Genomic DNA, 72,089 nt, shown 5'->3' on the forward strand with positions numbered 1-72,089 from the left:
GACATGTTTACCCACACATAAGAAAATGGCAGATTTGTTGAATAATTACTTTGTCAGTCTTCACAGTAGAGGAAGATGATAATGTACCTGACATTCCAGGGAAATTGATGATGAATCAGGGACTAGGAGTCACTGAAGTAAATGAGTGTACCGAAGGCTCGAGTTCCTGATCATCTGGATCTCTGGCAGCAGGTCGTCCATCTTCAATGTGTGTGATGGGTGTGACAGGAGAGGGGCATTCTGATCAGTCAGGAACTCCCAGACTAACTGAAAGAGAGAGAGGCTGCAATCAGAAACACACAATGAGGGATATCCAACTAGTGTGCACTGAGCCCCACAAAGCACAGGAAGATCCCAGGCTCCATCCCCAGCTCATGCTGAAGGAGCTTCTCTCACCCAGTCTGGTACAGAACCCCATACACAGAGCACAGGAAGATCCCAGGATCCATTCCCAGCCTGTGCTATGTGACATGCTCAAAGCTGGTGTGGTACCAAAGCCCAAACACAGAGCACAGGAAGATCCCAGGCGCTATCCCCGCCTTGTGCTGAGTGATCTGACTCCAGGGGGTTTGAACAGTTGCTGCAGCTCCTTCACTGGCAGGACTGAGGAACTGCAGCGTGACATGTTTACATCGGATTCTCCCACTGGCAACCCTGAGTTGGCGATTAATAGTCGGACGACGCGGGGATTCCCAGCCCTAAACGCCTTCCTTCTTCTGGAGCCCCGTCGCTGGATCATAAACCTGGCCAAGGCTGGGAAACTGAAATCCCCGCCAAAACACAGCCACCCGCTGCCGCTCTGCCCAGTGTGTGATCAGACCGCGTATAATCCCCGCCCTCGAGACATGAGGAGGCCAATCAGAGCGGACGGTTAGAGACCGACACGGCCCCAACCAATGGCAAGGACTACAATGTGACCGACATCTTCTGCAACCAATAAGGTTATCGTATTGTCTGAGTGACAGCTGCGTTAACCAATCGACATGCAGTCTTTCCTTCTCCGCCGTGCAACATGTCTCGACACAACAGAAGCGGCGTGTCAAATTCCGACCAATCCTAGCGCGGCATTGCTCAGCTCAGCACCGCCTCTCAATGCATGTGACCAACAGCTCAGTGAACCAATCGGTGAGCAGAATTGCTGCACACTAACCAATCAAAGAAGAGCGGTGCTGCTCAATTCCTGTCGTGTTCCTCCCCGTCCAGAGTCATTGCATCCACTTGGCTGAACGTCTTTACGTCATGGCGCTCTGACGGCCAATTCCGACCAGTTCGCTGTTGATGCTGGAGGCGGGGCAAAGGTACTTAAAGCGAGTCTGCACAGAGAATTACTGTTGTACAACCATATTTCACTGTTGTCAATTGCAGCATGAGCTGAACTGCGGGTAATCAGTGAATGAGAGGAGAGGCACCCGGGGGAAAGGGAGGTGAAGGAAGACAGTGAGGTAGAGAGACGGAGAGGGTTGGAGATGGAATTCCAGAGTTTAGGGCCGAGGCAGCGGAAGGTGCCACCAATGATGGAGCAATTAAAATCAGCGATGTTCAAGAGGGCAGAATTATAGCAGCAGAGATACCTCAGAGGGTTGAGGGGGTGGAGGAGATTACAGAGATAGGGAGGGAGCGAGGTCATGGAGTGATTTGAAAACAAGGATGAGAATTTTAAATTCAAGACGTTGCTTGACCGGGAGACAATGTAGTTCAGTGAACACAGGGGTGATTGCGGAATGGGAACTGGAGTGAATTCAGGTTAGTTTTAGATGAGTTTTAGTTTCTGCAGGGTGAAAATAGGAGGCTGGCCAGGAGTGCATTGGAATAGTCAAGTCTAGAGATAACAAGAGCATGGATGAGGATTTCAGCAGCTGATGAAGGTTTTAGTTGCAGATAAGTTGAGACAGAATCAACGATGTGTGACATTACATAGCTGCAAATAGACAGTCTCCGTGATAGAGCAGATAGGTGGTCGGAAGCTGATCTCAGGGTCAAATGGGATGCCAATGTTACAACAGTTTGGTTCAGCCTCAGACAGTGACCAATGAGAGGGATGGAGTCAATGATTAGGGAATGGAATTTGTGGCAGGGACCCAAGACAATGACTTTGGTCTTCCGAATATTTATTTGATGGAATTTTCAGCTCATCCGTTGCTGCATTTCAGACAAGCAATGTGACAAATCAGAGACAGTGGAGGGTTGAGAGGTGGTGGTGAGGTAGAGCTGGGTGTTATCAGCGCAGATGTGGAAACTGACAATATGTTTATGGACGATGTTTCCGCGGGGAAGCATGGAGATGGGAAATAGAAGGAAGTCAAGGAAAGCTCCTTGAGAGATTGTCGAGCTAACAGTGGGAGAGCAGGAAGAGAAGCCATTGCAGGTGATTCTCCAGCTATGACTGGAAAGATAAGAATGGAAGTAAGCAAGGTCAGTCCCACCCAGCTGGAAAATGTGGGAAAGGAGTTGGAGGAGGCCGGTGTGGTCAACCATGTCAAAAGGTGCAGACAGGTTGAGAAGGATGAGGATGGGTAGACTGCCTTTGTCACAGTCACATAGGATGTCATTAATGACTTGATGAGAACCGTTTCAGTATATTGACAGGGGCAGAAACCTGATTGGAGGGATTCAAACACGGAGTTCTGGGAAAGGTGGGCACGGATTTGGGAGAAGGACTTTGGAGAGGAAAGGGAGGCTGGAGATTGTGCAGTAATTTTCCCGGACAGTGTGGTCAAGAGTGGAATATTTAAGGAGTGTGTGATGATGATAGATTAGAAGGTGAGGGAGACACTTCCTCCTTTAAGATGCTCCATAAAACCTACCTCTTTGACCAAGCTTTCAGTCACCTGTCCTAATATCTACTTATGTGACTCGGTATCTAATTTTGCCTGATCATCGCTCCTGTGAAACACTTTGTAATGTTTTACTATATGAAGACACTCCATCATTGCCAGTTGTTGTTGGTTATAGATATGTGTGTCAATATGGGAGGGTTTCAATTCGGTATCCACAGCAGATAATTTATTGGTTGACATGTACACTTCAAATCAGCATTGATATAATTTAAAATATTAAGTATGAGCTTATCATAAGACTTATCTATAACTCACCACAATAGAAATATAAATCCAAGCAGCATTGTGTAATATAAGGCAGCAGGTGTACAATATATCTGGGTAGACTTATCTCTCGGAATAACATCTATCTGCAATATTGTATTGATAAGCTAACATTATTAGTGGTAACTATAGAGATGTGAGTGTGTGCAATTTAATGCAACATATCTATACATTGAAATGGAGGACCTAATATTTCAGAAAACAAGTATAACTTTAAACAGTAGATAAATAATTTGAAACCATGTATATATTAAAAGGGTTTGTACCTATTTAAGTAGCTTCTTCCAACCAAAAGCAACCACATTTACACAGCATATTGTTACGGACGGTTGTGAAGGAATGTGGGTGGTTCCCACTGTTCACCACCCAACTGACTGCAATCGTGTTTAGTTAAAAATGATGCTTTAGCTACTGAGTATCTTTTTGGTCAAAAAATAGACAAATGGCAGATTTTCTTGTTGGTTAAAAAAATAACTATTTTTACACAATTCCTGAAATGGTCACAACTTCACTCACACACATACTCAGTCACACACACATAAACAAGAATAGATAGATAGAGAGAAAAGGGTAGGAGTTAGTTCAAACTGAGTTAGGTATTCATGGTTAACAGTAAACATGTTGAAAATTCTCAGGAGACCAGTCTCTTTTAAAGGTGCAGGCCTGGGTATATGCAGTCTTGGCTTGTTGAGGTGTTGCAGATTTCTAGAGGGTAAGACTTCAGACTGGAGCTGGTGGTCATTTTCAGTTCCCTGCTGCAGCAAGTTGAAGGGTAGACTTGGCAGCAGGACATCTTCTTGCTTGGCTGGAACTGTTTCCACAGTCCCTGGCCTGACTGCTTTCTGAAGGTGTTTGCTTGATCTCTGTCTCTCTCTCCAGACATTTACCTTTCAAGATAAAAGTTTATCACATTAGAGTTTCTGTTAGGAAACACATGACCTGTCCCCTGTTGTGACCACAAAATGGGTCAGGATGTGATAGTGATTGCTATCGATTGATGTTTAAATGGCTAGCATTCTGTGAAGATGTTGCTACTTTACACCTTATTCATCTTGGTTTGAGTTGTGAGTCTGATTGTCTCCAGCATCCTCTGTTAGTCTATTCACATCAATCATAGTCATTAATATGCCTTGGCTCCTTTCAATTTCACAGGGGTTTTCCACAGAGTTATTTCAGACAAGGCTAATGAGCTTCATCTTTGCAGTTGAGTTTGTGGATTTCCAGTACAGGAGCGGTCACATGGTCACTACTCCATTTTGACTGTGTTTCAAGTGTTCAAGTTCCTGTGATGTATTTTAACAGCTGACTTTTAAACTTCATGATTCCTCCATTTCATTGTTTATTTCATCACGGCTCCTTCCGTGCAGGACAATATCCATCATTTAAACCAGCATGTGTCCATCAATCGATATCATTTTTCAAAATACTTGTTCCAGTGTTTCTTCCTCTTTTCATCCCCATGTTCAAGGTCACAGGACACTGACCAGTTAGATGGGAACAGGAGAGATCAGATGAGTTTAAAATGGGATTTAATCTTCAGTCCCTCCATATCCTGCTCTTTCACCCAACTCAGTTAGTAACTCTCTCTACTCTAAGGCAGGAGGCTGTGGGTTCAAGGCCCACTTCAGAGACTTGAGCCCCATAATCCAGGCTGACACTCCCTAATGCCAGTACTGAGGGAGTGCTGCACTGTCAGAGGTGCTGTCATTCAGATGAGACATTAAACCCGAGGGCCCCATTTACCCCCTCAGGTGAATGTAAAGGATGGCATCTAATGGAAGAAGGGCAGTGAAGTTCTCCCTGGTGCCCTTGGTTGATGTTTATTCTTCAAATAACACCCCAAACAGATTACCTGTTGTTTTATATCATTGCTACTTATGGAAGCTTGCTGTGCATACATTGGTTGCCATGTTTCCGACAACAGTGACTGCAGTTCAGAAGTACATCATTGGCTGTAAAGCTCTTTGGGATAGAGTCATAGAGTTATACAGCACAGAAACAGGCCCTTCGGCCCATCGTGTCCATGCCGGCCAGCAAGCACCTATCTACTCTAATCCCATTTTCCAGCACTTGGCCCGTAGCCTTGTATGCTATGGCGTTTCAAATGTTCATCTAAATACTTCTTAAATGTTGTGAGGGTTCCTGCCTCTACCACCCCTTCAGGCAGTGTGTTCCAGATGCCAACCACTTTCTGGGTGAAAAGATCTTTCCTCAAATCCCCTCTAAACCTCCTGCCCCTTACCTTAAATCTATGTCCACTGGTTATTGACCCCTCTGCTCAGGGAAAATGTTTCTTCCTATATACCCTATCTGCCCCTCATAATTTTGTATACCTCAATCAGGTCCCCCCTCAGCCTTCTCTGCTCTAAGGAAAACAACCCTAGCCTATCCAGTCTCTCTTCATAGCTGAAATGCTCCAGCCCAGGCAACATCCTGGTGAATCTCCTCTGCACCCTCTCCAGTGCAATCACATCCTTCCTATAGTGTGGTGACCACTGTACACAGTACTCCAGCTGTGGCCTAACTAGTGTTTTATACAGCTCCATCATAACCTCCCTGCTCTTATATTCTATACCTCAGCTAATGAAGGCAAGTATCCCGTAAGCCTTCCTAACCACCTTATCTACCTGTGCTGCTGCCTTCAGTGATCTATGGACAAGTAGACCAAGGTCCCTCTGACCCTCTGTACCACCTCGGGTCCTACCGTCCATTGTATATTCCCTTGCCATGTTAGTCCTCCCAAAATGCATCACCTCACACTTCTCAGGATTAAATTCCATTTTCCACTGCTCTGCCCATCTTCCCAGTCCATCTATTCTCAGGTAGTAAAGGGTGCTATAGAAATGCAAGTTCTTCCTTTCATTTATAGAAAGATTTAGAGCACAGAAAGAGGACATTTGGCCCATCATGTCAATGCCAGCCATAAAAGAGCTTTCCATTCTAATCCCACCTTCCAGCTCTTGGTCTGTAGTCCTGTAGGTTACAGCACCTCAACGATATTTCTAAGTATTTTCTCACTGTTATGATGGTTTCTGCCTCCAGCAACCTTTCAGACAGTGACTTCCAGATCCCCACCATCCTCGGGGTGAAAAATTCACCCCCTCTCATTCTTCTACCAATTACATTAAATCTATGCCCCCTGGTTATTAACATCCCTGCTAAGGGAAATAGGTCCTTCCTATCTACTCTGTCTAGGCCCCTCATAATTAATACACCTCAATTAAATCTCCCCTCAGCCTTCTCGGTTCTACAGAAAACAACCCCAGCCTATCCAATCTTTCCTCACAGTTAAAATTCTCCATTCCTGGCAACATGCTCATAAATCTCCTCTGCACCCTATCTACTGCAATCACATCCTTCCTGTAATTACAGTGACCAGAACTGTACACTGTTCTCTAGCTGCTGTCGAACAAATGTTTTATACAGTTTTCTAGCATAACCTCCCTACTCAGCGAATAAGTGTAAGTATCCCTTATGCCTTCGTGACCACCTTATCCACCTGTCCATCCACCTTCATGTATCTGAAGACAAACACTCCAGGGTCCCCCTGTTCCTATACACTTCTCAGAATTGCACCATTTATTCTGTATTCCCTGGTGTTGTTTGCCCTCCCCAAATGCTTAATTCACACTTCTCTAGACTGAATTCCATTCACCACTTTTCTGCCCACCTGACCACTTCATTGATATCTTCCTGTGGTCTACAGTTTTCTTTCTCACTATCAATCACAAGGCCAATTATTGTATCATCTGCAAAATTCTTAATCATTGGTATGTTGGCCTTCATAGCGAGAGGATTCAAGTACAGGAGCAAGGATGTCTTACTGCAATTATATAAGGCCTTGGTGAGACCATATCTGGAGTATTGTGTGCTGTTTTGGTCTCCTTATCTGAGGAAGGATGTTCTTGCTATGGAGGGAGTGCAGCGAAGGTTCACCAGACTGATTCCTAGGATGGCAGGACTGATGTATGAAGAGAGATTGGGTCTATTAGGCTTGTATTCACTAGAGTTTAGAAGAATGAGAGGGGATCTCATAGAAAACTACAAAATTCTATCAGGACTGGACTGACTAGATGCAGGAAGGATGTTCCCGATGGTGGGGGATTCCTGGACCAGGGGTCACAGTCTAAGGATAAGGGGTAAGCCATTTAGGACTGAGATGAGGAGAGATTTCTTCACCCAGAGAGTGGTGAACCTGTGGAATTCTCTACTACAGAAAGCAATTGAGGCCAAATCATTAAATATATTCAGGAAAGAGTTAGATATAGTTCTTAGGGCTAAAGTGATACAGGGAGAAAGTGGGAGCTGGGTACTGAGTTTTGATGAAAGCCATGATCATATTGAATGGCGGAGCAGGCTCGAAGGGCCGAATGGCCTACTCCTGCTCCTATTTTTCTATGTTTCTATTCTACGTTTATTTAAATCTAAATCATCGATATATACCTCAAACAGTAAGGGGCCCAGTCCTGAGTCCTGTGGAACCTCACTGGAAACAACCTATCAGTCATAAAAAGACACCCATCGACCCTTTGCTTCCTGCCACTGAGTCAATTTTGTATCCAACTTTGCTCTGGATCCCAATGGGCTTTTGCTTTCATGACCAGTCCGCCATGTGGGACCTTATCAAAAGCCTTGCGTAAATTCATGTCGAGTATATCAAATGCACTACCTTCATCAACACATCTTGTTACCTCCTCAAAGAATTCAACTGAGTTAGTCAGACACAACCTTCCCTTAACTAATGGTCCTTGATTAAACTGTTCTAGATGATGGTTCATACCATCTCTCAGAATTATTTCCAATAATTTTCCCACTACCGAGGTTAAGCTGACTGGCTGTAATTACTCAGTCTATCCCTTCCTCCCTTTTTATATAATGGTAAAACTTTAGTGGTCCCCCACTTCACCGGCACCATGCCTGCAGCCAGAGAAAATTAGAAAATGATGGTCAGAGCCTCTGCTATTTCACCCCTTTCACCTGAAAACTACACGTGATCTTTCCTCTGAACTTATTCAACAGCCTCTCACCAAAATATCACGGGATTCCCTCTGCTTGGAAACTCAGAGAGACGATCACTGTCTCCAGTCTGTCTGCCATCTCCTCATCCAGCACAGAGAGCTGGTCTTCCACTGAACTTTACTCACACAAGCTGACTCTACATTTCCAACACTCTCGATATTGGGTGCACGGGACAGGATTCATTGTCAAGAAAACTTCCTTGCTGGTCACCTTCTGAGTCCAGTTCTTAGTGTGTTTGGTGGATACCACACAGTGAACTGGTTACATTTATATAACAATGTTATGTATCACCTTTACAAATCACTGGGTTAGGTCTCAGCTGGAGAATTGTCTTCACTTTAGGAAGGATGTCAAGTCATTGGAGATTGTGCTGAGGAGATTGAGCAGAATTGGTTATGTGGAGAGTTGGAGAAGCTGGGATTGTTCTCCTCAGAGCAGAGAAGGTTAAGGGGGAGATTTAACTATAAGGGGTTTTGACAGAATAAATAAGAAGAAACTGTTTCCAGTGACAGGAGGGTCAGTAACTAGAGGACACAGATTTAAGATAATTGGTGAAAGAACCAGAGGGGCAGATGATGAGAATATTTTTTACGCAGTGTGTTGTTATGATCTGAATAAAGTAATGACAAGGTGGTGGAAGCAGATTCAATAGTAATTTTCAAAAGGGAATTGGATAAATAGCGGAACTTCAGGTCTATGGTGAAAGAGCAGGGCAGTGGGAATGATTGGATAGCTCTTCCAAAGAGCTGGCACAGAAACTATGGGCCAAATGGCCTCCTACTGGATCATTCAGGGAACATTGAGCTGTAACACTCTCTGCTACCAGGAGGAGGCACCATCATCTAAAACATCCCCAATCCCCCTAAATGCAGCCAACACTGACTCTCCCCATTTAACAGTAACTCTGGGAACATCAGTGATTTACTCAACATTGATCTCTCCTTTCTTCCTCCTCCCTCACTGGCTCATTCAAGATGAACTCAACTGACCCGCAATTTCTGCAATTATTTTCTAGATTGAATTCAGGGCAGATTCCTGACACAACATATCGTGTAACTGACAAGAAAACAGGGTGTACTAGATTTAACAATGAATAATGACCAGGAATTAATTAACAACTTGCAGGTTGATAGGTAAATTGGCCATTGTAAATTGCCTCTAGTGTAGGTAGGTGGTAGGGGAATTGAGGGAAGGTGGGGATGTGGTAGGGAATATGGGATTAATATAGGATTAGTATAAATGGGTGATTGATGGTTGGCACAGACTCGGTGGGCTGAAGGGCCTGTTTCAGTGCTGTATCACTCTATGACTGTGACTATAACATTCGGATAGTAAATGAACATTTAGCAATCAGTGACCACAATATGTCAGAGACAGACATTCAGTTCCAGGAGAAAGGTCCCCCACATGCTATGGTTTTAATGTTAGTGAGGCTGACTTGGACAGAATGACATGTAAGGTGAACACATAAAAGTCAGCTGAGCTGTTAACAGGGAAACCGAGAGTAAAACAATGGGAGGCTATTAAAGAAGTATTGAGTACAATAGGTATCAAATACAGAACCCTAAAGAGAATGAAGAGGGGACAGAATCCCAGATCTTAAAACAGTGATGTTGAAGGAATTGTGATCTATGTTCAAATAGAACCATTGAAAAATTATAGCATAGAAGGAGGCCATTCAGCTCATCATGTTTGTGCTGGCTGAAAAAACTAGCTGCTCAATCTGATCTAAAACTTGAATGTAGGAGAATAAAACAGAACTTTGCCCAGGGATGAAAGAGGAATAATGGGGAAAAGAAGATGTTTGTACTAAAAAAGGAATAGAATCTTCCCCACTCTCGAGTTTGAGTGGCTGGTTTTGGTGTTTATGGAGTGCATAACATGGTCGTACTTTACCTTTACAGACATCGGACATTTATCTAGAGGCTGGAGACTTCTGACTGCTGTTTTTATTCACACCCACATATCTAACAAATTCCTGTGGGTGAAAATGTCTATTTACTATTTTAGAGCTGCTTCAATTTGTTGCCAGTCCCTCTCAGGAGACCCGATCAGAGGGGAGCAGCCACAAGGGTTACTGACAGTTTCCTCATGTCCCCTTTCAAATGGTTCCCACCTGGAGAAACATTAACTGGGAGGCAGGGTTAGTCCCCTCCCCCTCATTTCCATGTTATTACAATGTCTCTCCATGTTGTAGACACAGATGCTCCACCCACTTCCCTAGGACAAGCTTCGAGAATCCCGGTGCTGGAGGGACTGCAGTCCGAGGCTCCACCCGAGCAGACAGGAGCGGTGGGATGGATCAGTGAGCAGACAGGAGCGGCGGGATGGATCAGTGAGCAGGCAGGAGCGGTGGGCTGGAGCAGCAAGCAGAAAGGATCGGCAGGTTGGAGCAGCGAGCAGACAGGAGCAGCGGGATGGAGCAGCAAGCAGTCAGGAGCAGCGGGATGGAGCAGCAAGCAGACAGGATCGGCAGGTTGGAGCAGCAAGCAGTCAGGAGCGGCAGGTTGGAGCAGCGAGCAGTCAGGAGCGGCGGGATGGAGCAGCAAGCAGACAGGATCGGCAGGTTGGAGCAGCAAGCAGTCAGGAGCAGCGGGATGGAGCAGCAAGCAGACAGGATCGGCAGGTTGGAGCAGCGAGCAGTCAGGAGCGGCTGGATGGAGCAGCAAGCAGTCAGGAGTGGCGGGCTGGAGCAGCGAGCAGACAGGAGTGGCGGGATGGAGCAGCGAGCAGTCAGTAGCAGTGGGATGGAGTAGCGAGCAGACAGGAGCGGCGGGATGGAGCAGCGAGCAGTCAGGAGCGGCAGGATGGAGCAGGGAGCAGTCAGGAGTGGTGGGATGGAGCAGGGAGCAGTCAGGAGCGGCGGGATGGAGCAGCGAGCAGACAGGAGCGGCGGGATGGAGCAGCGAACAGTCAGGAGCGGCGGGATGGAGCAGCGAGCAGACAGGAGCGACAGGATGGAGCAGGGAGCAGTCAGGAGTGGTGGGATGGAGCAGGGAGCAGTCAGGAGCATCGGGATGGAGCAGCGAACAGTCAGGAGCGGCGGGATGGAGCAGCGAGCAGACAGGAGCGGCAGGATGGAGCAGGGAGCAGTCAGGAGTGGTGGGATGGAGCAGGGAGCAGTCAGGAGCGGTGGTATGGAGCAGCGAGCAGACAGGAGCGGCGGGATGGAGCAGCGAGCAGACAGGAGCGGTGGGATGGAGCAGCGAGCGCAGGAGCGGAGGGATGGATTAGCGAGCAGACAGGAGCGGCTGGATGGAGCAGCGAGCACAGGAGCGGAGGGATGGATTAGTCAGCAGACAGGAGCGGAGGGATGGATCAACGAGCAGACAGGAGCGGTGGGATGGAGCAGCGAGCACAGGAGCGGAGGGATGGATTAGCGAGCAGACAGGAGCGGAGGGATGGATCAGCGAGCAGACAGGAGCGGCGGGATGGAGCAGCAAGCAGTCAGGAGCAGCGGGATGGATTAGCGAGCAGACAGGAGTGGCTGGATGGAGCAGGGAGCAGTCAGGAGCCGTGGGATGGAGCAGCGAGCGCAGGAGCGGAGGGATGGATTAGCGAGCAGACAGGAGCGGCTGGATGGAGCAGGGAGCAGTCAGGAGCGGTGGGATGGAGCAGCGAGCACAGGAGCGGAGGGATGGATTAGCGAGCAGACAGGAGCGGAGGGATGGAGCAGCGAGCAGTCAGGAGCAGCGGGATGGAGCTGGGAGCAGTCAGGAGCGGTGGGATGGATTAGCGAACAGTCAGGAGCGGCTGGATGGATCAGCGAGCAGACAGGAGCGGCGGGATGGATCAGTGAGCAGACAGGAGCGGCTGGATGGAGCAGTGAGCAGTCAGGAGTGGCGGGATGGAGCAGCGAGCAGTCAGGAGCGGTGGGATGGAGCAGCGAGCACAGGAGCGGAGGGATGGATCAGCGAGCAGACAGGAGCGGCGGGATGGAGCAGCGAGCAGACAGGAGCAGTGGGATGGAGCAGGGAGCAGTCAGGAGCAGTGGGATGGAGCAGCGAGCACAGGAGCGGTGGGATGGAGCAGCGAGCAGTCAGGAGCGGTGGGATGGAGCAGGGAGCAGACAGGGGCAGCGGGATGGAGCAGCGAGCACAGGAGCGGCGGGATGGAGCAGGGAGCTGTCAGGAGCGGTGGGATGGAGCAGCGAGCACAGGAGCGGTGGGATGGAGCAGCGAGCAGTCAGGAGCGGTGGGATGGAGCAGCGAGCAGTCTGGAGCGGTGGGATGGAGCAGCGAGCAGTCAGGAGCGGTGGGATGGAGCAGGGAGCAGTCAGGAGCGGTGGGATGGAGCAGCGAGCAGACAGGAGCGGTGGGATGGAGCAGGGAGCAGTCAGGAGCCGTGGGATGGAGCAGCGAGCACAGGAGCGGCGGGATGGATCAGCCAGCAGACAGGAGAGGCGGGATGGAGCAGCGAGCAGACAGGAGCGGCGGGATGGAGCAGCGAGCACAGGAGCGGCGGGATGGAGCAGCGAGCACACGTCTACAGGCGGAAGCAGCGACTGAGGCGACGAGTGCGGGAGGGAGTGGGTTAAGGTTGGGGGAATCAGGCGGGAATCGCGGCCATTGACGGGTCGGCAACACTCGGACGTCATCTCGTTGACGTCATTACGTGGTGACGCTGCAGAAACTCCCCCTTTATGATCATATTCTGATGTTACACCTGCAGAAACAAGCCTTATGTGACCTTACATTGTTTATAAATAATGTTCAGCTAGAAATAGATTTTATATCTTGAAATGCTCTGCCTGGATGATTTTCTGATGATAATTCAGCCCATGAGCTGATTTTGATCTGATTTTACATTTCAAATTTACTTCGTGTAGGAACAAAAAGGTGAAAAGTGATTTGAGAATTTGAGAAAAGATCTCTTCATCTCCATCAAATTTAATTTTATAGTGAACTGAATGGTGTGCTCCAATTCCCATTCCTTATATTTATATGTGTTTATTTTCCCTTGTGTGCCTGTTCCTGGTCCCTGCTCTCACTGATCAGTAATTTAGCAGGCTGTTCTCATACATGACTGTTAATATCATTACTGCTCTGACATTGTCCTATTGTAACACTCACGTTGCTGAGGGATTTCTTCACTTTATTATTAATAACCTGTGGTAATTGTTCCTCACTGGGTACCTTTTCTGGGCTGCATAGTTTGGACTTTCCCCTGTCGGTTCTCAGCCACATTCCTCCCGCATTCCCCCCAACCACCTCACCCTCCGTCAGTCGAAGGTCGGCACCATTCTAGTTATTTAAGTTTTACATTTTGTGTTTGATGCTCTCAGATCCAGCGTCTAGTGGGTGAAAATCACTGCAAATACTGAAAGGCAACAGGCAACCGCGAGCATCTGGAGTAGGAGTGGATTCTCAGGAGGACAAACTGAAGAGGTTGGTGCTGTGAGGAATGATCATTTCCATCTTGGACTGGAGAACGGGTTGAATTGCAGTTATAGTGAACGGTTCGGTTGATTCTTTGGTTTTGAAGCTAAAATCTAATCCGAATTCTCTTTCTTCGCGCTGCACCCATCCTAGGCCCTAAGCCCTCAAGGTTAGAAGTTGACGGTAAAAGTTGGGGAGTATATTGATCTCATACTATTCAGTTTAATTACTGGTGAAAGGTGAGATACTCTGGGAGAAAACCAGCTCGTTTATTGTCATGTTTTCCTTTTGTTTCATAGTTAACATTTTGTCATCACAATGTCTTGTTCGGCATCTGTTTCAAACTATAGACACCAAATCGGTTAAATGTTGCAGTTCTCAAGTATTATATTGAAGAGAGTTTTTCCAATGAAGAAAAGAAAACGCTTTTGACACAGATGTGCAGAGAAATGCAGCACAGAAAAACACAAAAAAGAATTCAGACTGACAATCCAGGCGATCTGTTTTGTCTCATTCCTTTGAAGTTAATTTCACCATAATCGTTATGAGAAGGAAATGGGTTTGGAGTGGGGGGATGTGGGAGAGTAATTGTTAAATTAATCTCTGCACAAAATATGGAGGAAACATTCCTGACTGAAACCTAACACACCTGGTGCAATGACGTGCGTTCAGGTTCAACACCGGTTTTACAATCCGTCTGATTACACATTCCAGGTATTTCAAGATAAATATAGAGTTCAGAACTTATAACAAGACATGAAATATAGGAGCACAATGTAACACTTTAAAACTGGGGTTATATTATTTCTAGATTTTATGCTCCATTAATCTTTGAAATATTTAACTCTGCTTCTCTTCAAGATTACATTTGGTCTCGACTCCTTCTGTGTTGCCCAGGGAGCGTGAATTAGACTATATTCTCTATCTTCTATATTGATCTCCGTTCCATTTACACAAAGTGGGACAAGGTAAAAGACAGAGTGGTGATCTGATGAGAGGAGCTCAAAGTTATGGAGAGCTTGGATCAGAAAAATCATGACCATAAAAACTATTTTCACTTCTTGGCAGGAACGCATCAGTTTAACTTCATCACAAAAGAACCTGATTTTAGATTTAGAGTTTAGATTTTTATTGTCTATCCTGTGAGTTCCCAGGATTTTCCTTATCTTTGTAATGTAACAGAGTGACACGACATTTATATTGTTTTATGTATAATTGTCACAGTGACTGAGTTTTAATAAACCAAATAAACAGTGGTTGTAACTTAGATAGCTACAGTTGTTTCATGTTTTGGAAAATAATAAGATTGCATGTCTCATGGTAAAAGTGCTGTAAATATTTTATTACTGCAATAAAACTGTCAATATTTTCTCATCAAACAAGGGAGTTAAAATGTTCCAGACAATATTTTAAATGTTCCAGAATATATTTCCTGTTCCTACGCTGGGGCTGTTGGATTGCCTGGTGAGTAGAGGACGATTGGAGCAAGAGAAACACACCGCTAATGAACTCATCTGAATTTATGCCCATTTAACTGCCTGAAAAATAGCATTTGGCAGAATCCCTTTTGGATATTTACCATCTCCTGCCCAGCTTCTTGTATTCACGATGTTCGATGATTCAACAGCCCAAGGCACACCACTGGGGAAATCTGTCACTGTCTTTTCTGTATGTCAACAAGAGCAATTTGTTGTGATCTGAAAATGATATTAATGATATTAATTGACCCGAAGCTTCCTGAAATTAAATAATTCATCACTAAAATTCAAAAAGCAGCCAAGCAGATATGTAGCTGAGCAAATCACATAACAATCAGATTCTTGAACTGAGTGAACTGGTTCATCCATCAAGCAAACTAGTTGCAGCAAACTGAACAATCAGACCAATAGTGTGTTAAAAAAGGGAGAACAGTATTTCTTTGAGTGAAGCTGAATTGAACCTATTGTATACAATGACAAAATTAAAGCAGCCGATACAAAGGTAAATTCTTCAAAAATGCCGCGCAAATTTACTTATACATTTAATTCTTTCCAAACCTGGATTGGTTTTATGTAAATATTTGACCAGTTAGAAATTGGTGTAAACAGAATAAGTTAGTTCTTTACCTTTACTTTCTGGACATTAAATACTCATTGAGATTATGTCAGGCTTTGTAAAGAGCTTTAAATGGTAAACATAAACATTTACCCTCACATTTCTCTTTGAGTCTCTCCAAATCTGTTGACAGCTCTGCTGGCCACAGTTCCGCCAGGGCAAATAGAGAACTTGGTTTTCAGTAGTATATTAAACAGCAGGAACAATATGCCTCTGTAGAGTGGTTGGACAGATCCAATCTAAACGGCAGATAATTGTGTATGATATGAGACCAATCCGGGGTGGGTGGGTGGGGAGATAAATTTAACGCATTCCGATTAATTTAATTTATTTACCTTAATCATCCGGGTAAAGGGATATTTAATAATATTCTTTAACTCATCTCTGAATTTGGTCTGTGCCACTGCATAAATAACCGTGTTGGTGCAGGAACTCAAACGCTGGAGCATGAATCCGGTCTGTTCCATGATGGTGAAAGGGTCATTGTAATCACTTTGGTAAAATTGATTTTCCGTAAATTGTACAGAAATCTGACAGATGGAGATTAGAATCCATAACAAGATAAAACTGCCCGAAATAGCGAGCAGTAATATGATGGACTTTCTGCGGCTCTCTATCTCTGGATCTTTGCTCTTTTCCCGGAATCCCCTCCTGACTCTATTGGTCACTACAATGTGTCTGATGGTCAGAGCATTGAAGAACAAAATTAAGAAAAATGCAGCAAGTGGGGTTAAAATAGTGTCAAGCCACAAGTAAACCATCCAAACGGGCAAAATATAGAATGCAGATTTTACAACACAGAACCATGGTATGTTATCAATCATTATTCCAGGTTCATTTACAAAGTAAAGTGGAATATTTTGTAAAACGGAAAGTGCACACACCGCTGCTATAACGACAAGTGCAGTTTTTTCTGTGCAGTATTTGTTTCTCAGTTTCTGGTAACAGATGGATACAAAGCGATCAAAGCTGAAAGCGACTGTTAACCAGACAGAACAATCAATGGAAATAAAACTGAAGGTGAATGTAAGACTACAGATGGAGGTGTAATCCAGAAATGAATTTGTGAAATTCTTTTTCTTTTGGGCCTCCTTATCTCGAGAGACAATGGATACGCGCCTGGAGGTGGTCAGTGGTTTGTGAAGCAGCGCCTGGAGTGGCTATAAAGGCCAATTCTGGAGTGACAGGCTCTTCCACAGGTGCTGCAGAGAAATTTGTTTGTTGGGGCTGTTGCACAGTTGGCTCTCCCCTTGCGCCTCTGTCTTTTTTCCTGCCAACTACTAAGTCTCTTCGACTCGCCACAATTTAGCCCTGTCTTTATGGCTGCCCGCCAGCTCTGGCGAATGCTGGCAACTGACTCCCACGACTTGTGATCAACGTCACACGATTTCATGTCGCGTTTGCAGACGTCTTTATAACGGAGACATGGACGGCCGGTGGGTCTGATACCAGTGGCGAGCTCGCTGTACAATGTGTCTTTGGGGATCCTGCCATCTTCCATGCGGCTCACATGGCCAAGCCATCTCAAGCGCCGCTGACTCAGTAGTGTGTATAAGCTGGGGATGTTGGCCGCTTCAAGGACTTCTGTGTTGGAGATATAGTCCTGCCACCTGATGCCAAGTATTCTCCGAAGGCAGCGAAGATGGAATGAATTGAGACGTCGCTCTTGGCTGGCATACGTTGTCCAGGCCTTGCTGCCGTAGAGCAAGGTACTGAGGACACAGGCCTGATACACTCGGACTTTTGTGTTCCGTGTCAGTGCGCCATTTTCCCACACTCTCTTGGCCAGTCTGAACATAGCAGTGGAAGCCTTACCCATGCGCTTGTTGATTTCTGCATCTAGAGACAGGTTACTGGTGATAGTTGAGCCTAGGTAGGTGAACTCTTGAACCACTTCCAGAGCGTGGTCGCCAATATTGATGGATGGAGCATTTCTGACATCCTGCCCCATGATGTTCGTTTTCTTGAGGCTGATGGTTAGGCCAAATTCATTGCAGGCAGACGCAAACCTGTCGATGAGACTCTGCAGGCATTCTTCAGTGTGAGATGTTAAAGCAGCATCGTCAGCAAAGAGGAGTTCTCTGATGAGGACTTTCCGTACTTTGGACTTCGCTCTTAGACGGGCAAGGTTGAACAACCTGCCCCCTGATCTTGTGTGGAGGAAAATTCCTTCTTCAGAGGATTTGAACGCATGTGAAAGCAGCAGGGAGAAGAAAATCCCAAAAAGTGTGGGTGCGAGAACACAGCCCTGTTTCACACCACTCAGGATAGGAAAGGGCTCTGATGAGGAGCCACCATGTTGAATTGTGCCTTTCATATTGTCATGGAATGAGGTGATGATACTTAGTAGCTTTGGTGGACATCCGATCTTTTCTAGTAGTCTGAAGAGACCACGTCTGCTGACGAGGTCAAAGGCTTTGGTGAGATCAATGAAAGCAATGTAGAGGGGCATCTGTTGTTCACGGCATTTCTCCTGCATCTGACGAAGGGAGAACAGCATGTCAATAGTCGATCTCTCTGCACGAAAGCCACACTGTGCCTCAGGGTAGACGCGCTCGGCCAGCTTCTGGAGCCTGTTCAGAGCGACTCGAGCAAAGACTTTCCCCACTATGCTGAGCAGGGAGATTCCACGGTAGTTGTTGCAGTCACCGCGGTCACCTTTGTTTTTATAGAGGGTGATGATGTTGGCATCGCGCATGTCCTGGGGTACTGCTCCCTCGTCCCAGCACAGGCATAGCAGTTCATGTAGTGCTGAGAGTATAGCAGGCTTGGCACTCTTGATTATTTCAGGGGTAATGCTGTCCTTCCCAGGGGCTTTTCCGCTGGCTAGGGAATCAATGGCATCACTGAGTTCCGATTTGGTTGGCTGTATGTCCAGCTCATCCATGACTGGTAGAGGCTGGGCTGCATTGAGGGCAGTCTCAGTGACAGCATTCTCCCTGGAGTACAGTTCTAGGTAGTGCTCAACCCAGCGGTCCATCTGTTTGCGTTGGTCAGTGATTATGTCCCCCGATTTAGATTTGAGGGGGGTGATCTTCTTGATGGTTGGCCCAAGAGCTCTCTTCATGCCATCATACATTCCTCTGATGTTTCCGGTGTCTGAGGCCAGCTGAATATGGCTGCATAGGTGTTGCCAGTAGTCGTTTGCGCAACGCCTAGCTGTTCTTTGTGCAGTACTTCTGGCTGCTTTAAGTGCTGCGGATGTTAAATCGCTGGGGGCTTTCTTGTAGTTCAAAAGTGCAATGCGCTTAGCGGCTATGACAGGTTCCAGCTCTTCATTATGAGATTGAAACCAGTCTGCATTTCTCTTCGCACTTTTGCCGTAGGTGGTCAAAGCTGACTCATAGATGGCGTCTCTGATGTGGGCCCACTTGGTCTCAGCATCCCCTGTGGGAGTGTTTTGAAGGGCTGTTACAAGTGAATTTAGAAATTTTTGTAACAGCTGTGGGTGAGAAATTCTGCTCGTGTTGATGCGCGGGTGGCCCTTCTGCTTGGAATGATGCAATTTCTTTGGTCTGAGTCTAACCTTGCTGCACACCAGGGAGTGGTCGGTGTCGCAGTCCGCACTGTGGAAGCTGCGTGTGATTTGAACACTGTTTAAGGCGGCTCGCCTTGTGACAATGAGGTCTAGCTGGTGCCAACGACGTGATCTTGGGTGCCTCCATGAAACCTGGTGACAGGGTTTAGTGTGAAAGAACGAGTTGGTGATGCAGAGGTTATGATAGGTACACAACTCAAGCAGTCTCTGCCCGTTCTCATTCATCCTTCCAACGCCATAGCGCCCAAGGCAGGAGGGCCATGAGTCATGGTCGGCCCCAACCCTGGCATTAAAGTCCCCCAGCAGGAATAGGTGTTCGGTGTTGGGGATGCTGCTAATGATGTTATGGAGTTGTTCATAGAACTGGTCTTTAGCTTCAGGTGCGGAACAGAGTGTTGGAGCATAGATGCTGAGTAGGTGTACTGGACCAGAGGTGGTGAGCAGTCGGATGGACAGTATGCGTTCCGAGCCATTTGAGGGAGGCTCCTTACATCTCCTTAATCTCATACAGAATTACATCAAATATTAGGACCAGTAGATCTGCTGTTGTCATGGCCACCATATAACGACTGATACATTTGGAGAGACCGCATTTTCCACGGGAGAGAATCACAATTGTTAATAAATTAGCTGCAATAAAGATAGGAAAAGAGAAATTAATGATTCTATTCACAATGAGAGGATTAATAGGTTGATAAAATATATTAATTGTGGTGCATCTTTTTTCTGTCAGTCAACTCATTCCCTTTTTATTTATCTCTCAGTTTCTATCATCCACCTTTTTTCTATCTCTGATATATAATTTCCTCTTTTAGTTTAGCTGATGTATTTGGAGAGTTCGCCTATTGGAGAAATTCAATTGGAATTATGTTGTTAACATCCAGTTTTATGAATTCTGCTAATAGCAGAACTCCAGATGGGAATTTACACAGGTCTCGGGGCACATTTGTAATAGAAGCAGGAAGTGCTTTTCTCAAATTGAAAGAAATGGGAACAATTAAAGACAGTGCCGTAATGGGAGAGAATATTTCCGAAGTTATCTATAAAATTTCAGATTTTTTTTTACAATGCTGAAGAATTAAGGCACTAGGAGGTGACAGGAGGCTTTGAAAGGAAAAGGTTAGCCACGAGGCAGCCATGAGTTGGCCAAGTAATGTAGAAGACAAGCATCTGCTCAATAGTTTAATGGCAGCTGAAGTGATGAAGCAAGTGGCGGCTGTAATTGAGGTGACCCTCTGTGACCTTTGTGTCCATTGATGAAAAATACCCAATCAGTCACATGACAGTGAAAATGCATCATGTCTGTGATGATGTGGGGTTATGTTCTCCGTCACAGCTGACCATTGTTCTTCAATGTCCTAGCCTGAGCGAGAATGCACACTATCTTCAGATGCTTTAGCAGCTCAGCATCTGCACCTCTGAGAGCCAAGACAATAAGAAGCCAATTCGCAAAGACATTTGTCAGGCAGTTGGGTCAGGGACTATCAAACCGTTTGGTGGAATTTGACTGGTGAGGCCAGTTAAGGAAAAGCAACAGTCAGTCATCTTGACATGTCTTATTTTATGCAGCATCACAATGTCACTGAAACCTTAAGAGAAGCATCTAAAACTATGAGTAGGTGTCCGTATATGTTAGCAATACCATTGGGTCAGTTGTCCCAGCTTCATTTGAGAAAAAAAAACTAACTTCCATCAGCACTAATCATTTGTAAAAGTGAGATATTTTCACTTCTGTATGTGAATACAACACACCAGATACCAGTGGGTGGGGCAGAGAGCATCGCTCCTTCAGTCTGGTCTATCTGGCATCCCTGTGTAAATATACCTCCTCCCCCAAACACATCAGATGGAAAATTCCCAAGGAGAAGCCCGTTTGTTCCAGTAGTAATGCTGGGGAAAATATGATAGTTTACATCATTTGGTGTAACAGTTAGAGAAGATCGGCTCATTGTAGAACAATTAAAGATTAAATAAAACAAGGTTACAAAATGGTCAAAACACAAGCTATCATGATATTACAGCTTCTTTTCTAGGACTATCCATATAGCTGCCTTTCCTGAACAACTACCTGATTTCCATTTGAGAGGTGTTCTTTATGTCAGGTGCTCTGCACAGCAGAATGGCAGGAAATGATACGCAGGTAAAACACACAATATTAAGAAAAATGATTTCATTTGAAGTTGTTGCTCCCACTATGCATTCAGAAAATGTTAGAGATATTCGATGTGTACGTAATATAAGGACAAGAGCAGGAGTAGGCCATTCGGCCCTTCGAGTCTGCTGCACCATTCAACATAGTTCTGGCCAATCTCCTACCTGAACTGTATTGTCCCGCACTATCCTAACATCCCTTGTTTCCCCGAATATCCAACAAAATCTGTGGATTTGTGTCTTGAATATTCTCACCAATGGGGGATCCACAGCTCTCTGGAGTAGAGAATTCCAAAGATTCACAATTCTTTGAGTGAAGAAATTTCTCCTCATCACAGTCCTAAATGACCGACCCTTCATTCTGAGACTGCAGCTCCAATTCTTGACACTTGCTCTGCCCCCAAAACACCCAGCATCTACTCTGCAAATCCCCTTAAGGCATACTTTTAATAACTACCGAAATAAATAAGGTTCTTAAAGATTAAAGGTCAAGTTTCAAGGAATTACGCATCCCGTACCTAAGCATACACTTAAAAGCAGTATTGATGAGAAAACCTTGCGGATTAAGTCGGGAACTCAAACACAATGCCATTTCAAGGAGTCACAGAGAATACAGCACCGAAACAGGCCCTTCGGCCCAATGGTGGATATCGGTTGATCCGACTTTCGGAAAGCCTCAGCAGTGGCGGCACAGCGGCGCAGTGGTTAGCACCGCAGCCTCACAGCTCCAGCGACCCGGTTTCAATTCTGGGTACTGTGTGGAGTTTGCAAGTTCTCCCTGTGTCTGCGTGGGTTTCCTCCAGGTGCTCCAGTTTCCTCCCACATGCAAAAGACTTGCAGGTTGATAGGTAAATTAGCCATTAGCAATTGCCCCTAATATAGGTAGGTGGTAGGGAAATATAGGGACAGGAGGGGATGTGGTAGGAATATGAAATTAGTGTAGGATTGGTATAAATGGGTGGTTGATGGTCGGCACAGACTCGGTGGGCCGAAGGGCCTGTTTCAGTGCTGTATCTCTGAACTAAAACTAAAATGCATGACATAACTTCATATACAGCCAATTTTAACCTTATTGCTTATCAATAACAAGTTTTTTCATACAATTCAGCTGCATTGTTGTATTATAGATAGTTTCAATCTTGTTACATCGGATTACTATTCACCAAGAGAATCTCTAATTATAAGTGTGTCTTTGCTGCAGTTAAAGGCCTGCTACCCGACCCAAACCTGACGGGACCAGAGGTCGCTCTTCCGGGTTTGGCTTTCGCGCTCGGGTCGGGCCTGGTCCGGGTCAGACACACACAGGACTACCTTTTGCTCTGCTGGGAGGAAAAGGGAAGTTGAGTAAATAAGCTCAAAATTTGAAAAGCCTGAGCTGGGAGTCTGGGAGGTCAAGGAGTGAAACGTGCATCCGGACTCCACAGACTCTGAGTCTGCGCAGTGAGTGAGTGAGTGAGTGTCTCTATGATGTCATCACACTCATGCTGCAGCTTCCTTCTATTCCATCCATCCAAAAGTGGGAAGTACAGTGAGTGCACTATCGATGTAAAATGAATGCTGTCAACTGGAGAAAGTGAACATTCCGGTGGTCGGGTCAGGCTCGGGTCAGGTCAGGCTCGGGAGAAAATAGAAGGACTCGGGCCGGGTCGGGCTCGGGTCCGATGTGGTTCTGTCGGGATCGGGCCGGGATTTTTCCCAGACCCAAGCAGGCCTTTAGCTGCAGTACCATTACATACCAATCTTCCACTTCTAAAGAGGATGGTGTATTCACATATATTTCACTCTGCAGAACTTGTTATCAACTAATTCAATTTCTCTGAAATATATGCATCACTTTGCACTGGATTGTCTTTTCATTATATTTACATAAATTACGAAACCCCATTAGAACGTTAACCCAAACATGAAACAAAACTGAATTCCAGAGTTAAGTTGAGAGTGACTGCCCTTGACACCATGGCAGCATTTGACCAAGTGTGGCATCAAGGTCCCTGAGCAAAACTGAAATCAATGGGAACCCAGAAGAATTCTCTGCATTGGTTGGAGTCATACCGAGCACAAAGCAAGGTAGTTGTGGTTGTTGGAGGACAATCACCGCAGTCCCATGACATCCCTGCAGGAATTACTAAGGTAGTGTCACAGGCCAGCCACCTTCAACATAAAATTTGAAGTGGTAATGTTCGCTGATGATTGTACAGTGTTCAGTATCTTTTGGCAACTCCTCGGAAACTGAAGCAGTCTGTGCCCACATGCAGCAGGAGCTGGACGACATTCAGGCTTGCTTGATAGGTGGCAAGTAACATTCGTGACACACAAGTGCCCAGCAATGACTATCAACAAGACAGCACCTTGTTGTTCAATGGCATTATGAATCCTGCACCATCAGTATCCTGGGACTTACCATTGACCAGAATTTTGCCTGGACCAGCCATATAAATACTGTGGCTACTACAGCAGGTCAGAGACTGGGAATTCTGTGACGACTAACTTACTTCCTGACTCTCCAATTCCTGTCCACCATCTACAAGGCACAAATCAGGAGTGTGATGGAATACTCCCGAGTTGCCTGGATAAGTGCAGCTCCAACAAGACTTAAAAAGCTTGAAATTATCCACGATGAAGCAGCCCATTTGATTGGTACCCCATCCATTACCTCACATTCTCTCCATCACCAGCACTCAGAGGTAGAAGTGTTTACCTCCTACAAGAGATACTGCAGCAACTCGCCAACGCTCCTTCGATAGCACCTTTCCAACTCACAATCTCTACCACCTAAAAGAACAAGGGCAGCAGACAGATGGGAAAACCACCACCTGCAAGTTCTGCTCAATGTCACACATCAACTTGTCTTGGAACAATATCGCCATTCCTTCATTGTTGCTGGGTCAGAATCCTGGAATTCCCTGCCTAACAGCATTGCTGCTGTACTTACACCACATCGAGTCAGAGTCGTACAGCATAGAAACTGGCCCTTCGGCCCACCGTGTCCATGCTGACCATAATGCCTATCTATACTAATTCCACCTGCCTGCATTAATTCCATATCCCTCTATGCCTTGCTCATTCAAGTACCTGTCCAAATGCCTCTTAAATGTTGCTACTGTTCCTGCCTCCACCACCTCCTCTGGCAGCTCATTCCAGATACCCACTATTCTTTGTGTGAAAAATTTACCCCATTGATCCCCTTTAAACCTCCTCCCTCACCTTAATTCTATGCCCTCTAGTTTTAGTCACCCCGACCATGGGAAACAGACTCTGGCTATCTACCTTATCTATGCCTCTCATAATTTTACATACCTCTATCATGTTCCCTCTCAGCCTTCTTCACTCCAGTGAAAACAGACCCAGCCTTTCCAATCTCTCTTTATAACTCAAGCCCTCCAAACCAGGCAACATCCTTGTGAATCTTTTCTGCACCCTCTCTAGCTTAATCACATCTTTCCTGTCGTGCGGCGACCAGAACTGCACACAGTACTCCAAATGCGGCCGAACCAATGTTATGTACAACTGTAACATGACGTCCCAACTCTTGTACTCAGTGCCTCGGCCGATGAAGGCAAGCATGCCATACACCTTCTTCACCACCCTGTCTACCTGTGTTGCCACTTTCAGGGAACTATGTATTTGCACCCCAAGGTTTCTCTGCTCAAGAACACTTCCCAGGGCCCTGTCATTCACTATATATGTCCTGCCCTGGTTTAACTTCCCAAAATGCATCACTTCACACTTGTCTGCTTTAAATTCTGTTTGCCACTCTCTTGCCCACTTTCCCAGTTGATCTATAACCTGTTGTAACCTTAGACAACCTTCTTCACTGTCACCAATTTTGGTGTCATTTGCAAACTTACTAATCATGCCCCTTACATTCAATTCCAAGTCATTAATATATATGACAAACAACAGAGGGCCCAGCACTGATCCCTGCGGCACACCACTGGTCACCGGCCTCCAATCTGAAAAACAACCCAACACTACCACCCTCTGCCTCCTATCACCAAGCCAATTTTGTATCCAAATTGCTAGCTCACCCTGGATCCCATGTGTTTGAACCTTCTGGATCAGCCTACCATGTGGGACCTTGTCAAAGGCCTTGCTCTTGGTCACCTCCTCAAAAAACTCAATCAAATTCGTGAGACATGATTCCCCATGCACAAAGCCATCCCTAATCAGACCATGTCTATCGAGATGCATATAAATCCTGTCTCTCAGAATCCCTTCCAATAACTTTCCCACCACTGATGTAAGGCTCACCGGCCTGTAGTTCCCTGGCTTATCCCTGCTGCCCATCGGAAATAAAGGCATAACATGACCTTTCCTCCAGTCTTCCGGTACCTCACCCGTGGCTAACGATGATACAAAGATCTCTGCCAGGGCCCCAGCAATCTCTTCCTTTGCTTCCCATAGCATCCAAGGATACTCCTGGTCAGGCCCTGGGGATTTAGCCACCTTAATGCGCTTCAAAATCTCCAATACCTCCTCCTTTGTAATGTTGATATGCTCCAGGATATCAGTGTTCCCTCCCTTGAACTCACTAGCTTCCATGACCTTCTCCAAGGTAAATACGGACGAGAAATATTCATTTATGACCTTGCCCATTTCCCGTGGCTCCACACATCGATTGCCACACTGATCCTTAAGGGGATCTACTCTCTCCCTAGCTACCCTTTTACTCTTAATATACTTATACTCCTTATCGTATCTGCCAGGGAAATCTCATGGCCCCTTTTCGCCTGCCTAATTTCCTTCTTAAGTGTAGTCCTACATCCCCTATACTCCTCGACGGACTCGCTCGATCCCAGCTGCCTATACCTGACATATGCCTCCTTCTTTGTCCTGACCAGACCTCAATATCCCTCGTCAACCAAGGTTCCTTAAACTTGACAGCCTTGCCCTTCCATCTAACAGGAACATGTTGGCCCTGAACTCTTCCTATCTTACTTTTAAATGCCTCCCACTTGCCAGACATCCCATTACCTGTAAACAGCCTCCCATTCAACTTTTGAGAATTCCTGTCTGATGCCTTCCCCCAATTTAGGACTTCAACCTGAGGGCCAGTCCTATCCTTTTCCATAACTATCTTGTAGCTAATAGAGTTATGGTCACTGGTCCCAAAGTGCTCCACCACTGACACATCAACCACCTGCCCATCCTCATTTCCTAAGAAGAGGTCGAGTGTAGCCCCTTCTCTAGTAGGGCCATCCACATACTGCTTCAGAAAACTATCCTGGACACACTTAACAAATTCTTCCCCATCTGATCCCTTAGCACTAAGGCAGTCCCAGTCAATATTAGGGAAGTTAAAATCATCTACTATTACCACCCTATAATTCCTACACCTATCTGTGATTTCCTACATATATGCTCCTCCAATTCCCTCTAACTATTGGGGGGCCTATAGTATAATCCCATCAAAGTGATAACCCCTTTCTTATTTCGAAGTTCCACCCATATGGCCTCGCTATACATTCCCCCAGGATATCCTTTCCAAGTACTACCGTGATGTCCTCCCTAATCAATAGTGCAACTCCCCCTCCTCTCTTACCTCCACCTCTGTCATGCCAGAAGGATCGGTACCCCAGAATATTGAGCTGCCAGTCCTGCACATCCCTCAACCACGTTTCCGTAATAGCTATAATATCACAATCCCATGTACCGATCCGTGCTCTGAGTTTATCTGCCTTACCTGTAAGGCTTCTTGCATTAAATTAAATGTAGTTTAGCCTATCAGACCTTCCACGCTCCCTGTCCTGCCCCTGCACGGCCTGCCTACTGGACTTGCTTGCTTTGGGCTGCAAAAGTTCAAAAAGGTGGCTCCCCACCACCTTCTGAAAGGCAATTAGGCATGGACATTAATTACTAGTGACACTCACGTCCCAGGAACCAAAATAAAATACTAAACTAACCCTAACTTTAAAGTTAGTTGCAATTCGACACATCAATGGTCACTGGTCGAAATTAACTGACACGTAACAGGCAAATGTTACAGGTTACTACTATTAATGGAATATGAAATTAAATCAACAAACTTATACAATTAACTGATATTAAGGTAGTCTGATTAAAGCTTTCCTTGCACAATCATCAGGCACTTTGTTGTACAACAGACTTGGCACATTTTCTGTCCGGCTTTGTGCAAATATTGCATGCATATATATAGCAATATTGGGCGAGGAGAATATGGGCTTCCATCTCTCTCTCCTTCCTTAGATCCTTCTCTCTCTATGTCTATATGTTTCTATTTCTAAATATATCCCTGAATCTAGTTACCTGTTTCTTTATTTAAATAACAAAATCTGCATCTCTGTTTCTATCTCTCTCTAGTTTATGTTTAGAGATACAGCACTGAAACAGGCCCTTCGGCCCACTGAGTCTGTGTCGACCATCAACCACCCATTTTATACTAATCCTACACTAATCCCATATTCCTACCACATCCCCACCTGACCCTATGTTTTCCCTACCACCTACCTATACTAGGGACAATTTCTAATGGCCAATTTACCTATCAACCTGCAAGTCTTTGGCATGTGGGAGGAAACCGGAGCACCCGGAGGAAACCCACACAGACACAGGGAGAACTTGCAAACTCCACACAGGCAGTACCCGGAATTGAACCCGGGTCGCTGGAGCTGTGAAGCTGCGGTGCTAACCACTGCCACTATGCCGCCCTCTACCTCTACCTCTCTACCTCTAACCCTCTGCCTGCCTGCGTGCTTCTCTATCAATATCCCCAAATATGTCTGTCTTTCTCGCTAATGTTATGACCGCTCAGGACAAAGCCCCCAATCTGAATATATGATTCTGATTGTGGTGGGAGAAACACACTGTCCATTCAGTCCCGTCACTCCACAGGTCACATCATACATTTTTAAGCATTCCAAATCCCATTGACAAAAATTCATTATAACTTTCAGGTATTTTATTCTGAACCTCTACACTTCTTTTAATTTAATATCTGGTTTTAAAACTGTTGTTAAAGCTGTAGCCTGGTCTGCTATGCTCTCAGTCAGAGTCATTACCTCTGCACTAGCTTTGCATATCCCAACACGTCCAATGGGTTTACCTCGCAATTTCCAGCATTCTGAACGAAGATGATCTGTTTTGTAGCAATGATAACACTGTGGCTTGCAAACTTCATTTCTACCCTCAGCACCTTCCTTTCTGACTGGAGGAAGTTATCCTGGGGCAATCCCAGCTGTTCCTTTATGTCTTCCTTTCAGTCTTCCACTTTCCATCCTTGGGTTTATGGAGGTGATGGACAAAAGAGGTTGGCTTATTCACAATCTCAAAATCATCAGCAATTTCCACTGCTTGCCTAGCTTTCAAAACTTTCAGTTTATTTACATGAGATCTCACTACTGAAGGAATTGAATTTTAAACTCTTCAGAGAATCAACTCCTGAAGGTTCACAAATGTGGTTTCCATCTTTAATGCCCGCGTCCAAAGATCAAAATTAATTTGCTTCACCCACTCATATGTCTTCCTAGCCAATTTCCGTAAGCTCCGAAACTTCTGACAGTAAGTTTCAGGGACTAGTTCATATGCAGCGTGAATAGCCTTTTTTACCATCTCATAATCTGCAGAAGCCTCTTCAGGAAGCATTGCATAAAAGTCATGAGCTCTGACTACCAACCTGCTTTGCATAAGCAGTGTCCAACTTCCTTCGGTCATTTCATCTGTTTGGGTATTTTTTCAGAACTTAGGAAGGAATTGAATGAATTTAAACAACTCTTCGCTGGGACCTGAGCTAATTTCAGGTTCTTATTGACCTGAATTCTCCCTGGATATAAGACAACCCTTTTGTCATAGTTCCATCTCTTTTAGCCTAAATTCCATCTCTTCTCTTTCACATTCTCTCTGAAATGCTTTCTCTTTCTCTCTTTCCTCTTTTTCAAATCAAGCATTTTCATTTCTTTTTCAGCCTCAAGTTTTTTCCATTTCTAACTGAATCCTAGCCAATACCACTGCATCACCCTCTGACCCACTACTTTCTTGTTCCTTGAATTCTTCTTTTACTTCTTCTTCCTCTAATTCCAGATGTTGGGCTATTATGTCAATTATCTCTGCTTTTTTGACACCTAATTTAAATTCTAACCCCAATCTTGCCGCCAGTTCTTTTAATTTGTTCTTAGGTAAAGTTATCAAGTCACTGAGGGAAACACTCTGCTTTCCAAAATACTCTGCTGCAACTGCTAATGCCATTACTATGATATTGACTGTACCTTATTCTACAAGAGACCTGGTTCATTTTATTTCTTCGTAATTGGTGTTAGATTTAAAGCCCAACAATCGAGGTTCCAATTGATATGATCACAGACACAAGAGAAATTAATATGATTCCAAACACGAGCCTTCCAAATTAGTCTGTTTTTGATCCCAGATGTAAGCCACCTAATTAAAATATGATTTGACTGTGGACGAGCCCCCAATTAAATATCAAAGTGATTCCTGCCAACGCAGCCGGCCACTGACGTCATCAGGCTGCGCCAAGGTGCGCACATGCGCAGAGGGTCTCCTGCTCTCTGCGCATCTGCTGCGTTCTGGCTTGCCAGGACTGGTGAGCGCATGCGCCAATCATGTCATTGCGTGACGTGTACATCTTCGGACAATGCGCCTGGTTGGTCTCTGCGCATGCGCTTTATGTGTACAGCAATGCAACACTAACGGGTATTCACCCACACGTCAAGCTCCTCCTCTCCCCTCCCCCCCACTGCTCTCTTCCGCTGCTCTGCTCATTCACCCACTCCACTACCCTTCCCTCGCTGCTCTCTCCGGCTGCTTCGCTCTTTCGGCCACTCCGTTACCCCCCCTCACTGCTCTCTCCAGCCGTTCCACTCTTTTAGCCGCTCCGCTCCCCGCCTCCCCCCACCCCCCCCCCCCCCCGCTGCTCTCTCTGGCCGCTCCGCTCCCCCCCATCCCCGGCCCGCTCGGTCTCCCAGTCTCCGGCCCGTTCCACTCCCCCCCGTACCGCTCCCCCCCACCGTCAATGTCCCACTCCGCTTCCCTCCCATCCCACACTGCTTCCCCTTCCTGTCCCGCTCTGCTCCCTTCCATCCGCTCCCAAAGCCCCCACTTAAAATATCTGATTCTGATTGCGTTGGAGCAACACACTGTTAATTCAGTCCCGCCACTCCACAGGTTACATCATATATCTTTAAGCATTCCAAATCCAAGAAAGTAGCATCCAAATTGAAACAATCTAGTAATCCCTGAATGAGGCAAACCAAACCAGGTATCTTTAGATATCAACAAATTAACTAGTTATTTAAAAACTGAAATCTTAAACACTATTAAGATAAGTTTGCAAGTTCTCCCTGTGTCTGCTTGGGTTTTCTCCGGGTGCTCCGGTTTCCTCCCACATGCCAAAGACTTGCAGGTTGATAGGTAAATTGGCCATTGTAAATTGCCCCGAGTATAGGTAGGTGGTAGGGAAATACAGGGACAGGTGGGGATGTGGTAGGAATATGGAATTAGTGTAGGGTTAGTTGATGGTCGGCACAGACTCGGTGGGCCGAAGGGCCTGTTTTTCAGTGCTGTATCTCTAAACTAAACTAATATCTAAAGACCTTATAACTTCTTATTTAAAAATCTAACTCCCACATTTGCAAAATGTATTCGAACTAACAGTTCTTTGTTTTTTAATTAGCTGCACGAAAATAATAGAAAAACAATAAACTCTTTGCAGATTATGCTTCTGACGAACAGTCTTCCAATTCAACAGAGTCCAAGTTCACTTGCAGTTTTCCAAGGTCCAATGAGAAAAGGGCCCTTCCAGAGATAGGGGTTCAACAGTTCAGTTTGACAGTTGTAGTATTAGAGTCATAGAGAGATACAGCACTGAAACAGACCATTCGGCCCACCGAGTCTGTGCCGACCAACAACCACCCATTTATACTAATCCTACATTAATCCCATATTCCCTACCACATCCCTGCCATTCTCCGACCACCTCCCTACACTAGGGACAATTTACAATGGCCAATTTACTCATCAACCTGCAAGTCTTTGGCTGTGGGAGGAAACCGGAGCACATGATGGAAACCCACGCGGTCACAGAGAGAACTTGCAAACTCCACACAGGCAGTACCCAGAACCATACCCAGAACCGAACCCAGGTCACTAGAGCTGTGAGGCTGCAGTGCTAACCACTGCACCACTGTGCCAGCCCAAACTCTATTTAACGCTTTTTGCCAGCGATGAACAGAGCAGATCAATAATTTCTGGTGAGAGAAAAAAACGTTTTCTTTTCTTATTTCTTTAAGGAATTAACTTGGCTCAAAGAAGTTCAAGAGAGAAACTACCCAGGGTTTAAATGGACTAAGAGAGAGCTCTCCTATTTCCTTCCCATGCTGGATCAGTCTGTCAACTGTCTCTCTCTGCCAGCCAGTTTCAAAGTGAAAATGGATATATTGATTCTCTGTTCTCCCTCGCTGCATGGCTGTAACTTGGCTACCAGAATGCACTTTCACTCACAGTGCTTCTGGAGAGATCTTAAAGATACACTGATCTCTTTACACTCTTAAAAGGCGCACCACAATATTTCCCGAGGAGAAAGAAAAACACAGGATTGTGACACTATCTATATCCCGAATCTGGATATCTCATCCTTTCTCTGACACCTTCGGTCTACACCATTCCATTTGTTATCTACTAGTTTGATTCTGACTGGTTTTTTTCGTTGATTTCTCCTGTTTGATGTTGGACCGCAGGAGATTCTTTCAGAATTGTCGAAGCGGCCATTATAACTCTGCTGGTAGAAGCTCGGCGGACTCCCCACATACACCACGTATACAAAATATCTGTTGAAAGTACCACATTCGATCAGGAGATCTGAAGTAGCTGTCTTTGCTTCTGGACGAACTTCCTCGCTCCATTCTTGCAGACAGGAATTTGATAGCAACATGTCAATCATTGATAGGATGAAATTCAATTGCACTTTGCACCAGGTAACGCTGTACAAACACTCGTGAAATTAATTTTACTGTAAAGCAGGTGACAGCGAATTGACAGACCGGTTTAAATGTCTCTCGATTGTATTTTCTTATTGAAGTCAATGGGAATAAATATCAGGCAGGGTGCAAAACGGGCTGCAGATTCCCTACTTCATCTTTGTAATACCATTCAAGACCGAATTCTCTCCCACTAATTTTTTACCCCTCACGCACGGAAATCGAGGTCTGCCGACTCGCGGTTTAAAGCAATGTGCTCACAGTGGATAAGACTCAGCACGGAGAGCAAATCAGCAGAAAATGTACCGCAAGAAATTATCAACATTGAACAAGGCGGATTTATTCATCTGTGAGATCAGGTTACTTTGATCTGAGAATATTTCTGAAATGAAAATGCAATGAAACTGATCGCTGAACTGACCCTGAAACTGATTAGACTCATTATTGCAAGACTGTAAATTAAGTTGTGAAATCATTGATATTGAGGCTGTGGAGAGAATTGTAATATCCTCAGTACCTACTGTGAGGACACAGATTTAGGTCATGAATAGACGAGTTAACCTCCGGACTATCCAACACCTTAAAATAACTACAAGACACAAATCAGGAGTATAATGACATCCTGCCCACTCGCCTGGAAGGGTGCAGTAACTACATCAAGAATCGGCACTGCACCGACTAGGTTAACAACTGCTCCATCCATCACTTGTGAATACAGTGTTTACTATCCACAGGCTGCACTGCAGTGATTCACCACGTTTCAAAACCAGAATCTCTCAAATCCGTGACTTCCACCACCCAGAAAGACACGGGTAGCCAGCATCTCCAGTTACCCTTCAAGTTCCACACCATCCTGATGTTGGGTCAAAATCCTAGTGTGCACTACCTAACAGTATTATGGGAGAACATTCACCGTGCACGTTGCAGAGATTCAAGAAAATACATAGGAGCATAGGAAATAGGAGCAGAAGTAGGCCATTCGGCCCCTCGAGCCTGCTCCGCCATTCAAATAGATCTTGCCTGATCTACTTCAACCTCAATTTCCTGCACTATCCTCATATCCCTTGTTTTCTTTAATTTATAGAAACTATTGATCTCTGTCTTGAACATACTCAGTAACTGAGCCTCCACAACCCTCTGGGATAGAGAATTCCACAGATTCAGCACAATCTGAGTGAAGACATTCCTCCTCATTTCAGTCCCAAATGGACTCCCTCTTATTCTGAGACACTATCCCTGGTTCTAGTTCTCCCCAGCCAGGGGAAACATCCTTCCTACATCAATGCTGTCGAACCCTGTAATAATTGTGTTTGCTTCAATGAGATCATTTCTCATTCTTCTATATTCTACAGAATACAGGCCCAGTCTCCTCAATCTCTCTTCAGAGGCCAACCCAGTATCCCAGTAATCACTCTTGTGAACAACCGTTGCACCCTCTCTTTGGCAAGTATATCCTTCCTTAGTTAAAGATACAAAAACTGTCCACACAGTTTTGTATCATCAGCAAAATTGGAAATATTGCATTTGGTCCTCACATCCAAATCACTGATATAGATTGTGAATAGCTTGGACCAAGCACTGATCCTTGTGGTATGCCACTAGTCATAGACTGCCAACCTGGGAATGACACGATAACCCCTGCTCTTTGTTTTCTGTCCCTTAATCAATTCTCAATCCATGTCAGTTATATTACTCCCAATTCCATGCGTTCGAATTTTACTTACGAACCTCCTGTGTGGGACCTTATTGAAAGCCTTCTCAAAATCCAATGACACCACATCCACTGATCCCCCCTTATCTATCCTGCTAGTTACATCCTCAAAAAATACTCCAACAGTTTTGTAAAACATGATTTCCCTTTCTTAAATCCATATTGACTCTGCCCCATCGCACCCTTATTTTCTAAGTGTCCAGTTATCACATCCTTTATAGTAAATACTAAGCATATTCCCGACTACTGATGTCAGGCTAACAGGTCTGTGGTTCCCCAATTTCTCTCTCCCTCCTTTCATAAATAGTGGGGATACATTTGCAACCTTCCAGTCTTCAGGAACAGCTCCAGAATCTATGCAATTGTGCAAGATGTTCACCAATATATTTGCTATCTCTACAGCTACCTCTTTCAACGCTCTGAAATGTAGATTATAAGGCCAAGGGGATTTACCAACTTTTAGTCACATTAATTTCTTCAATACTACATTTTGCTAATACTAATTTCTTTCAGTTTTCTCGCTAGTTCCTTGGATCACAAGTATTTCTGGAAAGTTTTTTGTGTCTTCCTCCGTGAAGACAGACAAAAATTATTTCTTTAGTTTATCTACAATTTCCCGATTCCCCATTATAAATTTCCATGCCTCTGCCTGATATGGACTCACATTTGTCTTTGCTAATCTTTTCCTTTATACATAACAAGAGAAGCTTTTACAGTCCGTTTTCATGTTCCTTGCTACTTTATTTTCATATTCTGTTTTCCCTTTCTTATCCGTTTCTTGGCCCTTCTTTGCTAAATTCCAAAGGCTAAGTCGTCTTTTTTTTTGGCAACTTATCAGCCCCTTCCCTTGATCTAATACAATATTTAACTTCTCTTGTCTGCCATAAAATGACCATTTTATCATAGAAAATACTTTAAGTTTGAAAGTGCTGCAGTTCAATCAGAAATTAGAGTTTTAAATCTAAACAAAGGAAACTACGAAGGTATGAGGGGAAAGTTAGCGGTGGTAGATTGGGAAACTACATGAGAAGCTATGACAGTAGACAGGCAATAGCCAGCATGTAAGGAATTAATACACGCTTACAAAGAATTTACATTCATTTGAGGCACAAAATATCCAGCAAAAGAAGTGATCTAACCATAGCTAACAATGGAAGTTAAATATTATATTAGATCAAAGGAAGAGACTGATAAAGATGCCAAGAAGAACTATCATCACCTCCTCAAGAGCAACCAGGGATGGGTAATAAAAGATCATATCACAATAATAATTTCAATTAATAAAGATATCAGTAAATATGAGGCCTTTACAGCAAACCTTTCAAAACAAACAGACCACAAAATCAGCAAGAACAATCAAGTGGTTCAACACCCAGTTACATAAACAAATGATGGTAATGACTAACCAGGAACACCAACAGCTGCGAGGAAAGGATAGTAAACTGCTTCAATCTGCACAAGGATTGGTCGATCCATCTGTTGATTGATGTGATGTGAGTGCTGCGAGCAATATCTCTGATGAACAAGCAGATGAAGGTGCTTCAATTCAAACCTTTTATTATACCTAAAAGAATTCTCAGGTGAACTAATTATGTTACTCAGTGACTGACATTATTCACGGTCTTTTGAACAAACAGATCAGATTGTTGCTTAACTCGAATGATTATTGGCTAATTGGAAACATGCAAGCTGTAAGAGGAAAATACACTATTAAATCCACGTCAGCATTAACTCTCAACCAGAGCAAAAAGTCCCAATCACATTGACCCACCTTATTCCCAGATAATTTCACCACTTTTCCTAATCACCACATCCACTCTAATTCTGAATCTTGCCATAACTCTTACAAAAAACAGCCACACATCTCTGTGAAGAAGTTTCTCCTTCTTTCAATTATAAATCTCTTAAAATTTCACTGTCATGTAAGAAGACACAAAAAATATCACAAGACCAGAAGACTATCAAGGGCCAAAAGGGAGGGAGGAACTAAAACAATCAGTACCACGAGAAAAAAAAAGTACTGGGCAAACTAATGGAATGAAAGGTGACAAGTCCCCTGAAAGTGACAGCCTGCATTCTAGGGTCCTAAAAGTGGCTGCAGAAAAAGTAATGTCTGCTTAGTAATTTTCCAAAATACTCTAGATTCTCGAAAGTTTCCAGTGGATTAAAAAACCACAAATGGAGCACCTGTATTCAAGAAAAGAGGTAGAATGAATGCAGGACACAATTGGCCAGTTAGCATAAAATGTGTCATTGGGAAAAAGTGGAATTCATTATAAAGAACAAAGAACAGTACAGCACAGGAACAGGCCATTCGGCCCTCCAAGCCTGTGCCGATCTTGATGCCTGCCTAAACTAAAACCTTCTGCACTTCCAGGGACCGTATCCTTCTGTTCCCACCCTATTCATGTATTTGTCAAGATGCCCCTTATAGGGAAATATAGGGACAGGTGGGGATGTGGTAGGAATATGGGATTAGTATAAATGGGTGGTTGATGGTCGGCACAGACTCGGTGGGCCGAAGGGCCTGTTTCAGTGCTGTATCTCTAAACTAATCCATGGCTTTCCTCCTCACTATTTATGACAGCATGAATTTTCGTGTCATCTGCGAACTTACTGATTATGCCTTCTATATTCATGTCTAAATCATTAATGTACACTGCAACCAGCAAGGGTCCCAGCACTGAATCCTGTGGTACACCACTGGTCACAGACTTCCAATCACAAAAACAAGCCTTGGCCATCACCCTCTGCCTCCTGCCACTAAGCCAATTTTGGATCCAATTTGCCTAATTACCATGGGGTCTTACCTTCTTAATTGATCTCCCATGACTTATGAAATGCCTCACTGAAGTCCATGTAGACGACATCAACTGCTTTACCCTCATCTCCACATCTAGTCACTTCCTCAAAAAAAAGCAAATTTGTTGAACATGATCTCCCCCTGACAAAGCCATGCTGACTATCCGTGATTAATTCCTGCCTCTCCACGTGGAGATTAATCCTGTCCTCAGAATATTTTCCAATAGTTTCCCTACCACTGATGTTAGACTCACTGGCCTGTAATTACCTGCTTTATCCTTGCTACCCTTCTTGAATAATGGTACCACATTTGCTGTCCTACAGTCCTCTGGCACCTCTCCTGTGGCCAGAGAGGATTTGAAAATTTGTGTTAGAACTCCTGCAATCACCTCCCTTGCCTCACATAGCAGCCTGTGATACATCCCATCTGGGCCTCGGGATTTAGCCACTTTTAAGCCCGCTAAAACCGCTGTGCTAATTTGTTGGAGTGTATTACAATCCCCTTCCCTGATCTACATCTCCATAGTGAACACAGATGAAAAGTAGTCATTTAAAACCTCACCTACGTTGCCCCACTCCAGGCACAGATTGTCACTTTGATCCCGATTGGACCCTACTCTTTCCCTGGTTATCCTCTTGCCCTTAATATACATATGAAACGCCTTAGGATTTTCCCTTATCTTGCCCTCCAGTGTTTTTTCATGCCCCCTCTTCGGTCTCCGAATTACTTTTTTTAAGCACCCTCCTACACTTTCTATACTCCTCTAGGGCCGCCACTGTTTTCAGCTCTCTGAATCTATCATAAGCCTCTTTTTTCTTTTCTTATCCAATTCTCTATATCCCTTGACATCCAGGGTTCCCTGGACTTGTTGGTTTGACCCATCACCATTACAGGAACATGTTGGCCCTGAACTCTCACTATTTCCTTTTTAAACGACTCCCACTGGTCTGATGTAGATTTTCCTACAAGTAGCTGCTCCCAGATCCTATTTTATCATATTGAAATTGGCCTTCCCCAAATTCAGTATCTTTATTTCTGGTCTATCTTTGTCCTTTTCCACAACCACCTTAAATCTTGCAGAGATTTGGTCACTATCACTGAAATGTTCTCCCACTGACACTTCTACCACTTGTCCAGTTTCATTCCCTTCTCTTTTTGCACTTTCTATGTGCTGGCTCAAAAAGCTGTCCTGTCTGCACTTTAAGAATTCTGCCCCCTTTAAGCCTTTTGCACTAAGACTATCCCAGTTAATATTGGGGAAGTTGAAATCCCCAACTATTATTACCCTATTATTTTTACACCTGTTTGAGATTTGCCTACATATCTGCTCCTCTATCTCTTCCTGACTGTTTGGAGGCATGTAGTACACCCCGAGCAAAGTGATTTCCCCCTTTTTGTTTTAAAGTTCTATCCATAAGGCCTCATTTGAGGATCCTTCTAAGATATCATCCCTCCCTACTGCAGTAATTGACTCCTTGATCAATATTGCAATGCCACCTCCTCTTTTACACCCCCTGCCCACCTCCCGTCATGCCTGAAGATTCTATACCCTGGAATATTGAGCTGCCAGTCCTGCCCTTCCCTCAATCATAGCAATATATTAGCATGAATAGAGTTTTGGCCAATAGGAGAAAGAGAATTGGGATAAATGTGTCATTTTCAGGTGGGCAAGTTGTAAATGGTGAGCAGTGCTGAGGCCTCAACTATTTACCATCTATATGAATGACTTTGATGAAACGATTGACTATATTGCAAACAAATTTGCGAACAATACAAAGATAGGTGTGAAAACAAGTTGTTAGGAAGACACAAAGAGTTTTCAAAGGGATATAGATAGATTACGTGAGTGGACAACAATTTGGCAGGTGGAGTATAATACGGGAAAATATGAGGTTGTCCACTTTGGTGAGAAAACTAGAAAAAAACGATATTATTTAAATGGAGAGAGACTGAAGAATGTTACAACACAAAGGTTTATGGGTGTTCTCATACAAGAATCACAAACACGTTACCATGCAGATACAGCAAGTAATTAGGGAGGCAAATAGAACCTTGGCATTTACTGCAAGGAGGATGGAGTATAAAAGTTAGAAAGTCTTACTACAGCTGTACAAGGCATTGGTGAGACCACGCCTAGAATACTTTGCAGAGTTTTGTTCTCCTTATTTAAGGAGGGAATATATTGGATGCAGTTTAGAGAAGGTTCACTCGGTTGTTTACTGGGATTAAAGGATTACCTTATGAGGAAAGGCTGAGCGGATTGGCCCGATACTCATTGGCGCTTAGAAGAATGAGAGGTGATGTTTTTGAAACATATAAGATTCTCAGAGGGCTTGACAGGGTAGATGCTGAGAGGATGCATTCCCTGGTGGGGAAATCTGGAACGAGGGGGAACAGTTTCAAAATAAGTGGTCTCACATTTAAGACCCAGACGAGCAGGCATTTCTTCTCTTCGAGGGTCTTTAATCTTTGAATTCTCTAACCCAGAGAACTGTGGAGGTTAGGTCATTGAATAGATTCAAGGCCGAGCTAGACAGTTGTTTGATCTACAAGGGAGTCAAGTGTTATGGGAGGCAGGCAGGAAAGTGGAGTTAAGGCCAGTGTCAGATTAGCCATGATCTTATTGAATGATGGAGCAGACTCGAGGTACCAAATGACCTACACCTGCTCCTATTTCTTTATTTATGGGCAGTTCTATCTGTTGTCATTTTTTCTTACACCATCAACTTCTGAAAACAGACTTCTTCTATCTACCCTGCTCACTTTAGTTATAATTTTAAACACTTTGATCATATTGCCCTGTAATCTAATTCATTTCACCAAAGAGGGAGGGGGAGTGATTTTCATCGAATGTTTTAGGAACTAAAGATCCTCAGATGTGACTAATATACAACGTCAGTTTAGCCCGCACTTGAGTAAGATATGTTATCTTGGTAAAGCAGTTGAAACCAGAGCTCAGAGAGACACTCAGACCCTCATTGAGTAGCTTATTGCTGCGTAAAATGCCTGCTAACGCTCACTAAAGAGTCTATACGGCATTTTGGTAGTTAATGCTTCATGTAATGCCCTTTCCTAACAACGACTAGCTGTTTGGGAGCAAACACCACATTGATGTTGACTTCAAGAGCGACTTAAAGGGATACTCACTATGTCACGATCATTTCTGCTGTCGTTGTGAAAAAACATCTCTGGAACACCATGGGAGACACTTTGGGATGCTTTGTCAACACTGTTCCAACACTCGAGCAACATACATTCTGGGAACTCTGAGAAATTCCCCTAAAAATACTAAGTGCTACTCGGTGTTGTGTTCTCAACCACATTCGATACATTCTCGGAGTCATCCAGAGAAAGGGATTGCTCTGTCATGGGTAGATGAGTGAAGGCTCTCCTTCGGCTTGACGAGAAACGGGAGGAACACAGGATGTCAAGCAGAACAGCAGTAGCTTCTGCAAGAGAGAGTGATAGGAGGAGGTCAACGTTGTATCCTATTCTCAAGCGGTAAAGACATCCCTCCTCCTCTGGAGGTCGTCTGCCAGAGCGCCCGCATCGAAAAACCTATGCAACGCTCCCTCGCTCCCCGAGTCTTTTTGCAATGGTCGTCCCTGTACCAACCAGAACACCCCACACAGACAGACGTAGGAGTGAGGAGCCCGTATGTAGTGCTCCACCAATATTGCTGCTAACCAGGCCATGAGCAATAAACTGGTTGGTGACTCCTTAACACATTCATGCAAGTTTAAATTGCGGTCATCAGCAATTAAGACCCAAAATGTGTGTTAAATCCAGACTTTCAAGCAGGCGTGTCCTTTTAGAATCTGCCAATGTTTTCAACCTTTGGTCAAAGCAAACCCACCATCTTTCCGAGTTTTGCATCATATTTCATTTCCTCAAACCTCACCCCAGTGGATCTGCTTTACATCATCCCTTAAGCTTCAGGTGCATGAATAAAAAAAAGTCAATTGTGGGAATAGGGTTAATTAATGATGGACAGGATAATATCACAGACAACGAATTATAAATGGCAGAAATATTAAAGAAATAATTTGTATATATACTTACCAGGGGACCAGGACAAATGGACATGGTGTTAGATGATAATATTTGAAATAAGGTAACTGCATTTGAAATAAATAAAGCTGAAATATTAAATAAACGTCTCAAAGTCAAAGACGGCAACAAACTTACTCTGAACAGTTTACATCTGTGCATTTTGGAAGAATCTAGGGAAGAGATAGCAGAGGCACAATGATATATTTTTAACAACTCATTAGAAAAAGCTGGAGTGCCAGAGGTCTGGAGGACAGCTAATGTTATACCTGTACTAAAGAAAGGAGATAGAGCACGTTCAGTGTTCTGTAGACCAGTTAGCTTAATATTGTGGTAGGTAAAATAATGGAATCCCTATTAAAAGATTAGAAGATCATTTAGAAACAAAAACATGATAATGATTATTCAGTATGGATTACAAAAGGGAAAGTCTTACTTGACCAACTTCATTGAATTTTTTGAAGAGGTAACAGAGAGACTAGACAAAGATGATACAGTAGATGTAAATTATCTGGATTTCCAAAAGGCCTTCGATCAGGGCCCACATAATAGACTATGATAAGGTCAGAGAATGCGGAGTCAGTGGACAAGTAGCAGAACAGATAGCGAGCTAACTTCAAGACAGAACAAAAAACACAGTAGTGTAAAAGAGCAGTTCTTCAGAGTGACAGAAGGTGGGAAGTGGTGTTCTCGAAGGATCAGTACCGGGGCCTCCGTTACTCACAATTTATATTAACAGTTTAGACTTTGGAGACAAAACTGCAATTTCTAAATTTACAGAAGACACAGAATTGTTAAGAGTTGGGAGCAGGATATTGAGGGTGGGGGGAGGGGGTGGGGACAGGGGCGGTGGAGAGTTAGCCAATACTGAGGAAAACTGCAACAAATCATAGGAAGATATTAATAACCTTGAAGAATTGGTAAATTACTGTCAAATGAATTTAAATATAGACAAATCTGGGTTATTTTTTTTTCAAGAAGAATAAGCAGGTTGCATATTACTGAGAAAATGTAAATGGGGGAGAAGAGAAAAGGGATCTAGGTTTACAAATATACAAATCACTAAACCTGGCGAAGCAGCTTAACAAGATTATAAAAAATAACTAATCACACTTGGGTTTATTTCTAGAGGGATGGAATTTAAAAGTTTGAATAAAGTTATGCTAAACATGTATCGATCTTTGGATGGATCAGATCTGGAGTATTACACATAACTCAGATCACCATATGATAAAGAGATACAGGCACTGGATAGGGTGCAAACAATTACAAGTATGATACAAGAAATGCAGAGTAATCCTGTCAGGAGATAATGAAAATGTTGGGTTTCTTTTCTCTTGAGAAGTGAAGGCTGACGGGTAAAATAATAGAGACCTTTAAAATTATGAAAGACTTCGATACCTAATAATAATCCTAATCAGTGGAAACACCCACAAATAAAGATTTAATGGAGAAAAGATATACCAGGATATTAACAAATTAACAAGCCGTTGTTCAGTGGAGAATACTGGCCCATTCGTCCATTGGTGCCATTGCTTCCTGCCCCGGTGGGTGTTGACTGACTTTTGTTTGTTTAAACAGCAGCTACTTTCAGCAATACCGAGGGAAGATTATACATTTTATAACAATTAAACATACATTTTAACATGCAGACGGCTTTGAGATTAAAAAAAGATTGTCAGGTTGCGTAAACAAAAGTTAATTTGATGCAATACATGCTATAATCAGTTCAAGTGCTTAAAATATTCTAATACTTTAAAATTCACTCTGTGGGTTATCCATCACAGAGAAATTTCGAAGGTAGCAAAGCTCCCAGAATAAGAGCAGAGCTAACTGATTGGTGTAACAGGGAGGAGGACGTTAGAGTTCACTGTGGGGACTGAAGTTATGGTGGTAGTGTTAGCTTGATAGTGCGATCAGAGGTAATGGTTAAGTGGGTAATAGCGTTCAATATCACAGGCCAGGATAGGTGCAACCTGTGGGATGAAGGGGTCAGAGGTCATAGCTAATAGTTTTAGCACATACCACCAAGAAAAGCAAACAGGATGATTATTGGGAGCAATTTGGATTCCAGCAAATGATGACCAAGAAACTGATAAAGAAAGGGAAAATAAAATATGAATGCAAGCTAGTGAGAAACATAAAGGCAGATTGTAAAAGTGTCCTTCGGTATGTAAAAAGGAAGCAATTAGCAAAGAAAAAGGTGGGACCATTACAGATGGAAACACAAGAATTTATATTGGAGAATAAGGAAACTAAACAATTATTTTGCGTCTGTCTTCACGGAGCAAGATACAAAAAATCTCCCAGAAATACTTGGGAACCAAGCGACCTGTGAAAATGAGGAACTGAAAGAAATTAATATTGATAACGCGGTAGTACTCGAAAAGTTAACTGGATTGAGATTGATAAATCCCCTGGACCAGATGAGCTACATCCCAGAGTGTTGAAGGTGGTGGCTATAGAGGTGGTGGATGCATTGGTGGCTATCTTTCAAAATTCTATAGGTTCTGGAAAGGTTCCTGTGGACTGAAAAGTAGCAAATGTATCCTCACTATTTAAGAAAAGGAGAGAGAAAACGGGGAAAGACAGACTGGCAATTTGACGTCAGTAGCAGGGTAAATGTTAACAACTATTGTAAAGGATGTGATACCTAGACACTTAGAAAATGATATGATTGGGCAGAGTCAACATGGATTTATGAAAGGTAAATCATGTTTGAGAAACCTGTTGGAATTTTTTGAGGATGTTTCTTGTAGCGTAGATGAAGGGGAACCAGTGGATGTGGTGTATTTGGTTTGTGAAAAGGCTTTTGATAAGGTCCCACACAGCAGGTTAGTAAATAGAAGTAGAGCACATGGGATTGATGGTAATATACTGGCATGGATTGAGAATTGGTTAACAGACAGAAAACAGAGAGTCAGAATAAACGGGTCATTCTCAGGATGGCAGGCTGTTACGAGTGGGGGGGTGGGGGGGGGTGGGTGTGGGTGTGGGGGGGTCCTCAAGGATCAGTGCTTCGGATCACATCTATTCACAATCTATGTCAATGATTTGAATGTGTGGACCAAATGTAATATTCCTAAATTTGCTGGAGGTTTCAAAGCCACTTGCACAGGCTAAGTGAATGGGTAAGAACATTGCAAATGGAATATTATGTGAATAAGTGTGAAGTTATCCACTTTGGTAGAAAGAACAGAAAGACAGAATATGTCTTAAATAGTGAGAGATGGGGAAGTGTTGATATCCAAAGGGACCTTGGTGTCCTTGTTCATGAAAGCTAGCAGACAGGTGCAGCAAGCAGTTAGGAAGAGAAATCATATGTTAGCCTTCATTGCAAGGGGATTTGAATACAGGAGTAAATGTGTCTTGCTGCAATTGTGTATGCCTTGCTGAAACTGCACCTGGGGTATTCTGTACTATTTCCGTATCCTTATCCAGGAAAGGACATACCTGTCATAGAGGGGGCAGTACAACGGATGTTCACCAGACTAATCCCTGAGATGGCAGATTGACTTATGAGGAGAGATTGAGGAAACTGGGCGTGTATTCTCTGGAGTTTCAAATAATGAGAGGAAATGTCATTGAAACATACAAAGTTCTTACAGGGCGTGACAGGGTGGATGTTGATAGGATCTTTCCCCTGGCTGGGGATATCTAGAAGCAGGGGACATAGTCTAAGAATAAAAGATAGGCCATTTAAGACAGAGGCAAGGAGAAATTTCTTCATTTAGAGAGTGGTGAAGCTTAGGACTTCTCTATCCCAGGGGGCTGTGGAATCTCAATCATTGAGAATGTTCGAGACCGAATTTGATAGATATCTGAATACTAATGACATCAAGGCATATGGAGACAGTACGGGAAAGTGACGTTGAGGTAGATGACTAGTCATGGTCTAATTGAATGGCGGAGCAGGCTCCATGGGATGAATTGCCTATTCCTGTTCCTAAGTTCCTATGTTCCTATGATTAGCTGGACTCATAATTTGGCAGTCAACCATTTTGTCAGCATGGAAAGCTGAATCTTCATAGTGCCAGAGATATTAGATTGGTTAGATGGTTGGAGAATGGCAGAGGAAGAACTACAAATGGAAAAGAGAGTGAATAACTTGGAAATCAGGGCTTACTGTATGACTGCTGGAGTTGGAAGACAGATTGGCGAACTCGCATTTGTGCCATCTAAATTAGAAAGGTGAGTGAAAATCGATGCCAAGATGGGTATGGATGGGCAGGAATAAGCCAATCGGCTGCCCGTCTTCACCTGACTGGACATTCCTTCCCGTTGAACAGAGAAACATAGGAGCATCGGAGCAGGAGTCGACCATTCAGCCCATTGAGCTTGCCCCGTCATTCAATATGACCATGGCTGATCATCCACTTCAATGCCTTTTTCCCACACTATCCTCATATCCCCTTATGTCATTTGTATTTAGAAATCTGTCAATGTCTGCTTTAAACATACTCCATGACTGAGCTTCCACAGCCCTCTGGGGTAGAGAATTCCAAAGATTTACAACCATCTGAGTAAAGAAATTTCTCCTCATCTCTGTCCTAAGTGGCTTCCCCCTTATTTTGAAATTATTTCCCCTGGTTGTAGACTCTCCAATCATGGGAAACATCTTAGCTTCATCTACCCTGTCTGTCCCTTTAATATTTTGTAGGTTTCAATGAGATCTCCTCTCATTCTTCGAAATTCTGGAGAATACAGTCCCGGTTTCCCCAATCTCTCTTCATAGGACAGTCCTGCCATCCCAGGAACAAGTCTGGTGAACATTCACTACACTCCCTCTAGGGCAATAATATCCTTCCTAAGTAAGGGTACCAAAACTGCACACAGTACTCCAAGTGCGGTCTAACCAAGGGTCTATACAACTGAAGCAAGACTTCACTGCTCCTGTACTCAAATGGGAAATGGGAAGTGAATGGGAATGAAATTCTCCTTGCAACTATCAGGCAGAAAAAAACAAATTTTGGTCTGGTCGAAATCTAAAAATGCAATCACGTGTTTCACTGTAGCAAATGTTGTTCTTTTGAAGTAACTCAGAATATGTTACCGAAGTCTATCCATAAAGACATGCATCTTTCCAGGATTATTAAACTTATGTGCTAGACTAACAGAAAGAGGGAGAGAGAGAGAGACAGTTTAAAAAAAAGATGAAATATTATGCAAGAACTGGCGACTGATCATCTTTCAGAGGAAGGAGAGTTCGTAATTTAATTTTGTCTGTTTGCAGCTAATTTTCTGACAACCGTCATTCTCTCTCGTGGAAACTGTGGTCTCTCCAAATGCATCACTCTTTACTTGGTGGCGATGGTAGTGGCTGATCTCATGGTCCTGATATTTGAAGTAATTTTGTTTGAGATTAAATATGCTTATTTCCCATATTCATTCCTGAATTATACTCCTCTTTGGAGTCTAAATCTCACCCTACTTTTTGTTTCGATTGATTGCTCTCTGTCTGGCTAACTTTAGCATTCACCTTTGATAGATTTGTCGTTATTTGTTACCAAACGTTGCGAACAAAATATTGCACCGAGAAAACTGCAGCCACGGTTATAGCAGTGGTGTGTTTCTTATGTATTTTAGAAAATGTTCCAGTCTACTTTATATATGAACCGAGGGAAATAATTAATAATGTACCATGGTCCTGCTATGTAAAATCAAGCTTCTACACCTTACCCATATGGATCACATACTTCTGGTTGGAAACAATTTTAACTCCGTTTGCACCATTTGTGTTGGTCGTGCTGCTCAATGCCCTGACCATCAGGTATATTGTGGTGTCCAACAGAGTGAGAAGCAGACTCAGAGGAAACAAGAATGTTGAGAATCACACTGACCCAGAGATGGAGAACCGAAGGAAGTCCATCATTTTATTGCTCTTAAAATCTGGCAGTTTTATATTGTCATGGATGCTATTTTTCATATGTTTCATATGTGTTCAGTTTACAGATGTTCAACTTTTAGAAGTTAATTACAACGAATCGTTCACCATTGCAAAACAATCCGGGTATATGCTTAGGTGTTTAAGTTCTTGTGCAAACAAATTAATTTATGCAGTTTCCCAGAGCAAATTCAGAGAGGAATTGAAAAATCTGATGGAGCGTCCACTAGCTTACTTCACTAAACTAATCAAGTAAGTTTAATAACTTCATAGAACTAGAATGCAAATGCACACATCCGATGCAAACTGAAGTTGTTCAATTGATATAAACATACCAATGGAGGCTGCCATCTGGTCCGGATACAACATAAAATTGCATAGTCTCACATAGAATATAGCAGTCAGAGCCAGGTCATTCAGCCCGTGCCACCACTCGAGCCATTGGTGTCATACTGATTGAGATCGAAGATGTTTGGAGTATTATTAATTTTTGCCGATAGTCTAAGACAGCACAGCAATAGCCTACATTTATTTAGCCACTTTAACTTATTACAACTTTACAATGCAATTCGCAGGAGCATTATTAAAGCAAATGGCTCCAAGCTTTAAGGAGATATTAGGGCAGATGATGAAGAGCTTGGTCAAAGATGCAGGTTTTAAGTAATTCTTAAAGGAGGAAAGGGAGCTAGAGAGGAGGACATAATTAAAGAGAGAATTCCTCCAAAGTTCATGGCATTGGCAGCTGAAGGCACAATCTTCAATGGTGCAGTCATTAAAATTGGGGATGTTCAAGAGGCCAGAATTGGAGGAATACAGATATCTCAAAGGATTCGATGGACCGAATGGTCTCTTCTGTGCCATTATGTCTCTATAACTCTATAACTGCAGAGCTGAAGAAGATTACAGACATACAGAGGGTTGAGACCATGCAGAGATTTGAAATCAACAATGGAAATTGTAAAATCATGATATTGTTTAACTGGGAGGCAACAGATATCAGATCAGAGCAAACATATATCTATTTTTCAAAAGAGAAATAAATCAATTCTACAATCAAATGTGCATTGTTTAACTGTTCTAAAGTCAACAAGGAGTTCCCGAACATATTCTTCAACTCATATACCCTTCAGTAACACATACGGTTATCTGTTGAAACCACTGACTATTCTTTTCCATGGACTTTTTTTGGAGGGGGGGCGGGGTGGTGTTTGATGGTTTTAGTGATAATGTTACACCTGGTCCACATTGTTCCCAAGTTGCAAATTTATAATGTGTAATGTGAATTTTTAAATGTACAGCACATGGAATATTTTGGTCAAATAAAGTTTCTCAACACGTTTAAAATTTTCAACAATCCAATTAGATTGCTGCACGTCTATTCTTTCCCAAGGAAAAGGCAGCCTGCATCAACTATTCTCTAAATATAACATTGTGATACCCGAATAATCTCGTTTGCTGGACGAAGGCTGTAAATCAGTCATGTGTGATCTTTCTTTATTCACCTGTTCAATTCATTCTTTCATCATCGGACAATCCCATCCCACAGGAATCAGTCTAGTGAACATTCGTTTCACTCCCTTTAAATCAAGTATGTCCTTCCTTAGGTAAGGAGAGTAAAACTGTGCACCATACTCCAGGTATGGTCTCACCAATTCCTATACATATGTCATAAGACTTTACACCATTATGCGCCAATCCCTTTGCATTAAATGCTAACATACCCTTTGCTTTCCTAATTGTTTGCTGTGCCTTCATGTTAAACTTCTGGGTTTGTGTATTACCAAGTTATGCTGAAAACAATATTCCCCAGTCCTTCCCCATTTAAAATATACTATGTTTTTCTAAGTTTCTATCAAAGTGGGGAATTTTGCATTGCGCCACATTATGTTCCAGCTGCCACATTCCTGCTCATGCCTAAACCTGTCTTTAGCCTTTGCAAACTCTTTGCATCCTTCTCACAGCTTACATTCCCACCTAACTTTGCATCGTAAGCAAACTTGGATGCATTACACTCGATCCCCTCATCTAAATCATTGATATAATCTGTCAATAGTTGTGGTTTAAGCACTGATCCTTGTAGTTGGGTAACGATATGTTACTGGTCCAGTAATCCAGAGACTTAGAATAATGACCCAGAGACATTTGTTCAAATTTAAATTGAATTAATTAAATCAAATCTGGATACAATGCTAACATCAGTAACGTTGGTCATGAAACTACCAGATTGTCATAAAAACCCATCTGCTTTATTAATTTCCGGAAGGGAAGGAGAGCGGCCATCCTTTCCCACTCTGGCCTCCATGTGACACCTGACCCCTCTGAAAAGCCTGAGCAAGACATTCAATTGTAGCAAACTGAAACGAAGAAGTGTACTGAGAATAAAACCAGATGGACCACCGAATATCGACCGAAGCACCGGATACAGCAAAGGCACACCCAGCCCACTGGACCCTGCAGAGTCCTCCTCAGTAATATCTGGTGACTTGTGTGAAAATTGAGATAACTGTTCATAGAGTCATTTGTGCCACAGAGGGAGGCCATTTGGCCCATTGGGTCCATGCATTCTCTCCACAGAGCTATGCTGCCAGTCTCACTCCCTGGCCCGATTCCCATAGCCTTGAAAGTCTATTTCTCTCAGGTGGCCATCCAATGTCCTCTTAAGTCATTGACCATCTCCTCTTCCACCTCCCTTGTGGGCAGCGAGTTCCAAGTCATTACCAACTGCAGTGGAAAAAAAAATGCTTCTTCATATTCTTCCTGCATCGCTTGCCCAAAACCTTCAATCTGTGTCCCTTAGACATTGTACCATTTGTTAATGGGAACAGCTTTTCCTCGTCCAGCTTAACTAAACCTGTCATAATCTTGTACACTTCCATTAAATCTCCACTCAATTTCCTTTGTTCTAAGGAGACCAAAATTAGCTTTTTCAACATAACCTTGTAACTAAAATATTCCATCCCTGGAACCATTCTGTTAAATCTCCTCTGCACCCTCTCATGGTCCCTCACATTCTTCTTATAGTGTGGTTAAAAGGAACTTGATGCAATAGGGGCCTAACCAGAGTTTTATAAAGGTTCAGCATAACTTATATGCTTTTGTGTTCAATGCCTGTCTCACAGGCTAGTTAAGCAAAGGCCTGTCATTGTCATACTCACAGAATCATACCTTTCAGACAACATCCCAGGCTTCTCCATCAGCAACCCCAGCTTGGTCTTGACTCACCAGCAGGACAGAACAACCAGACCTGGCAGCAAAGTTATACAGTTGGGAGGTCGTGGCCCTGCGAGTCCTCAATGTTGACTCTGCATCTAATTCCCATGGCATTAGATCAAACATGGGCAATGAAGCTTCTGCTGATTACCAACTACCATGCTCATTTAGCAGAGGAATCAATTTTCCGTCATGCTGAACACCACATGGAAGAAGCACTGAGGGTAGCAAGGGCACAGAATGTACTCTAGGTGAGGGACTTCAATGTCCAGCAGCAAAAGTGGCACGGCTCCACGAGTGACTGAGTTCCTCGAGTCCTGAAGGTCATAGCTGCCAGACTAGACCTGCAGCAGGTAATGAGAGAACCAGCACAGGCAAAATACCTAGCTGACCTCATCCACAACAACCTACTGTTGTATTTTCATCTGTCCGTGACAATGTTGGTTGGAGTGGACCACCGCACTGTCCTTATGGAAATAAAGTTTCATCGTCACATTGAGGACAAGATCTATTGTATTCTGTTACACTACCACTGTGCTAAAAGTGATGGACTCAGAACAGATCTAGCTGCTCAAAACTGGGCATCCATCGGCCATCAGCAGCAGAATTGGATTTCCCCACCATTTGAAACTTTGTGGACCAGCATTGCCTCATTATACCATTACTATCAAGGCAAGGGACCAACCCTGGTTCAATGATGAGTGTAGGAGAGAATGGTAGGAGCAGCACACAGCAAACTAAAAATGAGGTACCAACCTGGTGAAGCTACAACACAGGAGCTACATGCATGTATACTAAACAGCGGAAGGAGCAGCAATGTATCAGATCAAAGCTCTGCAGTTTTGCCAGATCCAATCAAAAATGGCAGTAGACAATTAAACAACTAACAGCAGGAGGATGACACTCCATGAGCACCCCTATCCTCAATTATGGCGGAGCCCAGCACGTGAGTTCAAAAAACAAGGCTGATGTATTTGCACCGATCTCTTACTGAGGTTCCCAGCATCACAGATGCCAGTCTTCCACCAATTTGATTCACTCCACATGATATCAAGAAATGGCTGAGTTCACTCGACATAGCAAAGGCTATGGGCCCAACAATATCCCAGCTGTAGTACTGAAGATTTGTTCTTCAGAACTACCTGCACCCCAGCCAAGCTAGTCCAGTATGGCTACAACACTGGCATCTACCTGACAAAGTAGAAAATTACCCAGCGGTGTTCTGTCCATTTTAAACAAACTGCCTAATTACCACACCATCAGTTTACTCTCAAGTATTATCAAGTTGTGGAAGGTGTTATCAGCAGTGTTATCAAGAGGCAGTTACTCATGAATAATGTCCGACATATCTAGGGCAGAGTCATGACACTTAAGGACAAATGGCCAGTCGCCTTGCAAGAGTCAAATACTCAAAAACTATTACCCCTTAGTTAGTCATAGAATCTACTATTGCAGTAGTGATGTAAGCAGATCTGGGGCCCCTGAGGAGATGTCTACTGTAAATAGGAGTGGGGAAGAAGAGGATTTGCTAGGAACTAGGAATAGCTGGGTGAATGATGAAGGCAACCCAAACCCGGAAGAAAGACTACCATCTAATGATTCTACTCACAAACCCAGACAAGAACTCTTGAAAATTGGAACTTGGAATGGGAAGACACTTTATCAGAGTGGTAAAATAGACAACTGTATGAAAGATGTTAAGACTCAACATCAACATTGTAGGATTGGCAAAGCAAATCAGGTTATGATCTTCTCAGGTGGCAGTGAACATGGAATAGAATCAGAATAATGATGACAAAGAAGGTAGCAAGAACTATGCCGGGAAATTGGTCAATATCAGAGACAGTGATTATGGCAGAATTTCAAGGGAAAGCAATGAATATTGCATGTTTACAACTGTATGGACCCACCAGGATCGCAGTGATGAAGAAGTGGAAGTATTCTATGAGGAGTTGCAAAACTTATTGAAGCATGTGAAGAGTCGAGACATCTTGCTAGTCACTGGTGATTTGAACACATAAGTTGGTGGAGAGAGGCATGGAAAAGTGATAGGAGCATTTTGACTAGGAACGAAGAACAGCGAAGCTGAACACCTGATACCCTGATACAGTCCCTGAGGAAAACAACGTGTTCATCTTGAATGCATTGTTCAAACAACATCCAAGAAGGCTGTACACTTGGAAGATTCCAGGAGATGTTCACAAAAATCTAATAGATTTTCTGATGATCAATGAAAAGTACAAGAACAGCGTCAAAAATGCGTTCACTTACACAGCGGCAGACAACAATTCAGATCACTGCCTGCTTATAGTGAAGGTGAAGTTCAAGCTGAAACTCGTGAAAAGAAATCCCATGAAAGACCAAGTTAACCTGGACAGACTGAGTAGAAGATCTGGTGAAGAAGTACACAGTGGAGGTTACTAACAGGTATGAAGCTATACTTCAGGAAGTGACAGATCAATATCTCAGTGAGGAGAAAACAACAGAAAGGCATTGGGAAAGGCTGAAACAGAGCATAAAACATACAAAAACTGAGATGGTCCCGAAAAAAAAGAGAGGAGGAAACCAGGAGTGTATGCTTAATGAAATACTAGATATGATTGAGAAATAGAGACAGAATAAGAAGAATAATTATGAATATGGTGAAATTAAAAAGCAGATCAGGAAAGATTGTAGAGCAGCCAAGGAAAGGTGGTATGAAGACTACTGCGTGGAAATAGAAGAACTGGAGAAAAGGCATAACATGAGGGCATTGCATGAGAAAGTTAAAGCGGGGACAGATAAGAAGTAAAGAATAACTACAAATAATGGCTGTATGAGGAGCAAGGAAGGTGAACTTCTCTTCGAAAAAGAAAGTGCAGAGGAACGATGGGTGAAGTACTTCAGAGAGCTGTATGATGATGAAGACAGATGTGAATTGGAATGATCAGAAGGAAGAGAATTACTGGAGATAATAGAAGCAGAAGTCAGTCCAGCAATCAACAAGCTGAGAGCAAAGAAAGAACCTGGAATCGATGAGATACCAACAGAATGCCTGAAAGCCCCGAATGATGTTAACATTGAGATACTGATTGAGACTGCAACAACATTTACAGAACAGGATTCTTACATGAAGATCTGATGCAGCCGGTGTTCATTAAGCTGCCAAAGAAACCAAAAGCCCGAGAGCGTTCAGAGAGCAGGACAATAAGCTTCTTGAGCCCTGTGATGAAAATGATACCAATAATCATTTTGGGAAGAAATGATCAGTCTATAGAAGCAGAGATAGATGATAATCAGTCAGGATTCAAATCAAAGAAAGGAACATCTTTAACTTGAAAGTAGTTATTGGAAGACACCTGGAAGTGCAAAAACAAACTGTGAATGTATGCTTTATAATCAATGAGAGGCATTTGATAGCATCTACCGTCAGAAAATAATGGAGTGCTTAAACAAACTAGAAATCAACAGAAATGAGAAAAGGATAATTCAGAATCTATATTGGATTAAGGTATTGGGACAAAAGTCGGTCATTCATCTCCTTTACTCTGTTCTGCCATTCAGTTGGATAATGGTTGATCAGCACATCACCTCTACTATATTATAATATCATTCACGAACTTTACTCCATTTCTCTTGATACCCATATTAAGCAAGAATCCATTGGTCTTAGTCTTTAAAAATGTCAGTTGAGGCCCAGCATCCACAGCCTTTTGACTGAGAGTTCCGCTATCTTTTGTGTGAAAAAGTATATCCTGATTTTATTGGCAAATCCCCTTGATTGAATTTGAGGAAATTGTCTCTCAGGTCATGTTATTTAGTATCTAATGGATGTTGCTGCTATCTCTTTTGAATACCACCAATTGTAGCCATCCTCACAATAGTCGCATCTTGAATGCTGGACCTGTTTATTTAAGGAGTTTTAATAAGTCGATAGTAATAGCGTTGGTGTTAATAGTCCCACTGGAGGTCCAGCACACAGGTTTGTTTCTCCAACTGGATCTAAATTGCACTGCTGAGCAGATCTGTTTACCAGGCTCACTCAGTGTTCAGGTGCCTGAGTGATAGGGGGCTCTGGTGCAAAATGTGATTGCCATCGTGAGAACTGCCTCCCTCCCTCGTATCTCCTTGAGCTTCCCGCAAGCTATTTAAGACAGATGGAGGTCCTGCTCCAATTGGGCACAATCATAAATTTGCAGCCCAATTCTGTCATCTGGGATGACATAAGCCAAGTGTGTACCACTTGCTCAGTGAATATTCAGTTCCTATACATCTGCAAAAATTAACAGTGCTAATCTTCTTCACAAACAAACATTTATAATGTCAAATACAACATATGTGTATTTTCCAGTCTGAAAGCATATTAATGAATATATTTGTTTGAATTGGCATGATCAATGATTCAGTAACTACAACTTTAAAAAGGTTGAAAATTTCAAAACTAATTAAATTAATATTCTCTCCTTGGTGTTCCTCATTACCACTGCGAAATGTAAATAACAATTTTCTATTCCCGCTGAGCATTGGAGTACAAACTGCTGCTTAACCTATTTGTTCAAGTGGCTGTAACTAATGCCAGTTATTGCCTGACCTAATTGCCTCACTTGACATTTCTCAAAAGTATAAATCGGGCTCAGTTCAATACATCTCATTAGTGTGTCAATCACACCAAGAGGTTGCTTCGTTTTTAAGAAAATGGGACTATTTATAATTCCACAGATAGAAGAAATTTACTATCCACTTCTTGCCCTGGTTGGTGTTCCTTGTAAGTTACCATAATCAGTTATTCCTTGTTTTACAGAATGAGAGTGTGCTTGCTGTCAGTCTAGTATTGTCATCTGTCCAGATGTACAGTTTTAACTATTGTCAGTGGATTAGGAAAAAAATGGCTTTAATACAGTTAGCTCAGTGGGTCTGATTTATATGTAAACAACAGTTTACAGAATATTAAACTGGTGCCATTCAGTTTTCATGAATATGCTGCATTGAATAAACCTCTGTTACATAGGAGTCAATGGTCGTCCTGCAATTTGGTTGTTCGAATCGTTATTGGGTATTATAATTTAATTATTCTGTGTTCAATTATGTTATAACAATGAAAATAGTTTGCATTTATATAATGTCGTTCATGCCGAATAAAATGTCCAAGATTCTTACAATATCTCTGTTCCCAATACAGACTTTGATATACTATCTAATGCAGTACACATCTAGTACATTTTCGGGATTTATTTTCCAAAGTCGTGAACAGAATGATTTTCCGTTGCCACATTTCCCTTCAATGTAAATTTTCGAGTTTGTTTGTAATTGTAGCTTTTGTAAAATAATATATTTTTCGTGCAATTTTAGCATTTAGGAATGTTGTTGGAGATGGTTCTTTCATCCAATGAGTTGGGATAGGAAAGTGTGCTCTCAAACCACACTTGTGGGAAAACCCTCATTCTGCAACAGCTGGTCCAACTCAAGGAATCAGACTGGCAGGAAAGCGCACTCAATAATAACTTAACAAATTGTCTTTCATCCTTGTGTCCCAGCAAGGTGAAGACTGCCTGGTGGGAAGCCTGATATATCAGGATGGTTTCTGTATTTGATCAGGTTGCACTTCAAGTTGGTTTATCTAACAAAACAGGGAAATGAAATGGGATTCCTTAAGGGGAGATACGCTCCTGTTACATTTCTCAAATAGCTAATTCAATTATCCAGGAAAACTCGAAAACCTGGGTCAAATCTTGCTGTTTGCAATAGTCTAATATAATGTGCAGGTTGACTATTTGTATTGCTGTTCTCGGATATTCTTTATTGTTTCTGTTCAAAGATGCACCTTATAAATAAAGGCAACCGAAAAGGTCGGCCGGCCGGCCGGCCGGAGCTGTACAATTTAAAAAAAAAAATCATCGTCCCACATTGAGCACCGGAATGAGTGGCGGATCAGCCCCAGTACAAGACATTACAGGAAAAGAGCGAATGTTAACAAACTGTGGACTGAGCATTTAAGATGGTTCAGCATCGAGATAAATTGGGCAGTGAATAAAATGAATCGTCCCTGGTATAAATTGGATGCAGTCCATCTCTCGGCGCGAGTCAAGTGTTTAGTCCAAAAGACTTAATGGCCAAGATTTTACCGAGTTTATAAAATTCTGCCTAACTGTGGGATATTCAGATAGCCGTTTAAAACACATGCAAGACATACCCAAGCATCTGTATTAGTATTTGACAAGGTTATGAATATTGTTTGGATGATTCAGTGATTGACTGGTCTGTTAATTATGTGATTGGTGGATTTACTGATTCATTTGGGGCAATTTTCACTTTGGCTGATCGGACGCCTGATGTTTATTTCTGCTCCGTTCAATGGAAATAAAAAACCGGTTAGAGAATGATAATGGGGAGCTGATCCAATACCGTCCATTTTACACTATTTCCCAGTTTTACATCTCTCTCGAATTTTATTTCCAATGAAGTCAATGGAAATGAAAATGGGGAGAACTGTACAATAGATTGCCGACACGCTATCATCCGTTTAGACTATTGCACAAAGTCAAGAACTGCCCCTTGGTCATCTCACTTTACTTGTGTGTTCTCATTAATTGTATGGAAGGTGCACTAGTGAGAATGATCACCGCATTGTATGTGTGCACCGGGTTACCTGAGAAATGTCTCTCCATTCTGTTGCAGTTAATTATTTTTAAGGTCCACATAAACTGGTCGCGTTATGAAACCGGTTCCAGAGTCAGTTTGGCGCCACCGCCTGGGACAAATTTCACCCAAAGCAAAAGGAAACTGAGTTGAGTAAATGCACAAAAGATTTAGTTAATTTCCGTATAACATATTCTTAAACTGACTGCCCCTGTGAATTGAATGCAATTAATAGTTTCCCTTGTATTCTCTTTTTCTTGTAGGTAATCTAGTGGCGATTGTGATTCTGTCCCGTGGGAGATGCGGACTTTCTAAATGTATCACTCATTACCTGGTGGCCATGGCAGCGGCAGATCTATTCGTGATAATATTCGATGTAATATTTTATGAGATTAATGACATGTATTTCTCATATTCGTTCTTGGATTACACTCCCGTTTGCAGTCTCAATATCGCCTTGGTTTTTGCAGCCATTGATTGCTCTGTCTGGTTAACTGTTGCTTTCACTTTTGATCGATTCATTGCCATTTGTTGCCAGAGATTGAGAGTAAGATATTGCACTGAAAGAACCGCAGCCATAGTTACAGTGGCTGTGTTTGGACTGAGTTTTGTAGAAAATATTCCAATTTACTTTGAAAACGAACACTTGGAAATTATTGACAACATTGCGTGGTTCTGCAATGTAAAATCAAGCCTGTCTAATTTGCCTATATGGGTAGCATACTTCTTCTTTGACATTACATTAACACCCTTTGCACCATTTGTGCTGATTGTGTTACTCAATGCTGTAACCATCAAGTACATTATGCGGGCCAATAGATTGAGAAGAGGATTCCGGAGAAATAACAATAATGAGAATCACAGTGATCCAGAGATGGAGAACCGAAGGAAATCGATCATATTACTGCTGGCCATTTCTAGCTGTTTTATACTGTTATGGATGGTAACTTTTGTACATTCTGTATGTACACAATTTGCAGGCATTCAGTTTATGCTCACAGATTATAATGATCCATTTGCCATTATGGAGCACACTGGATATATGCTTCAGTGTTTGAGTTCATGCACAAACACATTTATCTATGCAGTAGCTCAGGCTAAATTTAGAGAGGAATTGAAGCATATTATTAAATATCCATTGACTCTAAGTTCGTGGCTTCAACAAATTGAAACTTAATGTCATCTAATCTCAGCCCGGAAATTACCCAACATAGATCACAATATATTCTCTAAATCCATAGATAATTATATAGCACTTTATCGCTGTTGTTCTCCCTCTTCCTGGCAGTCTCTCTCTACATATTAATGCGAAAGAAAACCAATTTAGTGATGGAATGTGTCACTTGACTGAAACCAGGCAGATTCCAATGGGGATAAAACATGTTTGGGGCAGAATGGCAGTATGAGTGATTGCAGATCGATGAGTTGTTTCAATATCTGTCTTATTTTACTTCCCATTGCATTCAATGATTGTAATATTTACATTTGGTGATTGTGTCATACTGGTGATATGGCGGAGCAGGTGAGCTGTTATATTCCTCTCCTAATGTTCCTTTTCAAAGCGAGGGACAATCGGGAGAGGTGCCTAATGGTGGCTAATCCGAAATCACCCGTCTCCAAGGAACAGAAGTAGGCCATTCACTCCCTCGAGCTTGTTCAATGAGATCATGGCTGATCTGCAATCTAACTCTGCATACCTGTCTTTGCCTCATATCCTTTAATATCTTAGACTAACTAAAATCTATCAATCTCAGTTTTCAGTTTAACAATTGATCCAACATCAATTGCTGTTTATGAAAGGGAGCTCCATACTTCTACCACTCTTTGTGTGAACAATTATTTCTTAATTTCATTCCTGAACGATTTGGCTCTAATTTTTGACTATAACGCCAAGTCTTAGACTCATCAACTATAACCAATCTCCCTTATCTGTTGCGTTAATGCCTTGGAAACTGTGATCTAACCACCGCTCACTCTTCCAAACTCCAAAGAATACAACCCTAGATTTTGTAATCTCTCCTTGTAATTTAGCCATTTAACATACAGGTATCATTCTGGTAAACCTACACTGTACTCCCTCCTATATCCTTCTCAAGGTATGCTGCCCAGAACTGTTCACAGTAGTCCAGATGCAGTCTGAACAATGCTTTGTATAACTGAAGCATGACATCTACCTCCTCATACTGTATTCCTCTTAATATAAAAGTTAGCATTCTGGTAGACCTTTTGACTATTTTCTGGACCTGGTCCGAACACTATATGTCCCTGGACACCAAGTATCTCTGGACATGCACTGTTTATCTTTTTTCATCCTTTTGTTAGGTCCAAGTGGGATAATCTCACATTTGCCTATATTGGAATCCATTTTTCACACTTTTGTCCATTCAACTAATCAATGAATATCTCTTCGAAATTTTCAGCTTCCAGCTATACTGCTTACAATGCTGCCTATCTGTATGTCATTTTCAAAATTGGATAGGTTGTCTTCTATCCCAATTTCTAAGTCATGAATTAAAATAGTGAGGCCCCAACACAGATCCTTACCGGACCCCACTGGTCAAATCCTGCCAATTAGAGTGCATGCCCGTTATACCTACTCTCTGGCTCCTTCCATTCAGCCAATTTCCTAATGACATCAATGCTTTGTCTTCAATCCCATGACTTCAACTTTAGCTAATAGTCTCTTATGAGCGACTTCATTAAATGCCTTCTGGAAGTCCAGATAAATAACACCCATAGACATTCCCCTGTCAACTACTTTTGTCATATCTTCAAAACATTCCATCAGATTCCTTAGGCATAATCTGTTCTTCACAAATCCCTGCAGGCCCTTTCTGATCAGCTAAAAATTTTCAAGGTGTTCATTCACCCCTATCCTTAGTTATGGAATCCAGTTTTTTTGGATAACAAATGATAGACTAACTGGTCTATAACCCTTTTTTTTTTCTCTGTCACATTGTTTAAATAGTGGAGTGACATGGGCAATTTTGAATTCTAAACGATCATTCCAAATCACAAGATCTATAGAAAATGAGACTTCAGGCATCTGCAATGTCTTGTCCTATTTATTTTAAAGGCATGGAATGGAAACCATTTAGTCCTGGGATTTATCCCTCTTTCGTGCCATGTATTTCTCCATCATTACTCACGTAATTTTGTTAAGTGTCTGTCCCTGATTCAATAATAGTTTCCTTGAGATGGCTGGAATGCTGAATTCTTCCTCTACTGTAAATACTGAGGCCAACTAATTGTTCAACAGGTCTGCTATTTCCTTATTTTGATTGACAACATCACCGTTTCCAAGGGACCCACATTGCTGTTGACCATCCTCTTTTTCCCAATTCAATTTTTAGATGTTGTGTTGATTTTGAGATTCCTGCAAGTTTCTTTTCATATTCCTTTTTCGTGTGTCTCCTTCCATGTTTTGGTCACACGAAATAACACCCCACTGGAAGTGGTTGGCGTATTCTGCTCCCTTGGGTCTACGGTGAGGGACAATCTGTCCCTTGATGCAGAGCTCGATAAATGTGTTGGGAAAGCAGATACCACCTTTTGCCAACTTGTGAAAGGCACATGGGATAACTCCAAACTGACTCTTAGGACCAAACTGATGTTTTTTAAGGTCTGTATTCTCATCACCTTGCTGTACGGCTGTGGAACATAGGTGACTTACAGCTACCAGGAAAGGAAACTCAATCATTTCCATCTTCACTGTCTGCAGCACTTTATGGGAGTATCATGGAAGGATAAAATCACAAATGTGACGGTCCTCTGAAAGGCAGAGCTCCCAAGTATGTTGTCACTAACCAAACAGAGGCAGCTCCAGTGCATCGGACATGTCTGCAAAATCGAAGATGGGCACATACCCAAGGACCTTCCGTACGGTGAGGCAGCCAGGACCAAACGACCAGTGGGGCGTCCAAAGTCCGCTTTAAGGATGCTTGCAAGATAGAGGGAATCTGTGATCGCAGGAGCAGTGATTGTTGCAGAGATGGAATCTGTAATTTGAGGAGAATCGAGCACAGGCGAGAGGGAACCTGTGATTGAAAGAGCAACCAGCACAGGAGAGATGGAACCTGTGATTGAAAGAACAACCAGCACAGGAGAGATGGAATCTGTGATTGGAGGAGAATCGAGCACAGGAGAGATGGAATCTGTGATTGGAGGAGAATCGAGCACAGGAGAGAGGGAATCTGTGATTGAAAGAGCAACCAGCACAGGAGAGATGGAATCTGTGATTGAAAGAGCAACCAGCACAGGAGAGATGGAATCTGTGTTTGAAAGAGCAACCAGCACAGGCGAGATGGAATCTGTGATTGGAGGAGAATCGAGCACAGGAGAGATGGAATCTGTGATTGGAGGAGAATCGAGCACAGGAGAGATGGAATCTGTGATTGAAAGAGCAACCAGCACAGGAGAGATGGAATCTGTGATTGGAGGAGAATTGAGCACAGGAGAGATGGAATCTGTGATTGAAAGAGCAACTAGCACAGGAGAGATGGAATCTGTGATTGGAGGAGAATCGAGCACAGGAGAGATGGAATCTGTGATTGGAGGAGAATCGAGCACAGGAGAGATGGAATCTGTAATTGAAAGAGCAACTAGCACAGGAGAGATGGAATCTGTGATTGGAGGAGAACGAGCACAGGAGAGATGGAATCTGTGATTGGAGGAGAGTCGAGCACAGGAGAGATGGAATCTGTGATTGGAGGAGAATCGAGCACAGGAGAGATGGAATCTGTGATTGGAGGAGAACAAGCACAGGAGAGATGGAATCTGTGATTGGAGGAGAATCGAGCACAGGAGAGATGGAATCTATGATTGGAAGAGCAGTGAACACAGAAGAGAGGGCATCTGTGATTCGAAGTGCAGCGAGCGCAGACGCAAGGGAATCTGTGATTGGAGGATCAGCGAGCATGGGGAGAGGGAATCTGTGATTGGAGGAGCAGCAGGTGTGGGTGGGAGGGAATCTGTTATTGGATGAGTAGCGAGGGAGAGAGGAAATCTGTGACTCGAGGAGCTGTGAGCACTTGAGAGAGTGAATCTGTAATTGGAGAAGCAGTGAGCATTAGAGAGAGGGTATGTTCAGGGAGCGGAGAGGAACTGAACCTGCGAGGAACACTTGACATTGGGACAGGAGCTTCAGAGTTGGCGTGTCGCTGACTGAGTTTGAAAAAGGAATCAAACAGTGGCATGACAGGAAAGCTGTAAGGTGATTGGTTAGCGAGTAACTGCTGTTACGGAGCATCTGTAATTAGCTGGGTTACTACACTACTGTTAGTGTGCATGTGTTAATAGCTGGAAATTAGGAAAATATTAAACAAATTAAGTAGCTACCTTATAATTAATTCTGAGAGTAATTCTCCCTTCTACGGGAAATTATTGGAGCATATAAAAACGGTAATATATTAATTGTGGGGGACTTTAATCTGCATATAGACTGGGACAATCAAACTGGCAACAGTGGTCTAGAAGATGAATTTGTAGAATGCTTTTGTGACAGTTTCTTGGAGCAATACATTGCAGAACCGACTCGGGATAAAACTATCTTAAATCTCATATTGTGAAATGAAGCAGGGTTAATACGCAATGTCATAGTAAAAGATCCACTGTGAAATAATGATCATAATACCATTGAATTTCATGTTAAGTTTGAAAGTGACACATTTCAATCACAAACAAGAATCTTAAACTTAAACAAAGCCAATTACGAAGGTATGAGGGGAGAATTGGCTATGGTTAATTGGGTAAATAGACTGCAAGATATGGTGGTAAACGAACAGTAAGAAACATTAAAAGAAACATTACAAAAGGGTTCAACAAAAGTACATTCTATTCAAAAACAAAAACTTGCCCAGAGAGACCCATCTGTGGCTCACTAAGGAGAGTATTAGACTGAAAGAAAAGGCTTACAATGTTGCAAAAAAATTGTAGCAAGTCTGAGGATCGGGAATGTTTTAGAAACCAGCAAACAGCCATCAAAAAGTTGATAAAAAGGGAAAAAATAGAATGAGAGTAAACTAACCAGCAATATAAAAACAGATTGTAATAGCGTTTATAAGTAAATAAAAAGGAAGAGAGTAGCTAAAGTAGACATTGGTCCCTTAGAGGCAGTGGTAGGAGAAATCATCATGGAGAATGAAGAAATGGCAGAGACATCGAACAAATATTTTGTGTCTGTCTTCACAGCGGAAGTCACAAGTTCCATATCAGAACTAGGCAGTAACCTAGGGGCTAAATAGAGTGAGGAAATTAAGGATATTAAATAGAGCCGAGAAAAAGTATTGGAGAAACTTGAAGGATGAAAATCTGACAAGTCACTGGGGCCAGATGGCCTACATCTCGGGTTCGAAAAGAAATAACTGCAGAGATAGTAGATGCAATGGCAATGATTTTCCAGAATTCCTTAGATTCAGGAATGGTCCCATCAGATTGGAAGTTGGAAAATGTTATGCTGCTTTTCAAGAAAGGAGGTAGAGAGAAAACGGGCTAACCTAACATCAGTCATTGGGAAGATGCTGGAAACTATTATTAAAGAAGTCTTAACATTACACTTAGAAAAGCAGAGTATAATTTGAACACGTCAGCATGGTTTTTTTTTGAGAACATTACAGCGCAGTACAGGCCCTTCGGCCCTCGATGTTGCGCCAACCTGTGAAACCATCTGACCTACACTATTCCATTTTCATCCATATGTCTATCCAATGACCACTTAAATGCCCTTAAAGTTGGAGAGTCTACTACTGTTGCAGGCAGGGCGTTCCACGCCCCTACTACTCTCTGAGTAAAGAAACTACCTCTAACATCTGTCCTATATCTATCACCCCTCAACTTAAAGCTATGTCCCCTCGTGTTTGCCATCACCATCCGAGGAAAAAGACTCTCACTATCCACCCTATCTAACCCTCTGATTATCTTATATGTCTCTATTAAGTCACCTCTCCTCCTCCTTCTCTCCAACGAAAACAACCCCAAGTCTCTCAGCCTTTCCTCGTAAGACCTTCCCTCCATACCAGGCAACATCCTAGTAAATCTCCTCTGCACCCTTTCCAAAGCTTCCACATCCTTCCTATAATGCGGTGACCAGAACTGCACGCAATACTCCAGGTGCGGTCTCACCAGAGTTTTGTACAGCTGCAGCATGACCTCGTGGCTCCGAAACTCGATCCCCCTACTAATAAAAGCTAACACACCATATGCCTTCTTAACAGCCCTATTAACCTGGGTAGCAACTTTCAGGGATTTATGTACCTGGGCACCAAATCTCTCTATTCATTTACACTACCAAGAATCTTCCCATTAACCCAGTACTCTGCATTCCTGTTACTCCTTCCAAAGTGAATCACCTCACACTTTTCCGCATTAAACTCCATTTGCCATCTCTCAGCCCAGCTCTGCAGCCTATCTATGTCCCTCTGTACCCTACAACATCCTTCAGCACTATCCACAATTCCACCGACCTTCGTGTCATCCGCAAATTTACTAACCCACCCTTCTACACCCTCTTCCAGGTCATTTATAAAAATGACAAACAGCAGTGGCCCCAAAACAGATCCTTGCAGTACACCACTAGTAACTAAACTCCAGGATGAACATTTGCCATCAACCACCACCCTCTGTCTTCTTTCAGCTAGCCAATTCCTGATCCAAAGCTCTAAATCACCTTCAACCCCATACTTCCGTATTTTCTGCAATAGCCTACCGTGGGGAACCTTATCAAACGTCTTACTGAAATCCATATGCACCACATCCACTGCTTTACCCTCATCCACCTGTTTGGTCACCTTCTCGAAAAACTCAATAAGGTTTGTGAGGCACGACCTACCCTTCACAAAACCGTGCTGACTATCGCTAATGAACTTATTCTTTTCAAGATGATTATAAATCCTGTCTCTTATAACCTTTTCCAACATTTTACCCACAACCGAAGTAAGGCCCACAGGTCTATAATTACCAGGGCTGTCTCTACTCCCCTTCTTGAACAAGGGGACAACATTTGCTATCCTCCAGTCTTCCGGCACTATTCCTGTCGACAATGACGACATAAAGATCAAGGACAAAGGCTCTGCAATCTCCTCCCTGGCTTCCCAGAGAATCCTAGGATAAATCCCATCCAGCCCGGGCGACTTATCTATTTTCACACTTTCCAAAATTGCTAACACCTCCTCCTTGTGAACCTCAATCCCATCTAGCCTAGTAGTCTGAATCTCAGTATTCTCCTCGACAACATTTTCTTTCTTTACTGTAAATACTGACGAAAAATATTCATTTAACGCTTCCCCTATCTCCTCTGATTCCACACACAACTTCCCACTACTATCCTTGATTGGCCCTAATCTAACTCTAGTCATTCTTTTATTCCTGATATACCTAGAGAAAGCCTTAGGGTTTTCCTTGATCCTATCCGCCAATGACTTCTCGTGTCCTCTCCTTGCTCTTCTTAGCTCTCCCTTTAGATCCTTCCTGGCTAGCTTGTAACTCTCAAGTGCCCTAACTGAGCCTTCACATCTCATCTTAACATAAGCCTTCTTCTTCCTCTTGACAAGCGCTTCAACTTCTTTAGTAAACCACGGCTCCCTCGCTCGACAAATTCCTCCCTGCCTGACAGGTACATACTTATCAAGGACACGCAGTAGCTGCTCCTTGAATAAGCTCCACATTTCGATTGTTCCCATCCCCTGCAGTTTCCTTCCCCATCCTACGCATCCTAAATCTTGCCTAATCGCATCATAATTTCCTTTCCCCCAGCTATAATTCTTGCCCTGCGGTATATACCTGTCCCTGCCCATCGCTAAGGTAAACCTAACCGAATTGTGATCACTATCACTATTACTAAAGGGAGTTCCTGTTTGACAAATTTATTCAAGTTTTTTGAGGATGGAACTAGTAGGATAGATAAAGGGGAACCAGTAAATGTAGTATACCTAGATTTTCCAAAGGCATTTGATAAGGTGCCACAAAGAAGATTAATCGGCAAGAGAATGGCTCATGGAGTTGGGGATAATATATCAGAGTGGATAGAGGATCGATTAACAGACAGGAAGCAGAGAATGGGCATAAATGGGGCATTTTCAAGTTGACAGCCAGTTAATAGTGGAGTGCTGGAAGGATCAGTGCTGGAAGGCCTCTGCTGTTTACACTCTTGGAATGCATCTAAGTTTGCTGATGATACAAAGCTCGGTGGAAAGGTAAGCTACAAGGAGGATTTAGAGAGGCAGAAGAGAGATATAGAAAGATTAAGTGAGTGGGCAACAAGATAGCAAATGGAGTATAATGTAGGGAAGTCTGAAGTTCTTCACTTTGGTCGTAAAAATAGAAAAGCAGAATATTTTTTAAAAGGCGTAAAACTAATAAGTGTTACTGTTCAGAGAGACTTGTGGGTACTCGTACAAGGAACACACAAAGTTGACATGCAGGTGCAGCAGACTATTAGGAAGGCAAATGGCATATTGGCCTGAATTGCAAGGGGTTTGGAGTACAGGAATAAAGAAGCCTTATTAAAATTTTACAGGGCTTTGGTGAGACCGCACCTGGAATACTGTGTGCAGTTTTGGTCTCCACATTTAAGGAAGGATATACTTGCACTGAAGGCAGTCCAGCGAAGATTTACTGGATTGGTCCCTGGGATGAGGGGGTTGTCCATTGATGAGAGGCTGAGTAAATTGAGCCTATATTCTCTGGACTTTAGAAGAATGAAAGGCAGCTCAGCCATGTGGAATGTACAATCTGTGACATGTGGGAAATTGTGAGTCACGGATGCTTCCCATGGAAGATGACCATGTGTGCAGAATGTATCACCAGCTGAAGAAACTTGAGCTCCGGGTTTCAGAACTTGAGCGACGGTTGGCGTCACTGTGGCATGTTTATGAGGCTGAGAACTATGTGGAAAACATGTTTAGAGAGGTGGTCACACTACAGGTTAAGACAGTGCAGGCAGAGAGGGATTGGGTGACCACCAGACAGTCTCGGAGGACCAGGCAGGTAATGCAGGAGTTCCCTGGGTCCATCTTGCTCACTAACCGGTTTTCCATTTTGGATGCTGATGAGGGCGATATTTCTTCAGAAAAGTGCAGCCAGAGCCAAATCCGTGGCACCACAAGTAGCTCAGATGCACAGGAGGGGAGGAAGAAGAGTGGAAGAGCAATGGTGCTAGGAAATTCAATAGTTAAGGGAACGGACTGGCGTTTCTGTGGCCATAGATGTGAATCCAGAATGGTATGTTTCCTCCCTGGTGTCAGGGTTAAAGAGGTCACTGTGCGGCTGCAGGACATTCCAATGGGGGAGGGTGAACAGCCCGATGTCATGGTCCACATCAGTACCAATACACAGTGGCGCAGTGGTTAGCACCACAGCCTCACAGCTCCAGCGACCCGGGTTCAATTCTGGGTACTGCCTGTGTGGAGTTTGCAAGTTCTCCCTGTGTCTGCGTGGGTTTCCTCCGGGTGCTCCGGTTTCCTCCCACAGCCAAAAGACTTGCAGGTTGATAGGTGAATTGGCCATTATAAATTGCCCCTAGTAGAGGTAGGTGGTAGGGAAATATAGGAACAGGTGGGGATGTGGTAGGAATATGGGATTAGTGTAGGATTAGTATAAATGGGTGGTTGATGGTCGGCACAGACTCGGTGGGCCGAAGGGCCTGTTTCAGTGCTGTATCTCTAAACATAGGTAGAAAGAGGGATGAGGTCCTGAAAGCAGATATCAGAGAGCTAGGAAAGAGATCAAAAACTAGGACTTCAAAGGTAGTAGTTTCAAGATTACTCCTGGTGCCATGTGCTAGTGATTAAAGCATAGCTACCTGACCTGAAGCCGACCAGACCCGATGACATGTGTTGGGATCAGGTCAGGTCTCTCTTCTGGGTCCGGCATTCGGGCTCGGGTCGGGTCGGGCTGGACGCAGATACAGTGTTACCTTGCTCAGGGAGGGAACTTCTGCATGATTCTGCAGAATTTGCAGAATCACAACATTTGGACAAGGTATGTTTGATATAATTAAGTTTATTACGGTAGTTGGGTCGGGTCGGGTTGGGTCGGGCGCGGAGAAAACAATCCAAGGACTCGGGCCCGGGTCGGGTTCGGGTTGGATGTGATCGGGTCAGGCTCGGGTCGGGTTTCAATTTCATACCCGAGCAGGCCTTTACTAGTGAGTACGGAAATCGGAGGATAGTGCAAATGATCGCATAGCTGGAGAGATGGTGCAGGAGGGAGGACTTTAGATTTCTGAGGCATTGGGACCGGTTCTGGAGCAGGTGGGACCTGCACAAGGAGGACAGGTTACACATTAGCAGGGCCAGAACCAATATCCTCGCAGAGTGATTTGCTAATGCTGTTGGGGAGGGTTTAAACTAGCTTGGCTGGGGGATGTGAACCCGAGAGGAATTTCAGATAGAGAAACAAAGCTGCTAATGATAGGAAGAAAAGTAGTGCATGAAATTGGAAGGCAGCAGAAACAAAGGCCAGCATCATGTAGAGCCAAAATACAGAAACATGTCAAAAAGGCACTCGATCTGAATGTGCATATTATTCACAACAAGGTAGATGAATAGATGGCACAAAGAGAATTGAATGATCTAATTACCTTTACAGAGACATGGCTGCAGGATGACCAAAGCTGGGAACTGAATATTCAAAGGTATTTGACATTTGGGAAGGATAGGCAAAAAGGGAAAGGAGGTGGGTAGCGTTGTTAATAAAGGATGAGATCAGTACATTAGTAAGAGAGGATCTTGGATCGGAAGTTCAAGATGTAGAATCAGTTTAGGTGGAGCTAAGAAACAGCTGGGGGCAGCAAACATTGGTGGGATTTGTTTAGATGCCACCAAACGTAGTAACGTAGGACACAGTACAAATCGGGAAATTAGAGGTGCATGTAACAAGAGTAATACAGTAATCATGGGGTCTGCAATATATATATAGACTCAGTAAACTGAATGCCGTGGAGGACGAATATCTGGAAAATATACAAGATGTTTTTCTAGAACAGTATGTTGAGGAACCAACTAGAGTTTGGGCTATTTTAGATCTAGTATTATACAATGAGAAAGGGCTAATTAATAGTCTCATTGCAGAGGAGCCTTTCGGGAAGAATGACCATAATGTGATAGAATTTTACATTGCGATTGAAAATGATGTAGCTCAATCTGAATCTTAGGTTTTAAATCTAAACAAAGGAAACGATGATGATATGAGGGGCAAGTTGGGCTGTGGTAGATTGGGAAACTACATTAAAAAGTATGACTGTCGAAAGGCAATGGCTAGCATTTAAAGAATTAATACATGGTTTACAATAAATATGCATTCCTTTCAGGCACAAAAACCCAAGAGAAAAAGTGATGCAACTGTGACTAACGAGACTTTAAAGATTGTGTTAGATTTATTTAGAGATACAGCACTGAAACAGGCCCTTTGGCCCACCAAGTCTGTGCCGACCATCAACCACCCATTTATACTAATCCGACATTAATCCCATATTCCTATTACATCCCCACCTGTCCCTATATTTCCCTACCACCTACCTCTACTAGGGGAAATTTATAATGGCCAATTTACCTATCAACCTGCAAGTCTTTGGCATGTGGGAGGAAACCGGAACACCCGGAGAAAACCCACACAGACACAGGGAGAACTTGCAAACTCTGCACAGGCAGTACCCAGAATTGAACCCGGGTCCCTGGAGCTGTGAATCTGCGGTGCTAACCACTGCACCACTGTGCCGCTCAAAGGAGGGGGCTTATAAAGTAACCAAAAAGTAGAAATCCTGAGGATTTGGAGCATTTTAGAATTCAGCAAAGGAGGATTAAGATACTGATAAAGAAAGGGAGAATTCGTTGAGGAAGTGACAAAGTTGATTGATGAGGGAAGGGCTGTAGATGTCATATACATTGACTTCAGTAAGGCGTTTGATAAGGTTCCCCATGGTAGGCTGATGGAGAAAGTGAAGTCGCATGGGGTCCAGGGTGTACGAGCGAGATGGATAAAGAACTGGCTGGGCAACAGGAGACAGAGAGTAGCAGTGGAAGGGAGTTTCTCAAAATGGAGACGTGTGACCAGTGGTGTTCCACAGGGATCCGTGCTGGGACCACTGTTGTTTGTGATATACATAAATGATTTGGAGGAAAGTATAGGTGGTCTGTTTAGCAAGTTTGCAGATGACACTAAGATTGGTGGAGTAGCAGACAGTGAAGGGGACTGTCAGGGAATACAGCAGAATATAGATAGATTGGAGAGTTGGGCAGAGAAATGGCAGATGGAGTTCAATCCGGGCAAATGCGAGGTGATGCATTTTGGAAGATCCAATTCAAGAGTGAACTATACAGTAAATGGAAAAGTCCTGGGGAAAATTGATGTACAGAGAGATTTGGGTGTTCAGGTCCATTGTTCCCTGAAGGTGGCAACGCAGGTCAATAGAGTGGTCAAGAAGGCATACGGCATGCTTTCCTTCATCAGACGGGGTATTGAGTACAAGGGTTGGCAGGTCATGTTACAGTTGTATAGGACTTTGGTTCGGCCACATTTGGAATACTGCATGCAGTTCTGGTCGCCACATTACCAAAAGCATGTAGATGCTTTGGAGAGGGTGCAGAGGAGGTTCACCAGGATGTTGCCTGGTATGGAGGGAGCTAGCTATGAAGAGAGGTTGAGTAGATTAGGATTATTTTCATGAGAAAGACGGAGGTTGAGGGGGACCTGATTGAGGTGTATAAAATCATGAGAGGTATAGACAGGGTGGATAGCAAGAAGCTTTTTCCCAGAGTGGGGGATTCAATTACTAGGGGTCACGAGTTCAAAGTGAGAGGGGAAAAGTTTAGGGGGGATATGCGTGGAAAGTTCTTTAAGCAGAGGGTGGTGGGTGCCTGGAACGCGTTGCCAGCGGAGGTGGTAGACGCGGGCACGATAGACGTATTTTAAGATGTATCTAGACAGATACATGAATGGGCAGGAAGCAAAGAGATACAGACCCTTAGAAAATAGGCGACAGGTTCAGATAGAGGATCTGGATAGGCGCAGGCTTGGAGGGCCGAAGGGCCTGTTCCTGTGCTGTAAGTTTCTTTGTTCTTTGTTTGTAAACTGGCAAGAAGCATAAAAACAGACGAAAAGCTTCTATAAGTATGTAAAAAGGAAAAGATTAGCAGAGATAAATGCAGGCCCATTACAGGTAGAGACAGGAGAATTTATATTGGGAATAAGGAAATGGTAGAGAAACTAAACAAATACTTTGTAACTGTCTTCACGGAGGAAGGTACAAAAAAAAATCCTCCCAGAAATACTGGAGAACCAAGGGACTCGTGAGAATGGGAAACTGAAAGAAATTAATATTTGTAAAAAAAATAGTGCTGGAGAAAATCATCTTCTTCTTCTTTGGCCTCCTAGTCTCGAGAGACAATGGGTAAGCACCTGGAGGTGGTCAATGGTTTGTGAAGCAGCATCTGGAGTGGCTATAAAGGCCAATTCTAGAGTGACAGACACTTCACATGCCCTGCAGATAAAATTGGTTATCAGGGCTGTTACACAGTTGGCTCTCTCCTTGCGCTTCTGTCTTTTTTCCTGCCAACAGCTAAGTGTCTTCGACTTGCCAGTCTTTAGCCCCGCCTTTATGGCTGTCCACCAGCTCTGGCCATCACTGGCAACTGACTCCCACAACTTGTGGTCAATGTCACAGGATTTCATGTTGCATTTGCAGATGTCTTTAAAGTGGAGACATGGGCGGCCGATGGGTCTGATACCAGTGACGAGATCGCTGTACATTGCGTCCTTGGGGATCCTGCCGTCTTCCATGCAGCTCATATGGCCAAGCCATCTTAAGGGCCGCTGGCTCAGTAGGGTGTATATGCTGGGGATGTTGGCCGTCTCGAGGACTTCTGCCACCTGATGCCAAGGATTCCCCTCCGGAGGCAGCGAAGATGGAATGAATTGAGACGTCACTCTTGGCTGACATACGTTGTCCAGGCCTCGCTGCCGTAGAGAAAGGTACTGAGGACACAGGCTTGATACACTCGGCCTTTCGTGTTCCGTGTCAGTGAGCCACACCCTCTCGGCCAGTCTGGACATCGCAGCGGATGCCTTTCCCATACGCTTGGTGATTTCTGCATCTAGAGACAGGTTACTGGTGATAGTTGAGCCTAGGTAGGTGAACTCTTGAACCACTTCCAGAGCGTGGTCACCGATATTGATGGATGGAGCATTTCTGACATCCTGTCCCATGATGTTCATTTTCCTGAGGCTGATGGTAAGGCCAAATTCGTTGCAGGCAGCCGCAATCCTGTCAATGAGTCTCTGCAGACACTCTTCAGTGTGAGATGTTAATGCAGCAGCGTCAGAAAGAGACGTTCCCTGATGAGGACATTCCGTACTTTTGTCTTCGCTCTTAGACGGGCAAGGTTGAACAACCTGCCATCTGATCTTGTGTGGAGGAAAATTCCTTCTTCTGAAGACTCGAATGCATCTGAGAGCAGCAGGGAGAAGAGGATCCCAAACGGTGTAGGTGCGAGAACACAGCCCTGTTTCACGCCATTCAGGATAGGAAAGGGGTCTGATGAGGCACCGCTATGCTCATTTGTGCCTTTCAGATTGTCTTGGAATGAGGTGATGA

At 43.4% G+C, this 72,089-nt stretch overlaps 3 protein-coding genes and 1 pseudogene across 4 annotated transcripts; 2 read left to right on the forward strand and 2 right to left on the reverse strand.

Annotated features, from left to right (window-relative positions):
- Positions 1-14,708: 14,708 nt before the first annotated feature.
- On the reverse strand, positions 14,709-16,737 carry LOC137346334 (uncharacterized). The gene is made up of 2 exons (XM_068009832.1): positions 15,928-16,737; positions 14,709-15,831 (listed from the first exon to the last, which is right to left on the reverse strand). The coding sequence occupies exons 1-2, from the start codon at positions 16,414-16,416 to the stop codon at positions 15,688-15,690; spliced, it is 633 nt and encodes a 210-aa protein (XP_067865933.1). The 5' UTR covers positions 16,417-16,737; the 3' UTR covers positions 14,709-15,687.
- A 2,218-nt stretch (positions 16,738-18,955) lies between these two features.
- Positions 18,956-40,341, reverse strand: LOC137346333 (probable G-protein coupled receptor 139). Of its 2 annotated transcripts, XM_068009829.1 has the most exons (3): positions 39,892-40,341; positions 35,348-35,456; positions 18,956-19,760 (listed from the first exon to the last, which is right to left on the reverse strand). In XM_068009829.1, the coding sequence occupies exons 1-3, from the start codon at positions 39,994-39,996 to the stop codon at positions 19,618-19,620; spliced, it is 357 nt and encodes a 118-aa protein (XP_067865930.1). In that variant the 5' UTR covers positions 39,997-40,341; the 3' UTR covers positions 18,956-19,617. The 2 variants fall into 2 exon arrangements, with proteins under 2 accessions (XP_067865930.1, XP_067865932.1); XM_068009831.1 differs by lacking the exons at positions 35,348-35,456; positions 39,892-40,341 and adding an exon at positions 32,094-32,478 and having other exon boundaries at positions 18,958-19,760.
- A 4,666-nt stretch (positions 40,342-45,007) lies between these two features.
- LOC137345861 (probable G-protein coupled receptor 139) lies at positions 45,008-46,934 on the forward strand (annotated as a pseudogene).
- Positions 46,935-53,306: 6,372 nt separating this feature from the next.
- LOC137345862 (probable G-protein coupled receptor 139) lies at positions 53,307-57,680 on the forward strand. The gene is made up of 3 exons (XM_068009109.1): positions 53,307-53,378; positions 55,402-55,405; positions 56,767-57,680. The coding sequence occupies exons 1-3, from the start codon at positions 53,307-53,309 to the stop codon at positions 57,678-57,680; spliced, it is 990 nt and encodes a 329-aa protein (XP_067865210.1).
- The last annotated feature ends 14,409 nt before the right edge of the window (positions 57,681-72,089 follow it).

The sequence above is a fragment of the Heterodontus francisci genome, chromosome 29 (assembly GCF_036365525.1).
Source record: "Heterodontus francisci isolate sHetFra1 chromosome 29, sHetFra1.hap1, whole genome shotgun sequence".
Taxonomy (NCBI): Eukaryota; Metazoa; Chordata; class Chondrichthyes; order Heterodontiformes; family Heterodontidae; genus Heterodontus; species Heterodontus francisci.

What these genes read in the sequence shown, in the direction of transcription:
- LOC137346333 (XM_068009829.1), bottom strand. Translation starts at nt 39,996, where the DNA reads ATGTTGCTCGAGTGTTGGAACAGTGTTGACAAAGCATCCCAAAGTGTC. An exon ending in GCAGAAATGATCGTGACATA is followed by an intron (nt 35,457 to 39,891) that starts GTGAGTATCCCT and finishes CTTGTTCATCAG; the next exon opens with AGATATTGCTCGCAGCACTC. An exon ending in CGCAGCTGTTGGTGTTCCTG is followed by an intron (nt 19,761 to 35,347) that starts GTTAGTCATTAC and finishes TCTTTATTGCAG; the next exon opens with CTAATTTATTAACAATTGTG.
- LOC137345862 (XM_068009109.1), top strand. Translation starts at nt 53,307, where the DNA reads ATGGAGTGCTTAAACAAACTAGAAATCAACAGAAATGAGAAAAGGATA.
- LOC137346334 (XM_068009832.1), bottom strand. Translation starts at nt 16,416, where the DNA reads ATGATTGATAACATACCATGGTTCTGTGTTGTAAAATCTGCATTCTAT. An exon ending in CCTTTACCCGGATGATTAAG is followed by an intron (nt 15,832 to 15,927) that starts GTAAATAAATTA and finishes TCTGCCGTTTAG; the next exon opens with ATTGGATCTGTCCAACCACT.